Source organism: Pinus tabuliformis, chromosome 1_2, assembly GCF_031772625.1.
Source record: "Pinus tabuliformis cultivar Carrire ecotype Pingquan chromosome 1_2, CPIR1, whole genome shotgun sequence".
NCBI classification, from domain to species: domain Eukaryota; kingdom Viridiplantae; phylum Streptophyta; class Pinopsida; order Pinales; family Pinaceae; genus Pinus; species Pinus tabuliformis.
This window is the reverse complement of record NC_142298.1, coordinates 961,597,029-961,669,117: the sequence shown is the minus strand read 5'-3', so window position 1 is coordinate 961,669,117 and position 72,089 is coordinate 961,597,029. Positions and strand designations below refer to the sequence as shown.

At 38.8% G+C, this 72,089-nt stretch overlaps 3 pseudogenes; 1 reads left to right on the top strand and 2 right to left on the bottom strand.

The window, feature by feature from the left end:
- Positions 1–5,448, bottom strand: part of LOC149209177 (aminopeptidase P2-like) — an 18,088-nt pseudogene extending 12,640 nt beyond the window's left edge.
- A 14,614-nt stretch (positions 5,449–20,062) lies between these two features.
- LOC149209176 (ubiquitin-activating enzyme E1 2-like) lies at positions 20,063–52,976 on the top strand (annotated as a pseudogene).
- Positions 52,977–61,710: 8,734 nt separating this feature from the next.
- Positions 61,711–68,300, bottom strand: LOC149209175 (uncharacterized; annotated as a pseudogene).
- Between the last annotated feature and the right edge of the window lie 3,789 nt (positions 68,301–72,089).

Genomic DNA, 72,089 nt, shown 5'->3' with positions numbered 1-72,089 from the left:
CAGAAAGCTCGAAGTTCTGGCACTCTCTTTCCATTTTGTTGGCTCGTGAATTGCTTGTGATTATTTAGGTATTTTTTTGGGACGTTTACTGTAATAATATCATTGACCCACTTCTTATTGGAGCATGATGAGGGGAGTCTTAAGGTTTTTGGTTTTACTTTTTAATTTTTCCCTTAATAGGCCTAATTATTTTTATCTTTTAAGTGAAATATAATTAATACATATATTTGTCTTTTAGGTGAAATATAATTAGTACATATATTTTTCATTTTGGTTAAATATAATTTTATATTTTTTTTCTAGAAATTTGATAATATAATTTTGGGTGAGAATGTGATTTTTTGTTATTTAAAATGTGTTTTTAAATGCATAAATAGATCCACTTACCTTAATTATTTTTGAATATTTAAATTCTACAAATTACAAAACTTTAACCATTGTAAAAAATAAGACACTTGAGTCTATAACATTACCAAATTTTGTTAATCAAGAATTGCTATGAAACGTTGTGTACATCATTTATATTACTTAATAAAACATCCTTAATCCTTTTAACCTAAGAATGAGTACACCATCCCCACATTTTCATGGATTAATTCCATTAAAACAAATAGTCTTATCATATAATTTGTCAAACATCACTCTATTATTGCCATCAGCGTGTACAATAAGGTCCTTACACAAGGTTATCTACTTTTAAAGATTAGAGATTTCGACTTCAATGTGTCTTCGTCTTGCATCCACTCTAGGTTCATATTAGTCAAATCCACTAACAAAAGGAAATGAAAAGGAGGTGGAGATCACAACTTCAATAAGCGTATGGGTCGAACCCTATTCTCATATTACTCAATCCGATCTGATCTGGGTTCACATTGGTCAATCTTAGACTCATACTTCAATATGCCACCGGCTTTAACTGTGAGGTCGTATTAATCAATCCCACACTCAAAAGAAAGGGAAGGGAAAGAGAGTCTCATATTAGTCAATTCATACTTGACCAAAATCTCATATTAGTCAATCCCACACTTGAAAGGAAAAGGAAGGAGGTGAAGATTCCGGCTTCAATACGCTCCGCTCTCGCTCCTCTCTCGTTCCTCGCTCATTTTTCATATTAATCAACCCCACACTTTCCAAAGGGAAAGGAAGGAGGTGATCAACCTTACATTTAGAGGAAAGGGAAAGGAACACTTAGGGGAAAGGGGAAGGAGGGAGGTGGATGTGAGCTGTTTTTTTTTAAACAAGAAAGATTTAATGATTAATTAAGAGTTAAGGTGTTTTGTATTTTTGAGCTGTTTATTTTTTTGAGCCTAATCAATATAGGGTACAACATATTTCATTCTTTTAGGCCACTTATTTCGTGAACCTAATCAATATAAGCTACATGCTTCACTTTCTTGGGCCATCTACTTCTTGAACATGCTACAACATGCCTCCCAAATACTTGAACCTAAGTGCATAGAATGGCAAGCCACAATTCCAACCACTTAAACTAAAAAACATCGACACTATAAATTTATATTAGTCCATCTAGATTCTACATTCAAAGGAAATGGAAAGAAAGTCACAAAGGAAAGGAGAGGCTACAACATGCCTCCCAAACTCCCAAATACTTGAACCTAAATGCATAGAATGAAAAACCACAATTCCAACCACTTAAACTAAAAAACATCGACAACTATAAATTTATATTAGTCCATCTGATTCCACATTCAAATAACAAGGAAAGAGGGTCACAAATGGAAAAAAAAAAAAAGCTACAACATGCCCACAATTCCAACCACTTAAACTAAAAAACATCAACAAATATAAATTTATATTAGTCCATCTTGCATTCAAAAGGAAAAGGAAGGAGGTTCACAAAGGAAAGGAAAGGAGGTCGTATGCCTATTGGAGGAAGGGAAGGAGAAATAGCTTATTCCATTATTTTAATTTTTTTTATCGAGTTTACATTCTTGAAAGCTCAAGGCTATTTTTATTTCTTTGTTAGGGAAATGACAATTTTACATTGATATTTTACATTGATATTTTATTGAAAGCTTAACGCAGTTGAATCCCAAAAATGATATCTAAGATATAAATGAATTTAAAATAATTAATAATTTTAATATAAAATTAAATTAAAATAAAAAATAGAAAATATTTATACTTTTTCTTCTCACGATTTTTTTTGTTTAAACATAGCAGGTTGGAAGTTGGATCTCTTACCATTATGACAACAGGAGGATCATTCTTTTCTATGTAGAACAACTTGCAATGACGGTTCATTGGGAAGATTCTTCTATTAAAAAGAATGACATAACAATTTGTATGTTGCCGTACAATCAATGTGGAAAAAGTGTAAAGATTTGGTCAAATGATTATGCATTTTAAATATGATTTTGATTATATCTTTTATCAAAGTGTTTAGTGATTTATCATTTTTGTAAGGCATATAATTGAAGAGGCTGCTTGCAATTGCTCTTAGGAGGTCATTGTTTTATTGTTAATAATGTGAAAACATATCATTGTAAGATAAAATTTATTTTGTATATGGTTAGGTTGAAATTAAGGCAGCTGTTATTTGTCATATTAATAGGGTTAAGAATTACTTTAAATTTATTAAAATAATAATATAAATATATAAGTAAGTTTATATATATAATTTGTTTACTAAATTATGATTTTTGCAAAAGATTTTTATATTTGGTAAAGTAAAAAGTTTTTGGATAAGTTTGAAGATTGTTAAAACCAGTCTAGATCCATCTAACTCAAGATTTATCATGTGTCGAGAAGGATCAAATCTCTTGAGGTGCAAACCTTCTTTTTGGAGTGTAGAATTTGAGGAAAGGTTTGCACCTCGAGGGATTCGATCCCCCTATGCACATGATAGATCCGGTTTTAGATGGTTCTAGGCTGGTTCCAGCTGAAGGCAACAATGTCATACTTTTCGATTATCATTATTATGTATATGTTTGAGATAAACTTCATACTTTGAAATTTACATTATGTTTTTTTGGCCTGAAGTGACCATATAATTATGTTCTTTAGTTTAGTCTATCTTGCTTGCCTTGATCAATCTCCACTATTTTATTCTACTTCTTATTGTCACCCCTATTAGTTTTGCCATATTTTCATATCGATTATATGAAAAATGTAGTTGAATCGTAAACCATTCAATTCTTTAACTTGAGCTATTGTAGTAAACATTTTACATTTTCTTTCTTGCTCTCCAATATTAATAGGTTGAATTAATATAATAAAAAAATCAATGCACGTTGTCAATATTTTTTTTGTGCTTTTGGTTGGTGTCCAGGTATGAACAATTTATCCACCCCTTTTCCTACCTTAATGCATCAATCCGGGTGCGTATTCTTTTCAAGGCAACACGCAAGGTATATGCAGGGGCAAGGTTACAGTCTGTCCTCAACCAAGGGTTCGTGATTACGAATCAAAACATTGCTGAAACAGAAATAAAAAATCATCTACAGAACTAAAAAAGGTATTCACAGTTATCTAAGAAATCTGCAACAACAACAAGAAATAAACACATCGATAGACAATACACACAAACCAAAGAAACACACAACACCTGATCAAAAGAGCGGGCCCAGCTCTCTGATCAGGGCTGCGTTACTCACAACAAATGATAGATCAATAAAAAGGTTTGTATCTTATTAATCTGAATAATGCTGTTACAATACAATGCAGGGTCTGACTCACTCCTGATACAGGAATGACCCGTCTTTTATACAGTACAAAAGAGAATAACATCTCTCCCCAAAACTTGGAAACTATATGCCCAGAGATATACATCAGTTCCATCACAGCACTAGCGCCTAGAAAGCAAGAACAGGAATGGTCCAAAAACGGGTTGAGAACAACTGCAAATCAGTTATGTTGTTTCGTCGTGGTCGATCAGCTGCTGTGAATCGCGGAACTGTTGCAATATGCCGTGTGGTCAATACCTGCGCTCCATAATCTGTGGTCATCACATGTTTTAGTGGTTCGCATAGGTAAAAACCCCCATGACTCTACTTCATTAATTAAATATCCCAAGAGACGATAAAGGGGAATTACCTCATAGTTTTACACAATAATTATATGCGAATGAATACAAAAAGGGATGAAAAGAGGAGTGGAAATGTAAGGAAAAGATAGGCCAATTTGGTGCCCAACATCTCCCCCCAACTAGCCTTTTGCATGCCCTCGTGCAACTCGCCGTCTCCGCAGGTCTGAGTTGGATAGGCTATGTGCTTCCTGAAGCCGGGCGAGATCGTATTCCTCGGCCATTTCTGTTCCTGGGACCTTAAACCCCTATGAGAGGAGAACTTCGTTCCACCAATCATTTGGTACATTATAGGCTGGGGTGTAGTGTTATGCTAGCAACCATAGGATAGGGTACTAAAATCGAATTCCCATCCACCGAACCCCACATGTTTGGATGCATGCCACATATCTTGGCACCCTGCTGAGTGCTCGTGCAAAATTTGGTGCTCCAAATGGTTCTCTGTTCCGGATAGATGTGGGTGACATCATCCACCTTTTCTGACAACTATCCAGGGCCTCAGCTTGAAACATGACCAATTATTTAACACAGAGATCGATACACCACTTTTGTGTCCTCAACATTCGTTCCTCGTTTCCCATAATTTCAAAAAATGTAGAGTGCTTATTATACATAGTCACTAATCTCTCGGGTTCTCCTCTTACCATAAAAGGCTTCATGGCCTGATTTGACTCGAACGTGTCAGAAGCCTTCTGCCAGCTTATCTGATTAAAAGTGTAAGAGGTGAGGGCCCTTAAATGAATGTCCCCCACATATGGAACCAGATTAAATTCTCTCTCAACACGCAAGAGATACCCATGCATGTAAAGCTCGCACATCAAATGCTGAGTTGGCACATCATGGGCTCTCAATATCCGGAGGAACTGTACACCGTCCTCAATCTCGTGACTAATTTCTTTCTGGATGCTTTCCAAACAAAAGAAAAGAAAGCGCTCATGCAAAAATAAAGAGTAATTGGAAGTGAGAGGGCGACATGCCATCACTTCCTGTGCTAAATGGATCATCTGCTCTTTATCGACTACTCTTCTAGTTGCCTTTCCAGCCGCTCCACCTTGAGTTGCTACTTTTCACGCCTTAATCGCATTATATCAATGCGCTCCACATATTCAAAGATAGCCATGGATGCTCGTTCTTGGTCTTTCTTCTCTTCATTTTGATATCACGCTGCAGTGGATTTCCAGGTTTGTACCTCAGCCGACAAAGAAAACTCACGGCCTTCAAACAAATATTCTATTGGGTCTGTCTGAGTGGAAACAGAAGTTGTTTCCACTTCATCTACCTGCGTCCCCTGCTTCGGCCATCATGGTTTTGGGCCTCTTGGCCCGCCGCTTGTATTTCTTCACTTGTTTCTTCAACCGGTGCATCTGTTTTCTCAGCTTCTTAACCTCTGTTTTGAGCCGCATCGTTTCTTTAAACTGAAGCTGATATTTCTACTTCATAGGCAGCCTTCGTTGTTCACACAATTCCACCCATTCTTGTTTAACCACCACATCATCTGGTACTACAGTCGATTCGATAGGTGGTGATTTACTCGAGGGAGTATCCACGGGGTTACTCAACGGGGCTTCTTTGCTTGGTTTCTCTTCCTGGGGAGCAACCACTTCCTTACTGTTTCCTTCCTCGTCCTGTTGTGAAGCTATCTCGACAGGTGGCAGGCTCACTTGGTGGATGTCCATCAGTGGTTCAGCCAATCTTTCCCTTCCAGGTTCCCTCATTTCGAAAACATCTGCCTCTTCCTCTATTCTGGGTTCTTGAGAGAGGTCTCTATGGGGATCTGCGTCCAACAAGCCTGTGGTAGCTGGTCCCTTCTTCAACCCATCATACTTGAAAATTGGTGGAACGACCACATTCTCTTCTGTGTGTTGGGCGGACCGAGACACCCTTGCCCCTTTTGGAATGGAGAAGTAAGAGGAAAATTGAAATAATTTTCCTACCTGATCTATCTTGGCCCCAGTTGTGGTCTCGGGCTCTTTCCCTCTGTCTACAGCGTCTCTACTCTAGGTTAAAACCCCTGCCTGTGTAGTCCCTTGTTTTGAGGTTGACGTTGGTTCTTGTGGAACAACGTCAATCCCAACATTTAATTCCTCTGTGGTCTCCAGGGTCGGACAAGTTGATGGTGGTTCTTGTGGGACACCACCTTCCATGTCCAGTAGTTCTTGAACAGACGATGCTGGCATTGTTTCTTCCAGCACAGCATTGATACAGATGGATTCTTGCATAATCACATCAATTCCATCCATTATACCCATAGCCTCTTCTTCTATTGGCCCCATGGTTCTTTCAGCTTCGGGCCCCTCTCGTTCTGGTTCGTCTTCCTCCATTGGTTCTACGGTCGAGGGTGGTTCTTGTGGGACACCCCTGGCCACAATATTAACGAATTCCTCCACCTCAGCCTGATGTGGTCCCTCTTCGCTTATTATAGTGCTGCTAATTTGCTCCACTAGCTCCATGGTCGAGGCTAGTTCTTGAGGGACAACCTCGGTCGTGGTGCTAGTGGCCCTTTCTATATTGGCCCCTTGCTGTAGCACTTCTTCTTCCATTGGTTCCATGGTCGAGGCTGGTTCTTGTGGAGCAGCCTCGACTGTCCTCCCTGGTTCATGCTCCTGATTCTGTTCCAGCCCTTCAGGTTCCATCTCCATTTCCTCTGGTTCCTCTTGATCTATGTATTCATCCTCTGCTCTGGTTCCTTCCTCCATCACTTCCGGCTCTTCTTCTCTAGCAGCCGTTATTTCTTCCTTTGTAGAATCCCGGAATGTTTCCCACGGGATTTGAAATCGACCGATTGCATGCATGACTAACAGCCGAACCAGACCATGGTTGGTAATGACTGTTGCCACTTGTCGCGAACGCCGAGCAGAGTGTGCCATCAGCTGGAGACTTCTTAACAGGAAGAAAGACATATTCAATGAGAAGGCTTCCGCCTATGGGAACCGGAGGTGAGCCAATATTCTGAAATGGTATTTAAACATGGTGGTATACCTCCCCTCGCAGGTTATGTATCTCATTACAAAACCTGCTACCTCACCCCATGGGTGTGGTAATGAATTTCGGTCGTACCCCCGGCCTTTCTGAACAACATTTTCTCCAGCCTATAAGAATGCTTCAGGGAACTTTGGAAGGGCGGTTCTTTGTGAAAACCATTTTTTCCCCTGCTAGGGTAGCCCGCTGACCTCTGCAATGGTTTCTTCTATAACAGGGATTTCTATCCCCCAGACTCGAGAGCTCCCTTCCTCTAAATTGAGTGAAAATTCAATCGCAATTGCCTCGTTAAATCATTACAATCTGTCGAAATAGACGTTCCACCCTACATTTTTGAAAACCTGCCATACTTCTGGATTGTTTCTGACCATTTTTGTGCCCTCCGGCTCATGGCGCATAGCCAACCCACCCATTGCTGAAAGAATTGGATCAACACGATGGATACAGTCGGCTGGTAGGGGGAGAGTAACATCAACCCAATTGACGATGACAATATTGTTAGCATGGTGGCCGTGGGGTAAAAGAATGATAATGATGACTGGTACACCTCAAAAAACACAGCAAATAATGGCAGGGTGTGGCAGTACAGGTGAATGATTATGGTAATTGAATACAGCGTACTGGGGAAATGACCGGTAAAGTTCTTGGTGTACGATTTCAAATTCCAATGCGTAGGAATCATGATTACAAAATCACACAATTTTTGGTTTCCGTTCTCATTGGATTTGCTAATGATGTGATATGATTACGATTTTAGGTACGCCGTCATTTCTTTATGATGGGACCCCCCAACTTAAATTCAGCCGTCCGCGGCATGTACTAGTCTCTTCTTTGGAATATTTTAATTAAATTTGCAAGAGTCAATGAAGGCGTACCTAGCGACTTACCTCGCGCTGGAGTAATAGCAAATATAATCGGTGGAGTAACGACAATGGCGGAGTAACAGCGTCAACGGAATAACAGCACGGCGGAGTAACAACACAGCGGAGTAACAACAACTGCGGAGTAACAAGACCGATGGAGTAACAACAACGGCGGAGTAATAGCAATAGTGGAGTAACAACACCGATGGAGTAACAACAACCGTGGAGTAACAACACCGGTGGAGTAACAACAATAGTGGAGTACAACATCGACGGAGTAACAACAACAGTGGAGTAACGACACCAGCGGAGTAACAACAATAGTGGAGTAACAACAACGGCGGAGTAACAACAACAATGGAGTAACAACACCGGCAGAGTAACAACAACAAGGGAGTAACAACAACGACAGAGTAACAGAACCGGCGGAGTAACAACACCGATGGAGTAACAACAACAGTGGAGTAACAGCACCGGCGGAGTAACAACAACGACGGAGTAACAACACTGATGGAGTAACAACAACGATTGTTACTTGAAAAATTTCTTTGTTTCTCCTTGTCATAATTTAGTTCTTATTCCTACAAAAAGACAAACAAGTAAGTAGTAACAACATATATATATATATATATATATATCTATATATATATATATATATATATATATAGCAAAAGGCAGAGGGATCATTCTCTGCACCAACAACCATCAAACCAGATGTATCAGAAAGATGTTTTATGAAGGCATCTTTAGAAGTTGGACGGTGGTATAACTTCAGACAGTGTCCGTTCACTAGGAAGGAAGTACGATTTTCATCTACTGTAACCAATCTGACTATGCCATTGGTGAATACAGCGTCCACTTCATAGGGTCCCATCCAACGAGTGCGAAGCTTTCCTTTAAAATCTTTGAACCAGGAGTCATATAACAATGCCTAGTCCCCTGTATGAAACACCTTATTCTTGATAAATTTATCGTGCCATTTCGTTCTCTGTTGTTGGATAGTAGTAGTTCTTTGGACAACTACTGAACGAATCTCGTCTAACTCATTGAGTTGTTCCAGCCGGTGTTTTTGGGCCTCTGATAAGTTTAATCCCACTTCCAAAGCCGTCCTGAGCGTACTGATCTCGAATTCAACTGGAAACAAGGGGGATTTCCCGTAGACTAGCTCAAATGGTGAAAACCTGGTTGTATTTTGCCATGTCATCCTATATGCCCAAAGAGCTTATGGAAGTTTCTGTGACCAATCCCGGCAATGACTTGCTACCGTTTTTGTCAAGATATTTTCCAATACCTTGTTTGTTCTTTCTACCTATCCATTTGCTTGGGGATGGTAAGGAGTTGTCACTCTATGTTTGACCCCATATTTCTGCATAAGCCTCTCTATCATGTGGGATGTGAACTGTGCTCCTCCATCTGAAACAATTTCTCTCGGGGTACCATATCGGGCAAAAATCTCTTCAAAAAGAAAATCTGCCACCACCTGTTTTGTTGCTTTCACAACCACTCTGGCTTCCACCCACTTAGTCACATAATCAGTACAGACCAGGATGTGAACCTTCTGATGGGAAGGTGGGTTGATGGGTCCAACAAAATTGATGGCCCACTTCTCAAAAGGTTCAAGGACTATCTGGGGCTGTAATGGAATTTCATCCGATTTCCCAGGTTGTCCCACCCGTTGATAGTTGTCACATCTTCAGACATAATCTCTAGCATCACAAAAGATAGAAGGCCAGTAGTATCCCATTTGCAGCACCTTGTGGCCTGTTCTTTTATCTGCAAAATGTCCTCCACAAGGTCCACTATGGGTGGCCTTCAATATCTCATAGATATCATCCTCTGATACACAACGCCAAATCTGTTGATCAACCCCTGTATGAAAGAGGTATCCTGCCATCCATGAATATCGGGTACTATGATGAATAATTTTCCGTTGGTCCTTATATGACAAATGACGAGGTACCTTCCTTGTAGCAAGATAGTTAGCAATATCTGCATACCATGGAGTGTTAGCGAAAATTGCAAAAAGATATTCATTTGGAAAGCTATCTTCGATAGGTGTACCTTCGGCATTATTTTCTAATCTAGACAGAAAATCAACAACCACGTTGTCCTTCCCTGGTTTATCTACTATGGTAATATCAAATTCTTGAAGTAGCAAAAGCCATCTTGTAATACGACCAGGAGTAACGGGTTTATTCATCAGATACCTGATGGCTGCATGATTCGTGTGTACAAAGGTGGGGTAACCAGTGATATAGTGCCGGAACTTGTTGATGGCATAGATGACAACAAGGAATTCTTTTTTAGTCACTGTGTAGTTTAACTCAGCAGGGGCCAAGTTCTTGCTAACATAGTAAATTGCATATGGTACCTTATCCACTTGCTGCCCCAAAACTGCCCCAACTGCTGTCTGGGAAGCATCAGCATGAATATGGAATGGTAATGCCTAGTCTGGTCCTCTAAGGATCGGAGCACTATAGACTAGTTCCTTGATCTTCACAAAGGTTGCATCACAGTCATCTGTCCACACAAAGTCTGCATCTTTTGTCAGTAATTGAAAAAGTGGATGTGCTGTTTTAGCAAAATTTTCTTCAAAGCGCCTGTAAAAACCAACACAAACGATAAAGCCACGTACTTGAGTGGGTGTTCTGGGTATTGAAAAATGTTGTATTACCTTTATCTTGGCTGGGTCCATCCAGATTCCTGCAGCTGAAAGAAAGTGTCCTAGGACTATTCCTTCATTCATCATCATATGGCATTTTTCCGTACTTAAGGAGACATGCGCCTGCTTGCATATTTCAAGAAATTTTTCTAGCTTCCCCAATGCTTCTTCGAATGAATCTCCATATGCCGTGAAATTGTCCATATAAATTTCAACACTATCATCCATCAGATCAGAGAAAATCCCTAAAATTGCCCTCTAAAATGTTGCAGGTGCATTACAAAGACCAAATGGGAGGACTCTGTATGCGAATGTTCCCCAAGGGCATGTAAATGTGGTCTTATCCTGATCTTCAGGAGCTATCTGGATCTAGTTGTACCCACTAAATCCATCCAGGAAGGAGAAAAACTTCTTCCCTGCTAATGTATCCAAGACTTGGTCAATGAATGGTAACGGAAAATGGTCTTTCTGAGTTGCCTTATTTAATTCTTTGTAGTCCACGCATATTCTCCATTTATCATTTTTATTAAGGACCATTACCAATGGGGAAACCCATTGGCTGTCTGAAATGGGGTAGATAAATCCCACGTCTAGTAGCTTTTGGAGCTCTTCCTTAACAATGTTTTTCAGAGTAGGGTTCATTCTTCTCTGGGGTTGCCTCACAGGACAACAGTCCTCCTTAATGTATATGTGATGGGTGCACAGATTAGTAGGAATTCCCTTCATATCTGAGTAGTCCCAGGTGAAGGCTTCTTTGTGTTTCCGAAGAACATCCAGGAGTTGTTTTTTCTGGGAATCTGATAACTCTGGATTGATATTTAGGGCTTTTCCTGGTTCTATTTCCATGGAAACACTGTCATGGGGCATAGCTATAGGTAGCTCGTCGAATCCATCTGCTGTTCCAATACTTTCCTGAGTCTCACAGCTCAAGACGGACTCCAAGATTTGCTGATTCAAATCTGAAATAGAACAAGGATCACTGATAAAGGTAGTAATTGCGTCATCTTCTGTTTCGGCTTTCAATTGGAGGGCCTGCCCAATAGTGAGAACTAGTCTTAACTCCTCATTTTCTGATTCAGACTCTTTCTTGTATAAAGATTTCTTGTGGCCTGCTGATTTTGCTGATGGGTTAGGTTTTGTGGGAGGATATAACACTAGATTCTTAGTGTTTTGCCCATTTGAAATGATCATATGTCCAGGCTAACACACAATATAAGCAACTGTGGTTTCCAGCCAAGGTCTTCCCAGAATCAAGGGATGGCCTCCAGCTGGAGATTGCATTTGGAGTACTAGGAAGTCCACAGGGTAGTGCCATGAATCAACCGAAATTGTGATATCTTCTAACTTCCCTACTGGTTTCACTATAGATCGATCTGCCAGTTCTAACGTTGTAGGTGTGTGTTTCAAGTTATGAAATCCTAATGCATGCATAGTTTCAGTAGTGACGACATTTATGGCAACACCCAAATCTACCAGTACATTTGGAATTTCTACCCCATTAATTTGCACAGTCAAAATTGGGTTCTCGGGATCCCCATACTTTATAGGCATGGACCTTCCCATCATGAAATCTGATAGCTTCCCCATTATGTGAATGGTGAGCGGGTCTCTTGATTTCTTTTTAGGCTTCTTAGCACAATATTGTTGGGTAGCGGAGGTCTCGCGTAACGGTTTTGAGACAGAAAGCCTAGAAATTAGGAGTAAATTATTGTAAAAACTCCGAAGTATGCGGAGCGCGAAATGTAAAAGGTCGAGTCAAAGGGTTGTCTGCCCAAGAAATAATGTAAACTAATAGGGAGTAAGTTAGTCCATGGACAATAGTTAGGTATAAATAGAGCGCGAATCTATGAGGGGAAAGGCAATTCTTGGTGGAGGAGGATTTTGGAGATGGGATATGTAATGGGTGTCTGAGAAGGGCAGTTTAAACGCGTCTGTAAGGCTGAGTTGGGATTGGGTAGAGGATAGAGGCTACAACTGTGTGCGTAGAGGCCTGGAAGAGTCCGCAGCTGTGTGCGCGGACCCCTGCAGCTGAGTGTGTAGGGCAGATATGGATGTAAGGGTGATAAGTGGAAATAAAGATAAGTTCTTCTGAATTCTGTGTTAATTTTATCGCAACTCTATTCTGTTATGGTGAATGAAATTGTTTTGATCTGCGCATGTATGCTTATTGAATACTTGTGAATTAGGTTTAATCTTAATGCACGAACTGAATGATAGTAATAAATGTTTGCTTAAAGGCCCCTATAAGTAGATCTGAGTGATAATACTTAATCAAATAAATAAGATATGTAATCAGCACGGTAAAGGAAAGCTAAGGTTATCTGGATCTGCGCGGATCTAGCACAGCGCGAGGCTGCAGGACGGCGCGCGAACCTCTCGAACCACATCTAGACATCCCAAGGGTGTGGAAACCTGGTTCCAACACCCTCCCCTACTACCTCGGGTGAGACCTTAGTCCGTGCTTCGTGGGCTGTTGCTGAAAGGGCTGGTAGCTGCGGGATTTGCTTGGCTAAATAATTCTTTCGAACCTGGGTTAGGCCCATATAAGCCAACAAATGGTTCCGTTGCCGAGACTGGGATCTGCTTAAGGGGTGTCTGGTGTGGAACGCGAAAAGAAAACACATTGAAGGATCAGAAGGATCAGGGATGGTACTAGATCAAAGGTAGCTATGGCAGGCGCGATTCAGTTACCAGTATTCAAGGGAGTAGGAGGCAAAGACCTGGAGCAATTCTGGTTTGTGCTAACATTAGTATGGAACACACAGCAAATCGCGGATGATAATATCAGGAAAGCTACCTTAGTCAACGCACTGCAGGACCGAGCATTGGCATGGTACATGAAGTTTTCGAGTAGTAACCCAACAACGGGGGTAGAAAAAATCTAGACCAAACTAAAAAAGGAATTTAGCCGGTCGAAGTCAGGAAAATAGTCGGTTGTAGGGTTCAAAGAGATTGTAATGATGCCGGGTGAAACTCCGTGGGATCTGGATTAGAGGTTGAAAAGCGCTATCCACGAGGCCAACATGACACTGACAGATGAGCAGCACTGCGCTTGGTTCATCGCATCATTAATGCCATATCTGAAGTCAGCTTTGTTACAACAAAAGATCTCAACCCAAGCTGAAGCGCTGGAGGCAGCAATGCGTCTGCACAAAACCCCGATACTAGACCCAGGGTTGGGAGTTCAGCAAATTCAAGCACAGGTCCAAAACTTATGTTTGGAAATGTAGAAGTTAAAACAAGAACAAACACCGCGCTCAGAAGTCCAGGAGGAAGTATGGTGTGTAAGGTGTAAGAGCTAGGGACACAATAAAGATCACTGTCCGGTCTCGGTGAATTTTGTGGTAACAGGGGGACCAACACCATTGCGACCAGAGGCACAGGCAGGATCGAGCACAACCACCCCGCTCTGGTGTGCAATCTGTCAGGTGGGAGGAAAGCATAACACTGATAACTGTCATCTATTACCAAAATACAACCAGACCCCCAACAGCTCTTTTGCAACTTTTGTAGATCAGTGGGCCACAAAGAAAAGGATTGTTGTAGCTATCAAATGCTGATGGATCAGTCATCTGCCTATAGAATGCAGATGGAGGCACGAAGTCAGGATCCAGCTGCAGCGATTGCGCACGGTGGGTTCCAAGGGCATGGTCGAGGGCGGGGTGGAAAGGGACTAGGAAGGGGTTGCGGGAAGTTAATTTGTCACAACTATGGAAGACCAGGACATTACGCGTGAGATTGTACCAACCCAACCAGAATTTTGTGCAGCTATTGTGAGAAATTCGATCATGAGTTGCTAGATTGTCCTTCATTGATAGCACAAATTCGAGAAAAGAGGGCAACACAGCCAACAACGACCTAGAATGTGCAGATGATGAGGTCTGGACCCCGCGAGGAAGATCCCAAGGTCAACATGATGCTGAGGAGTGGCACAGCCACAGGAGCGGATGGAAAAAACCCAGGAGGTGATAAGGGGACATATCAGGAAGCTCGGGGAAGCTTTGCGGAGGTCTCTACCCCAGGTAAGAGGGATCAACCCGAAATAGACAAGGATCGCTCAATGATACCTACCTTTTTAGAGACATGTATAAAATTGCTTCGCGACAACAGGGCAGTTAAAGGCTTACAGGAGTTGATAAATAGGTGCACAGGGTGGAGTGAGCCTTGTGTCATTCGAAAGTTGGGAAGACATGCATCGCGGACCAGAAGGGAAATGCGGTTAACAGCACGGATTGACGATTATGAGATGGAGCAGGTCATTTTGGATCTAGGCTCAGATGCCAATGTATTGCTGAAACAGAGATGGGAGCCTATGGGTAAGCCTACACTACAATGGTCCCCTATCCAATTGCGGATGGCAAATCAATAGAAGGTGCTGCCCATGGGAAGGCTGCAAGGGGTGACGATAGACCTTGATGGTGCCAATACTCGCACAGATTTTGAAGTTATTGAGCTCATGGATGAAAATACGCCCTATCCTGCGCTGTTAGGAATAGATTGGGCCACCGACATGAACGGAGTTATTAATCTAAAGAAGAGGACAATGATATTTGAAACAAAGGCGCTCCGCGTCGTTATTCCGCTAGATCCAGCTGAAGGACCGCGCTACATCGAACCGGTGCACAACGATGACGACAAAGATTGTAGTTACAGAGTGACTGCCCAGGGACGAGGATGGGTGAAGACATTGGAGGATAGAAGAATATCACAAGGGGATGGAGAATCCTGCACTAATGATTCAGATGATTCAGATGAGCAGTGACGCAACTGGTTGAATGGAGTAGCCACGCTTCACTGCATAAAGGCCCAGGATCTTGAATTGCCAAACTTTGATGGGTTGACAATGGTGGATGAATTTCTGACCAAATTTGAAACCATAGTACTGAAGCACCAACGGTTTGACACGATGAAATGGGAACTGCGCGCGACGCCTGCGCGATGGTGGGGCACACATGAAGGAACGTTCGAAGATTGGTGCGCCTGCAGGTGTATGATGAAGATCAGATTTGTGAAGCTGGAAGTATGTATAATAGAGAAATACAATGGATGTGATGACCCGCGCATGCACCTTACCAGATGGACCAAAGCCTACGGAGAGGAACCTCAGCCAGAATGGGTGCACTTATTCTATCACACCTTGGATGTCATTCCTAGAAATTGGTATAATGAAGCAGAGCTCCAGCACGACACAAGCGAGTGGGATATCTTTCACAAAGGGTTCTTAGTGAGATTCCCCTTTGAAGATCAATGGATGGACCCTGTAGATGAAGTGCTCCAGCTGGTAAAGGCCTCCATTTTCAAGACGCCAATAGAACCAAAAGAACCTGCGCAGCCCGAATGGCCGCAATAGCTAAGCCAGGCCCTTGCATGCTATAATGTTGAGGTAGAAGATGATGAGGATGTTGTTGGGAAAAGTATCCATTCGGAATGCCCCTATCCCACTCTAAGGTGTGATAGTGCCTTAGCAACAAACAAGGAAAACTAATTGAGTATTTCTTCTTTATGAAATGTAAATGAGTAGAAAGGATGTAACTAACCTGTGTCTTCCGCTAGTTTGTTGATCCAATCACTCCTCTCTTCAGTGGCTCTCAGCTCCTTGCTCCTTTGCCGGCCCAGCTTCACCGAATTCCTGCAAGATCACAAGAGAGAGAAACTACACGAAGATATAGATATACATTCATTAAAGGCTCAAGATCAGATTAAGCTAAACATGTAAGCATAACAAAACATCATTGGTATACAGCATGTAGGAGAAACTCAAATAGTTTATTGATAGAATAAGAAAGTCCAAGAGGAGATACAACTAAGTGAGTTCCGATCCAGCATCTACCTCCCAGCAAAGGAATCCCTTCCTCTCCTCCAACAAAGCATAAATCACCCAATGTACTAATCTCAATCTCAAACCAACAGCAATTCTCTGCAAAGTACAAAATTCCAGCCTCCTGAACCTCTGGGTGAGAGATCCATATATAGATGTAAGCAAAGAGGATGAGTCAGCTTATGTTTTGACTTGTGGCTTCTCTGTGTCAGTTCTTGCTTCCACTTGGAGGTTGAGAGCCTCTTACTCATAACTAGTCGAATTCATTGAGGCAAGTGTCATTGGAGAAGATTCTGGAAGCTTCCAGGGTCTTTCCACCTCGTTGAATGAGTTTGCCATTTGTCATTTCCCGCTCAGCGCACCATGGTAGTGCTTTTAGGTGCGTTGCAACACACCCAGCTAGTGTACTGGGGTGCACTGCAACGCAGGTAGTTAGCAGAGCTTCTGAATTGATCCTGAATTGACTGTTTTTGAGTTGTTTTTGGTGGAGAACTTCTGGGAGAAGCTGTCATTGGTTGACCTTGTTCCTTTAGGGGTAGGAACAACTCTTTTAGGGACTTTGGATCCCTTGGATTATGGACATTTCATGCTCAATGCAGTAAGGCACAAAAATGTCTATAACAGAGGATGATCCGCGAAACGTCAATATTCCGAAATCAGAGGGAAACCACGAGGTGCGCGGACCCAAAATTGAAGATCCTGATATGATGGCACTGTTGAAAAAAAACAATTCAATATAGGGACCGAAGAAGAGCTGAAGTACGCAATGCTCGGGGACTATTGGGATGACGCTACAGTAGGAAAGGTCATCAAATTTCTCCACGAATATCGAGACTTGTTTCCAACAAAGATCTCGGAGCTAAAAGGGATCCTAGGGGAATTGGGAGTGATGAAGATAACATTGAATCCAGACGTGAAACGATTTAAGCAGCGGCCCTATCGATTGAACCCAAAATGTAAAGCAAAGGTCCGCGAAGAACTGGACAAGATGCTGGCAGCCGGGATCATTGAGCCCGTTGAGGAGTCCAATTGGGTCAGTCCAATGGTTGTGCAAGAAAAGAAACAGAAAGGTGAGATTCGGATCTGGGTGGATCTTAGGAAGCTCAATGATGCCTGCGTAAATGACCCCTTTCCAACACCGTTTACAGATGAGGTACTGGAAAATGTGGGCGAGAAGGAAGCCTACTCGTTCACGGATGGGTTCTCAGGATATCACCAGATCAAGATCGTGCAAGAAGATAGGAGTAAAATGACGTTTGCTACTGAATGGGGTTGCTTTCAGTACATGGTGATGCCCTTTGGTCTGAAGAACACGTCGGCGATATTTTCACGAATAGTGGTAGCAGCATTCAAAGAATTTATACACAAGTTTTTAGAGGTCTATCTGGACGACTAGACTGTGTTTGGACTAGTCAAGAAACATGTAGTGAGCTTACGGTTAATGCTGGATACTTGTCGTCGACACCAGATTGTGCTGAATCTCAAGAAGTGTACCTTCCTTGTCCTATTCAGGAACCTGCTGGGCCATGTGGTTTGTAAGCAAGGCTTGATGGTGGACCCGACAAAGATCGTTGTCATACTCAATCTACAAGTGCCACGGAGTGTCAAACAATTACGCACCACTCTGGGTCACACGGGCTACTATCGGAAGTTCATCAAAAGTTACGCCCAGATCACGGCTCCGATGGAACAATTGCTGAAGAAGGATGCTACTTATTGCTGGAATGAGGAATGCAACAAAAGCCTAGAGACACTTAAGGAGAAAATGGCTTCAGCCCCTATATTGGTCTTTCCGAAATGGGACGTCGAGTTTCATGTGCATGTTGATGCGTCATGTATCGCACTGGGGGCGGTACTTACTCAACCAGGAGTGGAGGGACTGGACCATCCGATTGCGTTCGCAAGTCACCGGTTGTCAAAAGCTAAAAATAATTACTCCACCACTGAGCATGAGGGATTAGCGATGGTATACGCGCTTCAAAAATTCTGCCATTATCTGCTGGGAGGTCACTTTAAGATGTATACTGATCACTTGGCGTTAAAATACCTAGTGAATAAGCCTGTGTTCGGGGGGAAAATTTGTCGCTGGCTACTGTTATTCCAGGAGTATGACTTTGAGGTTGTCGTTAAGCTAAGACGTCTAAATGCAGGCCTAGATCACCTGTCCCGAATTGAGACCGGCGAAGAACCTACAAATCTAGAAGACAGATTTCCAGATGCTCAGCTCTATGTGGTGCACGTAGCAGATGGTCATTTCGAAGATATAATCCACTTCTTAAAGACAGGGACCACGCCACAGGGATACTCCATTCAACAGAAGAAGGAATTGGTGATACGCGCTGCAGACTTCACCGTGATTGCAGGACACCTCTACAAAATGGGAAATGATGAGATCCTGCGTTGGTATGTCCCGGAGTTCGAGCGAGGATAGATCCTGGCCGAAGCCCATGGGTGGGTTGCTGGCGGACACTATGCAGGTTGCGCCACAACCCAGAAGATACTTCGCACAGGATTATGGTGGCCCACTCTACATCAGGATTCGAAAGCTCATTGTTGAGCCTGCAACATCTGTCAACGGACGGGGAAATCGCCACGGAGAGATGAAATTCCTCTCCAACCACAGATGACACTATAGCCCTTTGGGAAGTGGGCAATCGATTTCGTAGGAGCAAGGAAAAATGGGTGCGCGCTATATCATCACCGCAACAGATTATTTAACCCGATGGGCCGAGGCACAACCGGTTAAAGATTGCACGGCTGCAACAACTGCAAAGTTTTTGTTCGAGAATGTACTGACAAGGTTTGGCTATCCCAGAATCCTCATGAGCGATCAGGGAACGCATTTTCTAAATGAAACCATTAGCGCACTCATTGAGGAATTCCAAATATACCATCAACAGAGTATGCCATACCACTCGCAAGAAAATGAGACCGTGGAAGCATTCAACAATATCTTGGAGACTGCATTGACCAAGGTCTGTAATACACGATGAAATGACTAGGACTTGCGCATCCCTGTTGTGCTATGGGCATATCGAACCACGTGTAAGAAATTGACGGGCCAGACACCTCTTCGGCTAGTCTATGGCAAGGAGGTCGTCATGCCTATGGAATATATTGTACCTAGTCTGCGGATCGCGGCAATCACAGGTATGGCAGATCGCGGGGCTTTGGAGGAAAGGCTCGCGCAACTCGAAGAAATGGAGGAGGAACGATTTTTGGCTGGATTCCATCAGCAAGTGTAGAAACAGCGGGAAAAAGCATGGCATGATCGCCATATCAAGGTGTACACCTTCAAGGAGAATGATCTAGTATTGTTATACGACAGTAAATTCGAGAAGTTCCCTGGAAAACTCTAAATGCATTGGTTGGGACCCTACATCGTCAAAGAAGTTACCGATGGGGGCGCGGTTCAGCTGGCTAAACTTAATGGAGACCCCTTCCCGAGCCAAGTGAATGGCAGTCACCTGAAGCTCTACACGGGCAGGTTGGCCGCCTGACTAACCGTTCGAGGAACAGTCTCATCGCTCCAACCAATTGAAAGAGAGCATGGGACGGTAAAGCAGTCTGGAGGATGCGCGTACCAGGCTACGCGTCAAGCTAGATCAGTGATAAGTTCGGGGTTGCGTGACCAGAAGTGCGCCACTGCGTGGCTACGAAGAAAGGTGACCATATCTGTCACTGTTCATGACATGATGTCTGCATTATGGCAAAAGGGAGCGGGCGGCGGGAAATTAAGAACGGAAGTACGAGTCAGATATGGCATGAGCCGCCACAGATTTTACACGAAGACGCTAGAACAGGTGGGAATCAGTGAATTTGAAATTCGCATGACTTATAAATCACCGAGGGGCATCCACCAGGTGACATTCACTCCTGGAAAACATATACTGGGTATCGATATGGGGTTGTTCATTCTCTCTGCACAAGGAGTATGCCCGAGGGTGGTGATATGGCCGCTGAAGAAGCAGGACTCTCTAAGGCGCATGGTGGTGACAACTGCGGGCATCCCGCAGATGGCAGCATCAACGGTGGGGGATGTACCGGAAAGAGGGAGACATGAAGCAGAATTGGTCCGGATGTCGTCGCTCCGCTCGGGGGTTGGCCAACAAACTACACCAGAAAAGCGAAAGGATCGACAGACGAAGACCACGGGTAGATATGCAGATACTAAGTTGGCTCTGCTGTCTCTTCAAAATTGGGATCTTACGGACAACAACAAGGGTCTTGCAAAATTGCAACACAGGTTGTAGCAGACAGTGCTAAGAGAAGATACGAAGGTCAGAAGTGACTGCGGTGGTACCAAGGGGTCCCGTAGGTGGCTTCCCTACTCATGCTAAAATCCTATCAGGGCATGTTCTGTGTTAACTGAGCAGAGCAGAATGAGCATTATCGGTTGCAGGAAGTGGGAGAAACAGCGAAGCCGGAGCCGGACGAAGCATTGCAGGAGACAACAAAGGAGCAGCAGGACGACGAGCGTCACTCAAAGGGAGGCGAACCGCGAAGCCAAGGCAGAGCATCTCGCTGCGTCGGTGAGTGACTTGGGACGAGTCACGATGATTGTGTTAGGGGACTATTGGGTAGTGGAGGTCCCGTGTAACGGTTTTGAGACAGAAAGCCTAGAAATTAGGAGTAAATTATTGTGAAAAATCCGAAGTATGCGGAGCGCGAAATGTAAACGGTCGAGTCAAAGGGTTGTCCACCCAAGAAATAATGTAAACTAATAGGGAGTAAGTCGGTCCGCAGACCATAGTTAGGTATAAATAGAGCGCAACTCTATGAGGGGAAAGGGAGTTCTTGGTGGAGGAGGATTTTGGAGATGGGATATGTAATGGGTGTCTGAGAAGGGCGGTTTAAACACGTTTGTAAGTCCAAGTCAGGATTGGGTAGAGGATATAGGCTCTGCAGCTGTGTGCACAGAGGCCTGGAAGAGTCCGCAACTATGTGCGCGGACCCCTACAGCTGAGTGCGCAGGGCAGATCTGCATGTAAGGGTGATAAGTGGAAATAAAGATAAGTTCTTATAAATTCTGTGTTAATTCTATCGCAACTCTGTTCTGTTATGGTGAATGAAACTATTTTGATCTGCGCACGTATGCTTATTGAATACTTGTGAATTAGGTTTAATCTTAATGCGCGAACTGAATGATAGTAATAAATGTTTTCTTAAAGGCCTCTCTAAGTAGATCTGAGTGATAATACTTAATCAAATAAATAAGATCTGTAATCAGCACGGTAAAGGAAAGCTAAGGTTATCTGGATCTGCGCAGATCTAGCGCAGAGCGAGGCTGCAGGACGACGCGTGAACCTCTCGAACCACATCTAGACATCCCAAGGGTGCGGAAACCTGGTTCCAGCACCCTCCCCTACTACCTTGGGTGAGACCTCAGTTCGTGCTTCGCGGGCTGTTGCCGAAAGGGCCGGTAGCTACGGTATTTGCTTGGCTAAATAATTCTTTCGAACATGGGTCAGGCCCATATAAGCCAACAAATATTCCCTAAGAGTTTTCGCATATATAGGTATGTCCCTCATAGCTTGCAATAGGGGAATCTTGACAAATAAATTCTGTAACTTCCCCAACAGGTCAAACTCAGCTTGAGGGGTCCGTTTACTCACAGCCAACCTTTATGGATAGGGCAATTCAGCTTGGTGTTTTTGAGTAACTGGTGGTTGAGGAGGTGTATGATTTTTGTTAACTTGGTTTGGTTCATCTCCAACCATTTTTGGTTCCTTCACCTCACTGTCAATCTATTCAATGATAACTGGTGAGGGTTGAGCATCTACTGTCCACCTAGATCGTAAATGCATCTCATAGAATTCTGCGATAGAGATGTTGTATGAAGGTAGGTTGAGGGTGTCAACTTGCTGAGCCCCTTTATTGTTAGGATTCGAATTGGGTTGGATAGGGAGTTGGGGATGAACTGTAGAATTTTCTCTACAAATCAGCTAGCTCACTAATATCATGTAGAAATTTCACCTGCAGATCAAACTGATATATGCAATGTACTAAAGCATAATACTAGATCTACATCTACCATAAACTTTGTGGAAGCTAATCAACCATGAGAAACATCAAGCATGAACACATATAACTGATAAGAAGGAATCAATCACACATAACACATAAGATATCACTGGGGAAAGCACCAACATAAAACCCCAACACTGTATTATCAATCAAGTGGAGATCCTCAACACAATACAAAAAGAATCAGCTCAATAGCTATCTTGCTCTCTCTGTAATCAGAAGATGAAAATCATGGACTACCTAGGCCTCAATATATAGGTTGTAAATTGGCCTAATCATACCTGCTATCACCTCAAGTCCAACTACGTAGTCATAGAATAAAATAAATTCCTTCCTCATGCAAGGAATAATTACTAGAAATATCCTAGCATTTGATAGTACATTTTCCCTCATCTGATCTCAACTGGGTCTCTGTCTGAACTGACATGCATCAAATATTCATGAGAGAATACTCAGTTATCTGAAAATAATAGTTGTCACATGCATGCAAGCATCAACAAACTATATCTCATTAATTTAACAACTTGTTAAATTAATCTAACTGGACTTGACTAAGTTAAACTAAGTCAACTGATCCTCTCAATATAGAACTGAACCTTATCTCCTTTAATCAAGGGATAAATTCCTAAATCAAGAGAGAAAATAATTGCATGATCTCACAAAGACTTCAAGTTTAATTTTCCATAACTAATTAACTCATGGAGATTAATTAATTAATATTTTAAACTGCTAGTAAGACCAAATTCATTTTTACTTCTTATAGTTAGACCATGGATTGCTAAAAATAGGAAGGGACCCAGAAATGCTATTTTTAGAAGATTCTATTTTTAGCAGTTTCACCTCTCAACGAAGGTGGCCAAAATGCTCATTGGCCAAACTACTATTTTTAGACATGCTATTTTTAGCACCTTCTAAACTTAGCATTTCTTGTTGCAAATTTTTCAACACGAACAGGCTGATTACCAGGAGGCACATTAGAGGGCAACTGAAGTTGTTGTTGTGGCATTGACTGTGGAAACTGACCAGGAGGAGAAGGTCCCCGCCAGTTCGGAGCCCACGAGGAACTTGAACTAGCTTGAGGAGCCCACTGCGACCAAGGTGGAAACTGGTATTGGGGCAACATGGGCAGATAAGGCATGGTTTGGGGACCCATATTAAAATTGCTAAAATATTGAGATGGATTCGGAAACATACCTTGATTTCCCATTGATGGCCGAGGTTTCCATGGATTTTTAGGTCCCATAAAGTACAGCTGCTCCATCTCTTCACCTGTCCCTTGAAAAACTGCTTTTAGTCCTGGCAAGGATGGGCATGAACTTGTCACATGCTTCAGTTCACATATTGCACACTCCTCTACAGAGTTTAATGGACATTCCCTCTATGGGTGTTTCTTCCTGCATGTGGGGCAAAATACAACCATAGTTCTTTCCAATTCTAGCTGTTTCTATTTTACCTGCAGTGTGTCTATCTGTTCAGACAAGGTACTCAGGATATCAGTCCTCAGGCTATCCAACAGATTCCCAATTTCTGCTTTTGTAACACCTCCACCAGATACCTTTGTTGATCGAATCCCTTGTTTATTTCTTGCAACTCCTCTTGAGCACTGGATACACAACTCACAGATGGTATCAAAGTCCTCCTTTGATATATCTCCCTTTCCGACTATATTCAATAATTCCAAAGAGTCTTCACGGAAGGCTCGGAGAAGGATAATTTTCAAAATGTCCTTATCCAGGTTAGAGTGACCTGATCTCTGCAATGTGTATTTAAAGCGTTCCACATAGTCTTCCATATTTTCATCCTCTTTCTGTGTAAATTTAAAAGCTCTTCTTTAATATCCCGTGATTTATAGTAGTCCTGGTATTTCTCCAAGAAAACAGTTCTCATTGCCTCCCATGTGGTGATAGACCTTCCCCCAAGACCCATAAACCACCACAGGGTTGTCCCTTTTAGTGTAGCAGGGAAGATTTTCAATTTCTGAGCATCCGTTATGTAATCATACCCTCGACACACAATGTCAAATTCAAACAAAAACGTGTCAGGGTCTTCTGAAGTAAGCCCATGGAAACTGGGTAAAGCTGTTAAAGGAATGGGCTTTGTTGGTGCACCAGTCCCTAAATCCCCAATTGGGAAGTCAATAGTAGAGGTTGTAGGTGCCATGAATATCCTCCAATACTCACTAGGGATTTCAGCAGGCTCCGCAGGAAGGGCTTTTATCACAGGGGTTCAAGTTGCCTTAACAACGCTCCCTCTATCCTTTGGTGATAGAAATGTCTCTACAATCTCTTCCTCCCTGTCACAGTGGCTAGACCCTTTGGATCTCCTCTATGCAACTCCTTCTTCCCTACTGGGATGGACCGTTCCTTCGGACGCTTTACTTGCAACTTCTTCTTCTTCTGTTACAAGCAACAGGATCCCTTTAACAGGCGTACTGTTGCTTGTCTCTCCAGCTGCTGGAAGGGTCTGTTGTATTGAATTAGAAAGGGGTGATGTGAACAACATTGGTTGATCTACAGTTTGTCCCTCAGATTTTGAAGATGCCTCTAACTTAGCTTTTGCAATGATTCGCTGGATATAGGTGTTCCTTCCCAAATCCTGTCCTCCCTTCTTTAAGGCTCTCCCTTTGCCCCTTCTATTTGGGTCTCTATTCATACAAGTTGGTGTGACGATAGATGTTGCGATCAAACCACAATGCTCAAGGCCTAAAGTAGGGAATCAAAAGACCGTTCCCTCCCCAGGACAAGAGATCACGTTGAAAAGAGGGCAGTTAACGAAAAAAGAAAGAAAAGAAAAGAAAATAGGAACCTAGGGTTCAAGACTTGGAGCAGGGCGTCAAAGTACTCCTCCCTCCCGGGACAAGAACCCAATCAAGAAAATAACACACACACGAGAAAACCTAACACTTAAAGACCTAAAGTAGGGTGTCAAAGGACCCCTCCCTCCCCAGGGCACGATTAGGTTTCTCGAAATAGAAACAACAAAAATGCTAGGGAAATCTAAGCTCAAGGCCTAGAGCAGGGCGTCAAAGGACTCCTCCCTCCCCAGTGCAAGAGATCGGCCCTAATAAAACAAGAAAACAATAAAAGCGCGAAATAAACGAAATACCTATGCTCATGACCTGGAGTAGAGTGAGAAAGCTCGTTCTCTCCCCAAGATGAGAGATTGACCCTCTAGTTAATACAGATCATGTCTTGCACCTCGTTAGCCTCCCCGACAATGGCGCCAAAATGTTGGTGTCCAGGTATGAACAATTTATCCACCCCTTTTCCTACATTAATGTATCAATCCGGGTGCGTATTCTTTTCAAGGCAACACGCAAGGTATATGTAGGGGCAAGGTTACAGTCTGTCCTCAACCAAGGGTTTGTGATTACCAATCAAAACATTGCTGAAACAAAAATAAAAACTCAACTGCATAACTTAAAAAGGTATTCACAGTTATCTAAGAAATCCGCAACAGCAACAAGAAATAAACACAGCGATAGATAATACACACAAACCAAGGAAACACGCAACACTTGATCAGAATAACGGGCCCAGCTCTCTGATCAGGGTTGCGTTACTCACAGTGAATGATAGATCAGCAAAAAGGTTTGTATCTTATTAATCTGAATAATGTTGTTACAATACAATGCAGGGTCTGACTCACTCCTGATACAGGAATGACCCGTCTTTTATACAGTACAAAGGAGAATAACATCTCTCCCCAAAACCTGGAAACTATATGCCCAAAGATAAACATCAGTTCCATCACAGCACTAGCGCCGAGAGAGCAAGAACAAGAATGGTCCAAAAACGGGTTGAGAACAACTACAAATCAGTTATGTTGTTTCATCGTGGTTGATCAGTTGCTGTGAATCATGAAACTGCTGCGATATGCCGAGTGGTCAACACCTGCGCTCCATAAATCATCACATGTTTTAGTGGTTCGCATAGGTAAAAACCCACATGACTCTACTTCATTAATTAAATATCCCAAGAGACGATAAAGGGGAATTACCTCATAGTTTTACACAGTAATTATATGCAAATGAATAAAAAAAGGGATGAAAAGAGGAGTGGAAATGCAGGGAAAATATAGGCCAATTTGGTGCCCAACACTTACATTAAAACCAATCACACTATTAATCCAATCACTTTAAAATTAATGTATCATCATACATCCAATTACATAAAATCAGAAATCAACATTTACATGGAAATCAATGCATCTAGTGCAAGCAATAAAATATAATAAAAAATGAACTACATTGAAATCAATACATCTAGTGCAAGCAATCAAATATAATTAGAAATCAACATCTACACTGAAATCAATGCATCTAGTGCAAGCAATCAAATATAATTAGAAATCAACATCTACATTGAAATCAACCCATCTAGTGCAAGAAATCAAATAGAATTAGAAAACATCTACACTAAAATCATTGCATCTAGTGAAAGCAATCAAATAGGATTAGAAATCACATTTACATTGAAATCAATGCAGCTAGTGCAAGCAATCAAAAGCAATAAAAATCAACATCTACGTTGAAATCAATGCATCTAGTGCAAACAATCAAATAGGATTATAAATCACCATCTACAATGAAATCAATGCATCTAGTGCAAGCAACCAAATAGGATTATAAATAACAATCTACACCGAAATTAATTCATCTAGTGCAAGCAATCAAATAGAATTAAAAAAAATCTACAATGAAATCAAGGCATCTAGTGCAAGCAATCAAATATGATTAGAAATCAACATCTACACTGAAACCAATGCATCTAGTGCAAGAAATCATATATCATTAAAAATCACATCTACACTGAAATCAATGCATCTAGTGCAAGCAATCAAATAGTATTTGAAATCATCATGTATGTTAAAATCAATGCATCTAGTGTAAAAAATATTATTCCTTCTCTCCCCCCTCCATCCATATCTATATCTCCTTCCATCTCTCCTTCCTTTTATTTCTATCTCACTCCCAAACATAAACACACTCTCTACATCTCTCCCTTATCACTCCCCCTCTCTCTCTCTCCACTTCTCTCTCTCTGTGTCTTTCTTCTTCCCTCCCTCTCTCCCCTTCCAACTTCATCTCTTTATTTATCCCTCTCTCCTCCTTCCTCTCTATCCATTTCTCCCCCCCATCACTCTCTCTCCCCCTTTGCCCTCTAACCCTATCACTTTCTCCCTCCTTCTCTCCTTATCTCTCTCCTCCTCCCTCCCCCTCTATATTTCTCTCTCTCTCTATCTGTCTCTTTGCCCTCTAACCTTGCCACTTTCTCCCTCCCTCTCTCATTTTATCTCTCCTCCTCTCTCCCCCTCCATCTTAATGTCTCCCTCTCTCTCTTTTCATTCCTCCTCTCCCCTTTAATTTAGTTTATCTCCTTCAGTGCAAGCAATCAAATAGGATTAGAAATCACCATCTACACTGAAATAAATGCATCTAGTGCAAGAAATATTCTTCCCTCTCTCCCCCCTCCATCTCTCCTTATTTGTATCTCTATCTCACCCCCCCAAACACACATGCTCTCTCTCTCCATATTTATCCACCTCTCCCTCTCTCTCTTTATCTCTTCTTCCCTCTCTTCACATTCCATCTATATCTCTATCTCCCTCTGTCTCTCTTGTATTTCTATATCACCCCCAAAACATACACACTCTTTCTCCATATCTATCTATCTGTCCCTCCCTCTTCCTCTTCCTCTCTCTCTCTCTTCTCCTTCTCTCTCTCTCTCCCCCATTCTATCTCTCTTCCCTCCTTCTCTCATCTCTCCCTCTCTCTCCATCTCTGTTATCACTCCTCACTCTCTCCACCTTTCTCTCTATGTGTCTTTCTTCTTACCTTCCTCTCTCATTCTCTCTCACATCCTCGCTCTCTTCCTTCTTGTCTCTCCCTTTCTCTCCCACCTCCCTCTATCTCTCCCCCTCAACTCTCTCTCTCTCTCTTTTCCCTCCAACTTTTTCACTATCTCCCTCCCTCTCTCCTTCTCTCTCCTTCTCTCCCCCCTTTCTCTCCATCTTTCCTTTGTCTCTCTATCTTAAACCCAAGCATAAACATTCTCTCTCCATCTCTTCCTTGTCACAACCTCTCCCTCTCCACTTTTCTTTCTCTATATATTTCTACTTCCCTCCCTTTCTCTCCTTCCAACTCCATATCTCTATCCCTCATTCTCTTCTCCTTTCTCTCACTCCCTCTATCTCTCCACCTCTATCACTCTATGTCTTTGTTCTTCCCTCCTATATATATATTTAGAGTTAATATATCATTATAATATAAAAAATGTAATATTATATTAAATTTAATATTGTATGAATTAAAAGTTATTAAATTGAATAATATTAATATTATAATATATTAATATTAGATTAATAATAATATCAATATCAATATCAATATTCGAATTCAAGCTTCTGGGATCCATATCATAGTGTATAAAGACTTTTTCGGAAGAAATCACATTGAAGATTTTGGTCGACGTGTTTCAAACCAGCGAGTGTGGTTCATCTTCACGACATGATGAAGAAATAGATCTAGGAAGAAGGTTAGATAGGGAGAGAGGTCAACCTGACAGCTAGAAGATAACAACTATATTTGACCGGGGGGAGGGAAAAGAGAATGTCACATAATATTTATAATTTTTTTATTAATTTATTAATTGTTTAAAAATATATATAAATATATTTCTATTATTTCATCGATATAACCGATTATAATAAACAAATAACTAAACCTATTTTTATTGTATTATATTAAATTATAATATATTAATAAATTATATATATTTAAATATATAAATATTATATAGTAATTAATATTGAAATATATATAAATATCTATATTTATAGGGATATATGTAATATTTAATAATATGTTAATATGAAGAATCAAAATAAAATTTATTAATGTTTATTCTATATATATATATATATATATATATATATATATATATATATATATATATATATATATATATATATATATATGGTTATATTTATACACTATAATATCAATATTAATAGTTCAATATTAATATTAGATTTAATGATGTTTTGTACATGGTATGATAACAAAATTTATAATAAAACTACATCAAATGAATATTTTCGAATATAAAAAAATTGACATGGAAATATTTATGTGTATAGAGATTTTAATATACACATAGGATATGATTTTATTTTAAAGATTCATTTTGCAAATAATTAATTAAAAGAAATATTAAAATATTTTACAGCAAGATTTTGGATTCTTTGTGTTGAATTATTTGATTTACAAAATGGTAGTGGGAGTGAAGATGTTTAAAATTTTACCTAATTTTGAATTTTAATGTGGTAAAAAAAATTGTCTAAAGTAAATTTATGATCCATTAAAATTCAAGTATATGATAAAAGAACTATTAAATGCATGAGATAAGTGTGTTGTAATTTTTTTATCTAAAAGCATGAGATAATTGTGTTGTAGTTTTTTTTTAATCTATATGGTTAATTTTTTCTATTTTCATTATTATTATTTGTTGGAGAGACGAACATAAACATTATTTAGATTTTTAATTTTTAATTTTTATGTTGGCTGACATGAGCTAAAATTTAACTGAGCACGGACATACTTACACATCAGGGTCACATTGGGTTGTAGAATGCACTATGAGGCACAATAAATTATAAATTGGAAAGATGTTGAGTGTGAAGTAATGAAATATAATTTGATATAAATACACAATTATCTAAATATTTCAACATTGTTAAGTATGTATGTTACATGCACATCAAACATGTTATCTTTTTTTGGGTTTCTTTCCAAACTATCAATTATTATCTTCTCTCCAATTGAGAAAACGGAGAAAGCCTTAGGCCATAGGGGATATTCTAATATTAAGAAATTAATGGTATTAGAATATCCATAGATAGCATTAGTGAACAATTAGTCACAAAAGAGAGAACAATGAAAAAGTTGAATTCTTACTCTTACTAAGAAAATAAGACTTAAATAAATTATTTTTTATAAATATGAGATTTAATGTAATATAGTTAAAAAATGAACAATTAAAATATCTTTTACTCTTATGAGAAATCTCTTATTACACTTAAATAGAAAATAAAATATTTCAAGAATAAATTGTTACAATATTATAGTTTATTTATCAGTGCAAATCTATCTTAACTCCTCCCTAAGTGGATAGATGTCGAGTTAAGATATACTTGAGCATGGAAAGAATTGCACATCTCCTTAATTTTGAGCAACACACCAATAAAATATTTCAATACAATTCTTAATTTTTCATTGTTTATCTTTTTTGTTTTTGTTTTTTTTGTTAAGCTTGGCAGGACCATTCTGTTTTCTATTAAAAAATAAGCAAGTTTACGCCACACAGATTAATCAGGTGGCCTCAACTTGCCCCAGAGGGAAACTAAGTTTGTTGGCCATCGGTCCGCATTATAAGCCATCCAAAAACAATACTATATTAATCTTTCCAGCCAAGCTAGATATGTCTCTATTTCATGTCCATACACTACATAACTATATAAACTGACATTTGCAACATAGAAAGTAAAAGCTATCCACATAAGAAGAAATTATGCATGGGTAAGAGTCTAATCATTTTTTTCCTCTGAGGCGGATGCAACAGGTGTTGGATCCTTGGCAGATGCTCCTAGCATATCATTCAACTCCAGTATGCAAGGGATATGGCGGTCAATTCTGTCCAGCCTAATATCCTGTTTATGCAGCTGAAAGAGGATTTTCTCCAAATCCTTCTTATAGCTTGTCATTCCCTGTAGTGTCACTTCCATTCCCACAAAGATCTGCTCCATCGCCTTGCCTAATAAGCTCTTCATTAACCAGTACAAGTATAGAGTTTGCTTGAATTGTGCGATTCTTCCGCGGGTGTTACCCTGATTCGAGACTAAGGTCCTCCAATTATCCATTTCTTCCTCCGTCTCACTGCCTTGTTTTACCTCCTCTTCCCATTCTTCGAGCAATTTCCGGATTCCAGCACTCGTCCCCTCTTGGTAAGCCTTCGCTGCCTCAGTAATGAGATTTCTACTGATTTCCTGCCCTTGAGTGGTTCCGACATGCTTGGCCCCTTATCCTTCCTTGTTATTGAACCTCTCCTACCAATCCCATGACCTCTCACAGGACGAGCCATGACTTTCTTTCTAGAACACTGATGACATCCACAATAAGTTAGATTAAAACACAAAATTTCAATTATGCACCACCTCACCAATTCATTGTTTCTTGCACTAGGATACATCTTTCCCTCCTTCTCCCCTCTGCCCATTCTCACCATATTCATGATGGGGTAGACTGAAGCCCGCAACCCATAGTGGGGAGGGCCATGTCCCTTACTCCTTGATACACCCTTTTCCCCCTCCTCGTTACTAGCGTTTGTATACAGGTCAACAAACCCATGCCCAAGCCAAGTTCGCAAACCCCCCTTTCTTCTTACTATATGCCTGTTGTAGATCAGGTTCCTTTACCCCGCTGCCCAAGGGTTAGTGACTTTTCCTCTAAGTCCCCCCCAATTGGGTTTACACCCAGATTTTTTGGCCTTTCCATCACTCCAGTAGGGGTTCCAGGTAACCCAGCACTTGCTTTGCAAGTTGCGAGAATGGATGCGCCCCAAGCCTCCTACCAGCTGCTTCCCTCTACCCCTTTCTACTATCATCAGCCCCTCATGCATTTCCTTACCACAGTAAAGCTCCCACCAAACCTTGATTACAGAGCGTTGAGCTTCCCAACCCAACAACAAGCAATTTCCCCCCCAGCAATCATGGCTTTTACCCGCTTGGCAGAAGGTATGGACGCAAAACCAAGCAAAGGCAAGCAATTTCCTTCCCCACTGCCACCATCAGTTTTCTTTCCCCCAACCTCTCTTGCTAAATACCCTCCTTTCACCCTGGAAAAATGCCAAGCAAAACATAATTACAGTGTTGAAGCAGAGCTGAATTACATACCCAATGTCCACAGGCATTCGTCATCGGGCTTGGTTCTTCAAGTTTCGACGTCCTCCCACAGCATTGAAATGCCACCCTTCTCCACCAGATTTCTCTCTAACACTGCACGTTGAGTTACCTCACCTATCGTTATACCTTGCCTTACCTCCAGTCCCGCCACCTTGCCCGCCTCCCCAGCATGCATTCATTCCAAAGGTCACTGCACCCCCTACCTTGAGCATGTGGGGGACGACGGTATTAAGTGCCCAGGTACCATTCATGAATGCAACCAGGCTATCCCAATTGTCAGCCCACATCCCGAACGAGATAATTTTTCATTGTTTATCTTTTATTTTTGAGTGCATAAATGGATTTACAACTATAAAAATCCCTTTCGGTAGTGACATTATGGATAGTATATACTACATAGCTTAAACTTGCAAGTCCAACAAATTTTTATTGGATTTCTAACAAAATTAACCTAAAAATATACGTGGAAAATTGCCAAAACATATAATAGTTGTATACATGAAATCTTTTCAAAATATTTTTTTTTCAATTACTTTGTATAATTTTATATCATATATACATAAGTGACATTAAAATATTTTTGCACTGAGAGGCACATTCCATAGCCCAGTATGAGTGTAATTCCTTTGATGTTAACATTCAAAAACATTATAAAACTTCAATAATCCCACTCTTAGTGTCATCACTCAAGTTAATATGAAGGAAATGTAGTAAAAGTATTTTGTTTTAGCTCTTAACCATAAATAAAATATTTTGATGCTCATATGAAATAACATAATTTTATATCTATTTTAAAAATAGATTAAAAAAATATTTATTTTTTTCACTTTCGAATATAAGGAATATGTATAATTCTTATACTTCTAAAAATATTGCAACATAAGACTTAAATAAACTATTTGAATATTTATGATAACTAATTCATTTCAATATCAACTTTATATATGTATATATAGAAGAAAAAAAAACTGAGAATATATATATATATATCTATATATATATATATATATATATATATATATATTGATATGTATTTAAAAATATGTTAAGAAAAAAAAACATTTTAATGTAATAATGTGCTCCACAACAAAACTATGTATATATGTATGGTATACAAAGCAATTGAAAATCCATTTATACATTCAGAAATTTAATTATGTCGTAAGGTGTTCCCTTTAAGAAGAAATCCCTCCCATGCCACCTGTACTGTCATGCACCCTTGATTTTGGTGTTAGATGATTGAAATGGCCTCAACCATCGGATTCAAGACCGGTATTAGTTAGTTACAATTCAAAACGAAAGATCAAATCTAAAGCATAGAAATAATCGAATAAAAAAAACCACTGTAACAAACTGGAGCCCCTCCTTCACATTTATCCTGTGTTGTGAAAGTCCTCTATGACTCATGACATGTAGCACACCGTCTAATAAATGGGTGTAGCTAGGGAATTTAGTTGCAAATTACCTGCTCCGCTCCTTCCCTTCGTCACTGATCTCAATAGGTAGGTGCAACATAATTAGGTGCAGCGGGGTAAGGTTTCGTGGGGTGCATGGTGGGGTCTACTAGCAATAGGAGTACCCTTCAGAAGTATTCAGACCCAACATGAGCTTTAAAGCATCAAAATCGAGCTCAAATCCTCCAAACAAGTCTCTGAAAATCTCGTTGTTGAGCTCACTTAATTGATACGATTTCTACAAAACCCCAAAAGCAGCAATGGGGAAAATGCAAATGATTCGTGGCTTCAGTGGGGAGAACACAACCGAGTCTCCATGGTGAAGGAGTGACTTCATTGTCAGCAAAAAGCTACCACTTAGCCACAACCCCAGCTTCAGCTCTAACACCATCTAACCCCCCATCACACACTCTTGTGTTGTTTTCAAAGAAGATCTGAACAAATAAATGGATTACAAGCCCCACCAACACTTCCTAGAGGATGAAGTCTTGGCTCAAAGGCTCTTTATCAGAGGCTGCGAGCCTCTTCCTTGTAAGTGTTGTTATCATGCTGTTGAGCCTCAAAACTGCTCTTTCCCTAGCAACTCTTCTCATCCCTTTTTCTTTGTTTTTCCATGAAGAAATGCATTCCTATCATCAATGACCAGTATATATTGCCTTAAGGAGGACATTTAGTGATTTACATGTTATCCTTTTATGTTTTTCTATTTGAATAAATTTTTGTCTTTTAGCTACGGAACACAGCCTATTTTGCAGCTAATCGGCTATTCCGCAGCTACTTCCATGCTTTAACAGGTTCCAAGTGTCAGAAGGAGAAACTAACTACATGGGCAGCTTGGAAATCATCATGACATGGACTGTGTCCTATTCACCTAGCCCAGGTCGACAAGGAAGATGGTACAAGACTCTGGTCAATGGAGAAGTCAAACGTAGAGACCGAAGGCAACAAGACTATGTTTCGTGGATAATCAACAAGTTTCATAGTGATGGGAAGTGTTATTCGAAACAACTTCCTGAACCCACGGATTCCAACAGCCATCTGTGCAACCGAATCCAACAGCCATCATCTTGGATTTATGTCTCCAGTAGTCGAGGAAGAAAATTCTGTGTGCCTGTCTTCTACGTGTTTTTGGTTGTAGCTTATTTTTCTCCACAAACAGTTGCATAATTTTCTTATAAATACCTGTGTAAAGAACTCGGAAGGAGTTCAAATTTCCTCATGTATTAAGCTCAGACTTACTGTTCTGTAATTTTGAAAAACTCATTTCCTACTTTTAATATGAAGACCGCAAGTTTTATGGATATGTGAAAGAGTTGCTTGGAGATTGATTAAGCACACATAACTTGATCAGTTGCAGAGGGCCCCTGCACTGAATAAGGTTTTATTTCATTTTGTTTTGTATTTTTTAGCTAAACTGTAAATTCATCATTTCCTCTCACAGTGTTCATAATCATTTTCATACTAACCTTGTTTATAATGCAATCTTTATCATTTTCTTACTAATGCAGAATAACTTCTTTCAATGCAGAATAGCTTCTTTTTGTTTAAATTTCTTTCAAGTTTTTATCAGTAGTTAGAAGTTGAAATTCAGTAGTGTAATGTAGTTTGTTTCATTTACTGTTTCACTAGTCTTTAAGTTTTCAATTAGACTGATCAGTGCCATTACTGTTCTTGCCATTTTATTACTAGTTTATCAACTCATGGTGTTAATGAATGTTTCTAAAGAGCCCTTCTAGTTGATAACTCATCTTAAACTAAGTGGTTGAATACTTCATTCATGCAATGAGTCTTTTCTGCATTTTTGCATTTATCTTCTCTTAGAATAATGAAGTACAGAATTCCTCAAAATGTCATCACAAGGAGGTTTTTCTCCCAAAATTGAGAGGCAGAGTAACTAAGCACTTCATTTAGTTTTGTTTCCATAATAGATTAGACATTAGTTGCAATTTCATTTTTAGTTTTAGTACTTCATTTAGTTTTGTTTCCATAATAGATTAGACATTAGTTGCAATTTCACTTTCAGTTTTAGTACTTCATTTAGTTTTGTTTCCATAATAGATTAGACATTAGTTGCAATTTCACTTTCAGTTTTAGTATTTCATTTAGTTTTGTTTCTGTAATTGATTAGATAGTAGTTGCAATTTTACTTTTTAGTTTTTAGTTCATGATTTGGAAATAATGATAAGAGTAGAAATAGAAACTCTGTTTTCATTTCTTGAGTAAACTTTGCTTCCAAATCTTAATCTCTTTTAATTCTCATTTCTTTAGGTTCTTAGCAATCTTTACAGAAGTTAGATTTAAGATTTTTGTTAGTTATATTGTAAATCATTAGGGATTAAAGGACCAAAAACCCCCAAAACAACATAAAACACAAAAACAATGAAGTAAGAAGGGTCATCTAGCACAAACAGTGCACTACACTTCATCAATTTACGATACCCGGATTGATAATTTATGTAGAGCAATTTAGGACACTAAATTGACCAAACATTTTGGCGCCGTTTCCAGGGAATTGTAACTAGGTAGCCTTATCTCTTACATTAAAAAAAAAAAAAAAAAAAAAAAAAAAACAAAATAATGACATGCATAGAGAAAGAGACTCTAGGGGTAGATTTATAGCTAGGGGCAGAAGTTAAATTCCTACAACACCACCTAGTCCACCAAGAGTAAGAAAAGGCGCACCTCCATCCCAGACTCATACTCCCAGCCATAGGATTCCTGGAATTCTAAGGTCAGAAACCCAATCAGAAGAATCTCCTACTTCATCTACCAAGACATTCCTAGGAGAGAAAAATTTCGAATCTCCAACAGCAGGGATAGCCTTTTTCACCTCCACAGGAGAACCCATTATAGTTGAAGAATTAGGAATACCTAGTGAGGAAGAAGAAGTAGAACCTCTCTCCCATAGTCCATTAATAGAAGAACCAGAGGAGGAGGGAATAACCTTGCAGGTTGAACCCTATACTGACTCTGAAGAAACTATAATGGCAGAAGAAGAACAAGATGGAGAATTCTCACTATTTGGAGGAGGGGGTAGAGAGAGAGGCAGAGGAAATATTGGAGGAGGTAGAGGTAATAATGGAGGAGGCAGAGGAAATAGGGAAGTAGATAACTCTTTTGGATTCCCTATAGTGGATGAGGAAACACATGCCACAATGAAAAATATCTCACCATCTGTCCTCCCAAACTTCTATGGGTTGAGAAGTGAGGACCCTGAAACATTTTTTTTTGAGTTTGAAGTCTTGTGCAGAACTTATGACTATCTAGAAGACTCTCAAAAACTTAAATTGTTTCCTTCAACACTGAAAGGGGCTGCTTTGAAATGGTTCATGGGGTTAGTCACTCAATCCATTAGAACATGGAATGACATGAAAAAGACATTTTTGGATAGATACTTGGATTATTGTATGCCTACTAATCATAAAGATGAGGTGTTCAAAATGATGCAAAGAGAGGATGAAAACTTAAAAGATTTGATTGAGAGATTCAACTATAATTTGAAAAGAGCAAAGATGAACAATTTAGATGAAGAAACTTTGAAAGCTCTTTTGTTAAAAGCCATTAGAGATGAGTGGATAGATATCCTTAACATGATGGGGAAGGGAGATATCTCTCAACTTCCATTGAGTGATATAGGAGAACTGTGTGTTCATCTCTCAAGAGGGAAATCTAAAACAGGGAAAGGGCTGAGAGATCCTTCTCTTGTTAGAGCAAACAAATCTGCAACTGGATCTGTAAGTAGGGCAGAAATTGGTAATATGCTTGATGAGTTTAAAACTGATATTCTAGGGAGCCTTAGTGAGCAACTAGACACCCTTAAAATTCAAAACAAGTAGAAAACAGAGGCTGATGCTTTAGCCATTTTTTGTCCAAAATGCAGAAAGAAACATGCTCTAAGGGAATGCCCTTTAGATGCAAAAATTGTAGAAACTTGTATGATCTATTCGGAAAGCCATGAAACCAAGGGTTGTCCTTCAATCCCAGGTCTTAAGGTTGTCTTTCAAGAGGAAACAATCCCAAATTCTACAGAATCTCTTTTTTTTGTTACAAAAATACCTTGGTTGGGGCCACAAATCATGGATTTAACAATCAAATGTATCTTCAACCCCCACCAAACTGGAATTCTTGGCCTCAACCTCAACCTCAATCTCAGTATCAATCTCAACCGTGGGCACAAGGGATACAAAATCCTTATGGGAGATTTTCTCAATATTATCAATATCCTCCATCCTATCAGAATTATCCTCCCCCACATAATCAACAACAAAATCGATAGCCACAACTTCAAAATCATAACCCTTAACTTTCGTTGCCATTTCCACAACAACCCCCACAACAAAGTCAAAATCCTCAACTCTTGCTGCCATTTCAGCAGAAACCAAATCAACTACCTACCCAACCATTACCAAACCCCAACAATAAAAACCCTCAGAATGCTTACATGGTAGAAGGACAACAATTTCCAACTTACATGATTAGTCCTCTAGATCTTAATGATGTTCAACTAAGATCTGGTAGGATATTAGAAGAAAGACCTTTTGTAGTTATTCAAGAACAAGACACTTCTGAGAAGATTCTCTAAAAGTCAATAAAATTTTTGAGGAAACATCTCTCCAAAACCAAAACATCGAAAAAGGAAAACAAAAAGAACCAGTGAACACAACTCCTGTCATTGAGCAACCAACATCTACTTCTAAACCTCCTTTTCCTGAGAGACTACAAATTGATAGAGGGGTAGAAAAACAAATTTTGTTGCCCAATTATGATTTTCTAGATGAATTGAAGAACATCTGTATCAAAATTCCTTTGTTACAAGCCATTAGAGAAATTCCAATTCTAGCCAAGACAATAAAGGAGTTGAGCATCAAAAGACCAGGAAGAAAATCAAGAGAAACAAAAAGAATTCACCTAGTAGGAAAGATAGCAGACATAATGATGGGAAAAATTTCCATACAAAAATATGTGGATCCAGGAAGTCCAATTGTCAAGACACATATAAATGGAATTGAAATTCCAAATACATTGATTGACTTAGGGGTAGCAATAAACATCATGAGTAGACAAACTATGGAACAGCTTAAACTTCCTAATCTTCTTTACACACCTACCTTACTGCAACTTGCAGATAGATCAGTAATCAAACCAGATGGTGTGCTAGAAGATATTTCAGTATCCTTAGATTCTTGGGAATATCCTGTTGATTTCATGATCTTAACTCCCAAGAATAATCTAGGAGGACACCCACTCATATTAGGAAGACCTTGGCTGGCCACAGCTGATGCTTTTATTAGTTGTAGATCTGGTGACATGTATATTTCTGATGGTAATTCAACAAAGAAATTTACTCTGTATCCTCCAGCAAAAGAAATCACAAAAATAGATGACAAGGAATGGATTGATGATGAGGATGATATTCAGCCTCTCTTTACTATGTCAGAAATTAGTGAAGATAGTCAAATTTTGAATACATTGGAAAATTTTGAAACATCTTCAGAATATGATCATGCACAATTTCAAGAAAAATCTAATGTTGAATACTTGTCATCTAGGCAGATGTCTCTCTATTCTATGGAAGAGTTTGGTAGCTCTACAATTGAAATTTTTCCAGGTAGGACATTGAACATAAACAAAAACTTGGAGAAACTACAACAAGAAGAGCTAACCAAAACATTACAAAAACATTCTGTTGCATTTGCATGGGAATACACCGACATGAAAGGCATTGATCCTAAGAATTGTATCCATCATATCTATATTGAGGAAAAAAGTGGACCGATCAGACAACCTCAAAGAAGAATGAATCCAAATCTTAGGGAAATTGTAAAAGAAGAGCTCCAAAAATTACTAAATGTAAACTTCATTTACCCAATTTCAGATAGCCAATGGGTTTCTCCTTTGGTAATTGTGCATAAAAAGAATGGTAAATGGAGGGTGTGGATTGATTACCAAGAATTGAATAAAGCAACCCTTAAAGATCACTTTCCTTTTCCCTTTATAGATCAAGTGTTAGATACATTAGCAGGTAAGAATTATTTCTCATTCTTGGATGGTTTTAGTGGTTATAATCAAATTCAGGTAGCACCCGAGGATCAAGATAAAACCACATTTACTTGTCCATGGGGAACTTTTGCCTAGCGAGTACTTCCTTTTGGGTTGTGTAATGCTCCTGCAACATTCCAAAGAGCAGTACTAGGATTTTTTCTGATCTAATACATGATTGTGTAGAGGTATATATAGATGATTTTACAGTCTATGGAAACACATTTGAAGAAACTTTGGAAAATTTGGTAAAAGTTCTTAAAAGATGTAATGAAACAAAACTTTCACTAAGCCATGAAAAATGTTTTATGATGTTTACAGAAGGTATTATTTTAGGACATCACATTTCAGGAGATGGGATTAAAGTTGAAGTTATCTCTAAGTTATCAATTCCAAATTGCCAAAAGGATGTTAGAAATTTTCTAGGATTTACAGGATACTATAGAAGGTTTATAGAAAACTTCACTAAAATAGAATCTCCACTCTTCAAACTGCTTACAAAAAATTGTGAATTTATTTGGAATCTTGATTGCCAACTAGCATTTGAAACCTTGAAAGCAAAAATTTCTGAAGCACCTATTTTAAGAGGTCCAAATTGGAAACTTCCTTTCCATATTTCCACAGATGCTTCAGATACAACTCTGAGAGCTGTATTGGGACAAAAATATTTGATTCCTTATGCCATTTACTATGCAAGTAAGAATTTGACTCCCACTGAATTGAATTATGTTGTGACTAAAAAGGAATTTTTAGCTGTTGTTCATGCAATTAATAAGTTCATACACTATATAACAGGCTATGAAACCTTTGTTCATATAGATCACTCTGCAATTAGATATTTGATGAATAAACCTATTACTAATGGCAGAGTTACAAGATGGATTTTAATTTTGCAATAATTCAACATTACTGTGCTAGATAGACCTGGAAAACAAAACACGGTTGCTGATTTCTTGTCTAGGATTCAGAATATCAAATAAGACTCTCTTGATCCAGGTGGATATTGGTGGCCACCCGCTAATTCCACTTGGATCCCCTCTAGTGCTTCTTACAGTTTTTATCAGTTTCCTTAATTATAGCACAGTTTACTATTTTTAGCAGTTTTTCGGGTCCTAAACTTCCGGAGCCGTTTTGAGGCCCTAAACGACGTTTTTTGGGAAATCCACGGCCAGCGATTTTTCTGATAAAAATCATCTTTTCCGTCGTAGTCCTCGGAGAGATCTTTCCAACGGGCTATCATGCACGTCAAACGGAGATAGTATGACCAATTCGCGACCCCGGGAAGTTGATGTACCAACTTACCCAAAAACGGGGCCCACAATTTGGCGTTTCATCTTCTAGGCTTAGGTTTTGGAATGTGAAGGGTTTTCCATTGTTTCTCAACAATAAATAGGCCCTCGAGCCTCATTGTAACACAGTTCAAAACAGTTCAGAGGCATGTAGCCGACACATCTCTTCTCAGAGATAAGCTACCATCGCCCTAGCTGGGTTATTTCTATTTGTAAGCATATTTCAGTATTCTCCATTAATGAAATGAAGTATTATTTCCGCAGCATCTCTGTTTTTATGGTTATCGCATATTATTATTTCTGTTGCATCTCTGTTTTTATGGTTATCGCATCTCTGTATTTATGGTTATCTCTGTAATCCATTGCGTTCCTGCTTAAATCCGGATCATCTCTGGTTGAAGATAAGTTTCTTGATGAATATCTTTTTGCAGTAACTACTCAAACTCCTTGGTTTGCATATGTTGCTAATTACTTGGTTACATGGAAGTTACCTTCACATTTGTTTCCTAGAGAGAAAAGAAAGATTATTCAAGAAAGTGCAAGATATTCATGGATCACTAACGAATTGTATAAAATAGGGCCAGATCTTATGATCAGAAGGTGTGTCAGGGAAGATGAAATGCCTGATATTCTCAAAGCATGTCATGATGAGTCGTGTGGTGGACACTTTGCTGACAAGAGGACAACCTATAAAATCCTTTCTTTAGGATATTATTGGCCATCCATCTTCAAAGATGCTAAAGAATATGTCAGGAGGTGTGACAACTGCCAAAGGGTAGGGAAACCTGCTCCCTCAAATGAAATGCCATTACAAACTTAGGTACTTATTGAACCCTTTGAAAAGTGGGCTTTAGACTTTATTGGACCAATTAATCCTCCATCTAAGCAGAAAAAGTATATATTGGTATGCATTGATTATGTCACCAAATGGGTAGAAGCCAAAGCATTACCTTTTGCTAACGAAAAATCTGTAGTTAATTTTCTTTTTGAGGACATCTTCACTTGTTTTGGTGTTCCAAGAGAAATTGTGACAGATCAGGTATCTCAATTCACATCCAACATGATGGAAATGCTTGTGGAGGAGTACAAGATCAAGCATAGGAAATCTACTCCCTATCGTCCACAAGCAAATGGTCAAGTGGAGTCTACAAATAAAGTGATTGAAGGAATCCTCACCAAGACTGTGCATCTACATAGAAGAGATTGGGCAGAAAGGCTTCCTACAGCCTTAAGGGCCTATAGAACTACATGGAGAAACACAACGAGACATACATCCTATGAACTTGTTTATGGGAAACAAGTGTTGTTCCCTTTAGAGTTCCAAATCAGAACTTTCAAGATGGCAGTCCAGTTGGGGATGGAATTATTAGAGGCTCAAAAACATAGTCTGGAGCAATTAAATGAACTTGATGAAATTAGGGAAGAAGCAGTTCAAAGGACTAGTATAGTCCAACAATAGAGGGCTAAATGGCATGATAAATACATCAAGGAAAAGAGGTTTCAAGAAGGAGATTGGGCACTGTTATTTGATTCAAAGTTTAAAGATTTTCAAGGGAAATTTCAAACTCATTGGCTTGGGCCATATGAGATTGAAAAAGTCTTTAGTAATGGAGTAGCGAGGATCAAAAAAATAGATGAAATTCAAACTCCTCTTCTTGTGAATGGTCATATATTGAAAATATATCAAAAACCAACTTCAAAGGAGGAGTTCATCAAGATCTTCCAGAACAATTCTGAAATGAAGTTAGTGAAGAAGAATCCTTCTTCTCCACCAACTTAGTCTCTATTTTTCCTATCTAATGTATATATATATATGTGTGTGTGTGTGTGTGTGTGTGTGTGTGTATATAGATATAATAAAAAAATAAATTGTATAAGGTTGAAAACAAATCATTGATTGGCATGCTTATACAGAAAATACAGGGTGAAAATCAGAAGTTTCTGACACCCTATATTTTCCATTTCCTTTCTGTAAAAGGTGGTGACAAAAAGCCACAGTCACCCTGCATTCTGCAAAATTCATTATCTTATCTCACTTTACTCTGTTTTATTTTATAGTTTCACTTCTTTTCATTGACATATTTCACCAATAAATTTTCCCTTTCCCAGTATTTCTTTCATCTCCATTCTTCATTTATCATCTTGTCTTATTTTCACTTACACAACCATTTCCATTTCATTCATTCATAAGCCATATTTTACTCTCTGTTTCACGTTTTGCAGTTGTTTTCACGTTCTGCAGCTGATTCCGTTCCGCAGTTGATCCTGTTCTGCAGCTAATCTGATTCTGCAGCAACAATTTGTTTATCAGTCCAAGCACAAGTGTCCAGTTCATAATAAAATCATGTATGCAGGTAATTGAAGAAAAATCAACTTTGAAGACCAATCATGCCTAAAGTACCTGTGGATCAAACATCAAAATATTAGCAAGCGGAAGGTAAAGGTTCCAAAGGTAAATGCAAAAATTTATTTCAAAAAGCAGTTTGAAAACATAAGCTTGTATAACATGTATGATCACATGTCTCCTTAATTAACCATCATGTGATTTGACCGCCACGATGTCTCCGCCATATCTTCTGCCTTCAATGACAAACGGTCCAATGATTCCTTCATAACTGATCTCCGCTTCAAACTCCATAACTTGTACTTAACCGGTCCTCCACAACTACACCTGTTAACGGTCAGATTAACGACATGACCTACCTATCTACGACTCTCCAAAACCTGACTGTTTATTTATTACATGCCAACTCTTAAGTTTTTTTTTCTCATATTTACGCAGCCATTTTGTGTATACAGTCATTTTGTTTCCATATCCACAGTTGTTCTATTTCCATATACCCAGTCATCCTCTTTCCATATCCATAATCATTCTATTTCCATATAACCAGTCACTTCATTTCCATATACACAGTCATTCCATTTCTTAGACAGTGAGAGTAATTTTGAAGGGTAACCGAGAACAGAGGATATGGGGCTTATTGTTAGAACTGAGCCCGTAGGGGTAAAATACATGGAGGGGTATCCGCAGCTCAAGGGGATGTTACAGAAGGCCAGATGGTTGTGTTTTATTGAAAAATTTGACGGCTACCACAAGGAAATCACTAAATCCTTTGCAAGGTCATTTGATGGCACGGAAGTGGAAATAGGGGATATCAAATTTGCAGTCACAAAATCCTTCATAGAAGAAGCAACATAACTCCCAAGACTAGGAGAAAGATGGTTTAAAAACAAAGAGTTTCATGATGAATCTTGGAAGGTGATTCTTAAAAACCCAGGTATGGATGTTACAATATTTAGAAAAGGGATTCCAATTTCAACACTCAAAAACAAATGGAGTAGCATGTTGTTAATACTGCAAAAATTCATTACATGTGAAGGAAGGTTTGGGTCTATGTATGTTTATCATATACGTTTGTTAATGAATTTTCTAGAGAATGGAACCCTCAATCTTCCCTTTTTCCTTCTGAATAGTTTGAGAAGAATGGCAACAAATGTCCAAAAGAAAGTTGAATCAATAGAAACAACTTTATATCATCATGGATTAGTGAAGATTTTAGTTGAATTTCATTTGAGAAGTATAGGGGATACATGGGAAGACTTCTTGGTAAGGAATTTCTTCCAAGATGCTCCAGATTTATCTGAGGGAAGTCATGTTAAAAGAAGTAGAAGAAGAAATATCAGCATTAAAAGCTCCTCACAAAAAGATGATGCAGAAATGGCTCCTAAACCAGAGGTTAGGAAGAAAACTAAGCTGAAGAGAAAAATGAAAGAAAGGGTTGAAGAAATCAATAAGGACATCCCTGAACCTTCATCACCTCAAGAAGATGAACAACTGCTCTCTGAAAGACTAACCAAGATCAAGGAGCAAATCAAGAAAAATAAGGAGAAAGGAAAGAGGAAAAAGGACACAAAAGAAGAAACCATAAGCTTCCAAAACTTGAGGAGGAGCTCTAGACTCCGAGGTAAGGTGAAGAGGGTGAAATCAAAAGAGGCCCAGTTTATAAACTTAGAGGAAGAAACCCCAATTCAGTCCCCTGATAGTATTCCATCTGAACAAAGTCCACAGAACTCTCCTCCACAGAATTTTGAAGGCAGCCCAAGTAGAGCTTCTCCTGGCATAGATCCAATATAACAACAAATCTATGAATACATAGAGTCATTAGAGAAAAATAATACCTCGATAGATCCAAGAACTTCAGCTAATCTAGAGCAGCCTGTCACCCCACAAGAAACTCTAACTAGCTCTCTCAAACAAGAGATCTTTGAGCTAGAAATTCTGAATAGGCACATCCAAAAAGAAAATGAAACCTTGAGGGAACAGAATAAGCTGGATAGAGCTATTCATGACAACACAATGCTACACTTGGGATTATGGTACAAAAATAACAGGAAGTTGAAAAGGAAAAATAAGAAGCTGATCAGAGCACTTATTAACCTCAAATACATATTTCTTATGAGGAAGCCAAGGATGGCAGTGGATACAAAGAAAAACAAGAAGAGGAAGTTGGATGTGCTGGTAGAAGTGTAGAACAAATGCAATAGGAGGAAGAAGTTCACAATTTTGATTGCATGGGGACACACAATGGTTTTGCAGTGGGGGTATGTTGAGCCTCAAAACTTCTCTTTCCCTAGCAACTGTTCTCATCCCTTTTTCTTTGTTTTTCCATGAAGAAATGCATTCCTATCATCAATGACCAATATATATTGCCTTAAGGAGGACATTTAGTGATTTACATGTTATGATTTTATGTTTTGCTATTTGAATAAATTTTTGTCTTTTAGCTACGGAATGTAGCCTATTCTGCAGCTAATCAGCTGTTCTGCAACTACTTCCATGCTTTAACAGGTTCCAGGTGTCAGAAGGAGAAACTAACTACATGGGCAGCTTGGAAATCATCATGACATGGACCGTGTCCTATTCACCTAGCCCAGGTCGACAAGGAAGATGGTACAAGACTCCAGTCAATGGAGAAGTCAAACGTAGAGACCAAAGGCAACAAGACTTTATTTCGTGGATAATCAACACGTTTCACAGTGATGGGAAGCGTTATCCGAAACAACTTCCTAAACCCATGGACTCCAACAACCATCTGTGCAACCGAATCCAACAACCATCATCTTGGATTTATGTCTCCAGCAGCCGAGGAAGAAAATTCTGTGTGCCTGTCTTCTACGTGTTTTTGGCTGTAGCTTATTTTTCTCCACAAACAGTTGCATAATTTTCTTATAAATACCTATGTAAAGAACTCAGAAGGAGTTCGAATTTCCTCATGTATTAAGCTCAGACTTACTGTTCTGTAATTTTGAAAAACTCATTTCCTTCTTTTAATATGAAGACCGCAAGTTTTATGGATATGTGAAAGAGTTGCTTGGAGATTGATTAAGCACACATAACCTGATCAGTTGCAGAGGGCCCCTGCGCTGACTAAGGTTTTATTTCATTTTGTTTTGTCTTTTCTAGCTAAACTGTAAATTCATCATTTCCTCTCATAGTGTTCATAATCATTTTCATACTAACCTTGTTTATAATGAAATCTTTATCATTTTCTTACTAATGCAGAATAGCTTCTTTCAGTGCATAATAACTTCTTTTTGTTTAAATTTCTTTCAAGTTTTTATCAGTAGTTAGAAGTTGAAATTCAGTAGTGTAATGTAGTTTGTTTCATTTACTGTTTCACTAGTCTTTAAAGTTTCAATTAGACTGATTAGTTCCATTACTGTTCTTGCCATTTTATTACTAGTTTATCAACTCATGGTGTTAATGAATGTTTCTAAATAGCCCTTCTAGTTGATAGCTCATCTTAAAATAAGTGGTTGAATACTTCATTCATGAAATGAGTCTTTTCTGCATTTTCACATTTATCTTCTCTTAGAATAATGAAGTACAGAATTCCTCAAAATGTCATCACAAGGAGGTTTTTCTCCCAGAATTGAGAGGCAGAGTAACTAAGCACTTCATTTAGTTTTGTTTGCATAATAGATTAGACATTAGTTGCAATCATGGAAAATTTTAGGGGCTAATGTTCGCCCAGTGGGCTAATTTTCCATGATTTTTCCAAAAAACGATTCGCCAATTTCCAATTTTTATAAAAGATGATTCGCCCAAATTTTAGAATATAAAATTATTTTACCTTAAAAATCGCCAACGTTATATAAAGACTATATATAAAATCATTATAAATTTGAATAATTTTGCAAATATATCATTAAAAAATTTATAGTTTGCATATTAGGGATTAGTGAGATTCGCCAATGTTTTTAAACTTCAAAAAAAAATTCCATCCTTAAAATTTTCCTTGGTTGCAATTTCATTTTCAGTTTTAGTACTTCATTTAGTTTTGTTTCCATAATACATTAGAAATTAGTTGCAATTTCATTTTTAGTTTTAGTACTTCATTTAGTTTTGTTTCCATAATAGATTAGAGATTAGTTGCAACTTCACTTTCAGTTTTAGTATTTCATTTAGTTTTGTTTCTGTAATTGATTAGACAGTAGTTGCAATTTTACTTTTTAGTTTTAGTTCATGACTTGGAAATAATGATAAGAGCAGAAATATAAACTTTGTTTTCATTTCTTGAGTAAACTTTGCTTCCAAATATTACTTAAGCTCTTTTAATTCCCATTTCTTTAGGTTCTTACCAGTCTTTACAGAAGTTAGATTTAAGATTTTTGTTAGTTATATTGTAAATCATTAGGGATTAAAGGACCAAAAATCCCCAAAACAACATAAAAAAACAAAAACAATGAAGTAAGAAGGGTCATCTAGCACAAACAGTGCACTACACTTCATTAGTTTACGATACCCGGATTGATAATTTATGTAGAGCAATTTAGGATACTAAATTGACCAAACACCTGCAACACCTTCAAATTATTCAAAATTAATGCAAGCCTCTTGGAAACAAATTCAGAAAGGGATGAAATAAATTAGAAGCTTCTTCTCCACTACGCGTAGAGAAAGTGACGATCAATCTCATTTTGTTGATGTTATGTTGTCGTTGCAAGGAAAGGATAAGATTAAGGAGGAGGATATGTTCGTTTTTCTATGGGTCCTTATTTCCATTCTCTACTCACTGTATTTCACATATATTAGAATTCAACATTAAATCGGTTCTTATGTAATTGCTTGTATTTGGGGGAGGGACACTAACTAACTTCGGGGTTTTGTGTGCACAGGGGATGATTTTTCGTGGAATGGACATGATTTTTTGCTAACAAAGTGGACCATGGCAGAAATGGTGTTGAACTCTGAAGCTTAGAAGAAAGCATAGTTATATTTGGACGTCGTAGTGGAGCACAACCGAAGCATGAATGGTTCGTACATTCCAAAGGTGTCGTACCTCCAAGCAGTGGTGAAATAGGCACTATGAATGCATCCACCTGGACCACTACTATCATGGGCCTGTCTCTCCACTAAAGATATCAACATGGCTGATGGAATGTGTATTCCCATGGGCACGAATGCCATGGTGAATATGTGGTCGATTACTCATGACCCCATAATTTGGGAATTTCCACATGAGTTCTGTCCTTAGAGGTTCGTGGTGTCGGAGGGCAAGGAAGAGGTGGATATAAGGAGAAATAATCTGAGTCTTGTGCATTTTTGTGTCAGTCATCGAGTATGCCCTGGAAACGTACTTTGCCTTGCCATTGTTAATATTTAGGTCGTTAAGTTTCTCCATTGTTTTGAATGGCTTCCACACGCTGAACATCTCGTTGATTTTTTGTAGGTCCTTAAGTTGTCATGTGAAATGGATCAGCCTCTTCATTGTGTCCCATTCATCTTGGTGCCTTTTTCTAAATCTTCAGATTATCTAATGGTCATTATCATCAAAATCATCATGTCATGTTTTTGGTAGTATTAGCAGGAAATATGTAGTATAGTTCAATTTTTGTCTGCGGTTATGTATTTGAGTTTAGGAATGGTAGATTTTCAAACCTTTCCTTAAAAAGGGCTTATCGTCCTCACTTTGTTCTCATCCTCAAGGCACATTTTTGGTATTAATGGTATTGGAATGGAGTGTTCTTTAATTTTTGGGTTTTGATCCATTTTCTTAATTTGTGTGAACTAAATCATTTTAAGTATGAAAACAATGATGTTAAAACATCGAAATTTTGAAATTGCAACAATTTTACCAGCATTTGATTATTTCTTGAGATGTCCATATTTTCAACTTAACGGAAGTCATAATTCCATGATATGCTTATTTTTATGTTGTAACATAGAGACATGGTGCAGTGGTATAATGTTAATGTGCACATTTTTACTATAACATTTGTTTCCATACATTCAATCACTTCATATTTCCATAAAGATTTTGGAATAGCATGAGATCTATTGTAAATAATTTCATAATCGAGTCACAAATTTTGTTCATCGTAAGTTGTGGATCCTACCGTGCAACATGCACTCAATAATCGAAATCATAAATGAAAAAATCATACTAGATCTTTATAACGATTCAACTTATCGCCTCATTTATTTTGGATGTTTTTCCATCTTGTGTTGTGAAAAAATGTTTTGCAGATATTTGATAGTTTGCAGGGTTTTTGGTCCTTGAACACTTAAATCTAACTGATTTTGACTCATCTCAATATTTGAGAATAAACAAAAGAAACATAAATAGTGAGTAGTCTAGGGCTTGCATATCAATTGGGAAATGATTCTTTGTAGAGAAGGGCATGTTTGTAAAGAAGGGCATGTTCAGTATACCATTCAACTTCAAAGATGGAATTTTGAAGCACTAGTTTGTTTGTGGCCTTTTCACTTCCATGTAGTTTTTACATTTGGCATTAACATAGTCTAATATGTCTTTGGTTTTCAAAGTATGTCAGTTTTTTTAAAGCACTAGTTTGTTTGTGGCCTTTGCACTACCAAGTAGTTTTTACATTTGATTTTAACACAGTCTAATATGTCTTTGGTTTGCAAAGGATATTAGTTTTTATAAACATAGATTTACCAAATCTTATACTATTTATCCGGGAAATTAATACTCTGCATCATTTTAAAGTTTCTTCCTGCTATACACAAGACAACATTATAACTGGCCTAGAAGGTTAGACACTACACATGGCTTTCTTATGTCGGAAAAATGGGCCTTGAGAGGTGCATCACTGAACATAGCTCTTTGCAATTTAGTTTTAAAAATTAATACTTAGCATTTGTTTTGAAGTTTTTTCTTCAAAGTTAAAAATTGTGCTACCTTCAAAGTTAAGCATTATAAGTGGTTCAGAATGTCTGAGAGGTGATCCATTGAGCACAACTTTTATTCAATTATGCATGCTTGAAAATTATTACTTTCATAAGGTTTTTTGGAAGTGCTTTGTTAAACTCAAGACAAGAATTATAAGTGGCCTTGAGTGGGTAGGCACAAGAAGTAGGAAATGGCCTTTAAGAGGTGGACCACTTAACATAAACACTTCTATTTTTTGAAGTTGATATGACAATGGGCTACTGTTGGGTGTGTGTTATATTCTTTCCACGACTAGCCTTATGCGTTGTACGTTGTATCAGGGGAAGTCGGGCGAGTCACAGGGGGGCGAAAGCCCTCCCTGTCAAAGGTTTTGGAGGGGGGCGGTAGCCCCCTTGCACGGGGTCTGGGGCAGCGCCCTGGGAAACTTGTTTTTATGTGGACCCAAGCATGGAGGGTAGACCCAAAGATGGTGAGAGGACCTACCCATGGTACTGTGCATGGGTTTTTCACATGGTTTTGGGTATGATGGTTTTCTAACCATGGTATTTTTTAGATCCAATCAAGGGAACTATGGTTATGTTCTAATCCAGGGTTAATGGATTGGGTTTTATGAATGCTTCGACATGTTTATATATGTATTGTAACATTGAAAGGAACATGATGAAAAATCAATTTGGTAGTCCCAGTTTTGGGATCCAGGGGGAAATCTTTGTGTATATTTGTTTTTTGTTCTCACCATTGTTTATTTTTTTATTTGAATAATTTGTTTGCAGGTAATTTTTGTACAGGGTTAAAACCTACAACTACCTTATGTGAAGATCACCAATGACAATCCTTCTCTGGTGTCATTTGTGGATGATGAGGAGAGGATCCAATTCGAGGATGGGAATTTTGTTGTTTTCTCTGAAGTTAAAGGTATGAGTGAGCTCAATGATGGCAAGCCAAAAAAAGTGATGAATTTCAAACCATATTCTTTCCACTTGCAGGAAGACACCACCAATTTTGGACATTATGAGATGGGTGGCATAGTCACTCAGCTAAAGAAACAAAAGCTCCTAAAATCTATGCCACTGAAGGAAGAAATTGAAAATAATAGGGAGTTTCTTCTTCATTATTTTTCCAAGTTTCATCGCCTCTACTTTTACACTTGGCTTTTCGAGCTTTAGATAAATTTGTTCATCAATTTGGGTGCTTCCCCTATGCTACATCAGAGGAAGATGGGAGCAGATTCATTGATGTGGCAAGGGATTTAAATGACAGTGCCAACTGCCTGATTAAGTTGGATGTCAGTGCCATTGATGAAAATGTAAATGTATTCAAACATTTTGCAAGTGGTTCCCGTGTAGTGTTGAATACCATGGCAACTATGTTTGGTGGAATCCTTGGGAAGGAGGTTGTGAAAGCCCATTCTAGCAATTTTACGTCAATTTTGAAGGTTTTGTTTCTTTGGCACCCTACTTACCCTTTTTGTGTATTTCTCTTAAATATAAATGGAATTGTACCCTTTAGGTAGGGAAAGGTAGCAGAGAATTCAATTATTTATTGTATAATACACGTTTCTATATTCCTTCCTGTGTAGTTGTTCTATTTCGATTCATTTTAATCTCTTCCTATAGAACCCCTTGGGCCAAAGGATGTGAGGCCTTTGAATAGCTGTTACGATGCCCATATTTCTGTATTTAGAAAAGAGGTGCAGAAAAAGTTAAAAGATGCGAAATTATTTTTTGTGGGGGTTGGTGCTCGGGGATGTGAGCTTCTAAAGAACTTATCCCTCATGGGAGCCTCTTGTGGGAGCCAGGGAAAGTTGACTATAACATATGATAACATTATTGAGAAGATCAATCTTAGTAGAAAAATCCTCTTTAAAGATTGGAATATTGGGCAGGAAAAGTTAAGTCAATCAACCCACATTTGCAGGTTCAAGCAATGGAGAATCATATGAGCCCAAATACCAAAAGTGTATTTGGTGATTCCTTATAGAATGGTGAGTTTGATGTTTTAAATTCTCTGGATAATGTCAATGCCAGGTTGTATGTAGATTCAGGGTGTGTATACTTCTAGAAGCCATTGGTAGAGTCTAGAACACTGGGAAGCATCAACAACCACTACAATCAACCCACATTTGCAGTTCAAGCAAACGAGAATCATGTGATCCCAAATACTGAAAATATATTTTGTGATTCCTTATGGAATGGTGAGGTTGATGTTTTTTTAATTTATCTGGACAATTTCAATGCCATGTTGTTTGTAGATTCAACGTGTGTTTTCTTCCAGGAGCCATTACTAGAGTGTGGAACACTGGAAACCAAGTGCAACACCCAAATGCTTAACCCTCACTTGACTGAGAACTATGGAGCATCATGAGATCCCCATGAAAAGAAAGCACCTGTGTGAATACTTCATTAATTTCCACATAATATTTACCATTATCTCACATGGGCAAGGTCTGAATTTGAAGGTATCTCAGACAAAACTCCAGCTGAAGTAACTGTTTTTCTTTCAAAATCAAAAGAATACACAACAACAATCAAGTCTCCAGGGGATGCTCAAGCCCAACAACTTCTAAATTCTATTGTTGATGATTTGGTTTCACACAAATGTCTAACCTTTGAAGTTTGTGTCTATTGGGCTAGAATCGATTAAGTAAACAAATCCCCTTACTTTTTCCTTTCCCTTCCCTTTCTATGATTATATACCTTTCATTTATGTCTTGCATCCCATAAATTCTTAGCATAGTTTATAATTTTGTGGCCAACACGTGGATCCCATCATTTTTTCGTAGTTTGAGATAATTGATGTTGGGAGGAAAAGTAAGGAGCATGGAGATTATCACTCATACTCAAAGAAAGGAGGAGATAGAGAGTTCTCATGGAGAAGAATGGAGAGTTCACACAGTGAAAAGCAGATATAAAGCTAAGCTAAGAATATTCCTTGTCTATTGTATCCAAGCCAAGACTAAGATCGACTAACACCTTTGAATATATTTTAATGTTTTGAGAAGGTGATAATCTCATGTTTTGTAACTACTAGTAGCCCATGGAGGCATATATGTAATATTTTAAACCTTTAATTTAATAGAATAGTTAAATAATCTCTTACATTCTGTTAGTGTCAGTCTTTCCAGCCTTCCTCCAGTGATCAAATATGCTCTTACAAAGTGGTCTAGTGTCAAGGTCAAATTTTGTCATTTCAGTGAGTCTTCAAGCAAAATTTGGTCACTAGGCATTAGGTCTATGGTTTACTTTCACTCCTTATAAAGTTGTCCAAATGTCGGTCCATGTCATTATTCAGCTGAGTCTATCATCATTCATAGGGTTGTCACTATCATGTCAATGTCTAATGAGTTATTTGACACCTTGTTCATGCTTCGGTTGCGCCTAGGCAAGGTCATTTCCCTCTCCTAGGGTTTTGAAGGCAATTTCTCTTGGACGGTCAAATCATTGGCAAAACTTGTACCCAGATGTTCATACACCTTCCCCTATCCTTCATGTACCTTATTAAATGCTTCCCATCACTGAGATCCCCCAAATTGCTCATTTTTGCACAAACCCTAGTTTCTAGCTACAACCTGGCAATTTTCTAGGTTTGGCCTGTGTTTTTCCCTTTTTGACCCCTTCCCCTCGCTCAATCACTGAGATTCCACTTTCCCCTACTTCCTAACATCCCTCCCCACTCCCAAAAATTTCCCCAAGAATTTAGAAGCCCCCTATCCCCTTCATTTCGCTCCATTTCGACAAAATTCCTTGTTTCACACATCGGGACAAGTCGAACTCAAATGATGGTCTAGAGAAATAAAATATTAATTTTGGAAAACTGAGAGAGGGTTTTGTCCACAACATGCCAAAGAAGAAAAACCTCCTTCACTTTTTGCACAGGTGTCATGGTTTTAGAGAAATGTCAAAATTGCAATCGCCAGATCCAAGGAGGTTGGCCAAGGCACTAAAACGACGGAAAAGGCCTGATCCACTCCAAATTTTGGCCAAAGCCTTTTTTACTGAGCATGGTACTTTGTTGGAGTATCCCAGCCCAAATTTCAAGAAATTTGGAGAAAATTTTGTCAATTGTGAATATTTTGTGCCAAACACAGGTTTTCTCCACCAATGGGTCGCGTGCCGCGCGCGACCCTTTCGTTTGGCAACTCCATTTTGGAAAAAATCAGCATTTTTGGATTTTTCATGGAAAGTTACACTTGCTCAGCCATTACCAAGAAATTTCACCAAGTTTTGGGCCTCCAGAAAGTCAAAAAACAAGCAAAAAATGACTTTCTGCCACATTTTTGACACACAGGAAGCAGTCTTGGGAGATTGCAATTTTGGAGGGGCAAATGACAACCAAATTCAGAAATTATACTTGGGTTGGGAAGTATACATCCAGACCTTTCCAACAAGCCCACTTTTGCCTCATTTGGACACTTGGAAGTGCCTCAAAAGTGCCTCCAAAGGCGCGTGACACATTCAGGAATTGCGCGCGACCCATCAGGCAGTTTGCACAGGAATTCAACCTACAGCTCAGCAAAACGCAGTTTTGACTGGATTTGACTTTTTTGAGTTGATTTTCATCCTCCTTGTTGTAAATGATGTAATTTTATGATATTTTGACACTTATTTATCTCTTCTAGAAGATTCATTCATAAGATAGGCAAAAATTTAATGAATGAATTGGTTTCCTAGCTTATAGAGGCAAGTTGTTTTGATTGCCTAGTTTTCAGTGCTTAGTTTAGAATTGGTTGAAACAGCTCCTAGAAGGATGAGCTCGACCCCTAGAGGCAAGGAAAGGTGTTAGCTTGCCTATATTATGTATTTTCTTAGTCATTTTCAGGGGTTGGAGGGTTGGACTCTTGAGGGAGAAGCTCTTATATTATTACTCACTGTATCTCTGCAATTTTTGGCAAAGGAAGACCAGGGTTTTGCAGTCCTTTTTGGGATTCTTGTGGTCACATGTATTGATGGTGTGTTTCTCTTTGTACTTGTAAGTGTGTTATGTGAATCATTTCCTTACTTTTCCTTCTGCAAATTAGGCAAATGAAGTGTTAAAGTAGAATTCATGACTGTCATGCTCTGCTTTTAAGTTTGCTTAATATCAATGTTTTCAACTGTTTAAGGGGAATTCAAGGTTATTTCTTGCTCTCCTTAACTCCTCACCGGTCATTCTCATCCTTCCACCTCTATTAAAGGTATCAATACTGTCTCCTACCTTGCCCCAAAGAACCCCCTGCAAAAACTGTGTCCAATCCCCGCACCCAAAATTGCCTTTCCCCAATTTTCCACCAAAATCTTAAAACTTCCAATTCAAACCGTTTTTATCAGTTTACTAGCCTAAAATCAGTGTTTCCTTATTGGTTATCTCGCCCGTTGAATATCTTTACCGAGATAGACCGGAGAGAGCCCTCTCCTGTCCCGTAGGGCTAGCTACGAGGCTAAGTGGTTTGATGTTTCCTTGGAGTTTGCCTTTCTCAGCCTGAGGTGAAATTTCAAGCGCTAACACATTCTACATAAAACATGCATGTTTTTCTTGTCACACTAGGATTGCATTTTTGAACCATGATTCTATTGAAAATGCAGCAAGAAAATCTTAGTTTGACTTTGCCTTGGTCAAACTAGAGAAAATTCGAATTTCTATTTCAACAGAAATCTTGGAGGTAGTTAACTAAGGTGACATGGTACTTTTCACTCAGTTAACTCAATTAATTCAAGTTGGGGAAGCTTGAGTTTAGTTCAGTATGATTGATTGCTAATTTGTAGCAATATATTTCAGTTAAATTGAGTTATGCTTAGTTAAACTAGTTCTAATTGTTAGAAGAACTAGTGGAGTTCAAGTTGTGGAAGTAGAACTTCAACCACATTCAGTGATTGACCAGTTAACTGATCAATCAACCCAAAATAATTGTTGCATGTAGAGAATTCGAGTTACCTAGTTGAGATGGAGATTCCAAGGCAGTGTGCTATCAGTTGTAGACTATTCCAAGGTGGTGCATGCAGTCAGAGAAAGGACTTAGAGGAATTGCGCAATCCAATTGAGCAAATTTCCTAGATAATGGGGGCTAATTTACTCAAGGAAAAACACAAGGAAATAGGAGCTTGGAGGGCTTGAAAATTGGCTAATTTTTTGCCAGATTTAGTCAGCCAGGTAGAGGGATAGACTATACACTTGCAAGGTGTGCTCAGGCTTGAGAAAGCATATGTATTTCATCTCTATTCTCTGATTAATGCAATACAGATAGGAAGGGGTTTTGATCAGTTGCTTTCCCCTAGATAAATCTTTATGCATGTGTGATGTTTCCTTTTTCATGTCTATGATTTGTGTTCTAGATTGTGAATTAACTTCCGCATATATGTAAAGTAGCTTCAAGTCTTTTGATTTGGTAAATTTCATGAGTAGTTTCGAATCTATACATTAATTTCTATAGTAGAGAAGAAATTTAGAAGTTTTTATTATAGGAGGATCGGATTTGTACGATGAATTCTTCAGAGCTAGAAGGATGCTTTTCTATGGACTAAGACTCAAGTATTCCCTTAAGGGAAGATTGAACTATGTCGCTTGGAAGGACCGCATGGAGGTAGTGCTGGAAGATAATGGATTGAAGGAATTCATTGATAATGATATCTCGAAACCAACAGCAGTTGATGCTCAAGATCTAGTAGAATGGAAGAAGTGTGTAGTCAAGGTGAGGAGAATCATATTGGAGGGAGTACAAGACAATATTGTCTCAAATATCCATGAGAAAGAGATTCCATATGTAATGTAGCAAGCACTAGAATATTTGTTCCAGAAATAGTAGTGACCATAGGAAGCTCACGTTTAAGGATAAACTTTAAAATATCAAGATGCAAAAGAATGCGACTATTCCTCAGTACCTAAGCAGGTTCACACAACATCGTGGTGAACTTGGTCAATTTGGTGTTACTGTAGCAGAAGATTATTTGGTAAGCTTATCCCTTCTAGGCCTTCACAAGAGTTGGAACAACTACCAAAATTTAGTGAAAGGGAGGGAGAAACTACCAAAATGGGAAAGCCTATGGTCTAATTTTTTACATGAGGAAATAAGGAAGAATACCAGAGATGGGACTTCATGTAAGGGTGAGGATGAAGAAAAGTATGCCTTGGATGGAAAGGAAAAGAAGGGAAAAGGAATAAATCCCAATCCAAAGCAGAATCTAATCAAGGGGGAAAGAAGAAAGATGTGTCCAGAATCAAGTGCTTTCATTGTCATGAATCTGGGCACTATGCAACGAGGTGTCCACACAGAAGACAAGAAAGAAGACCTTAGCAGGAGAAGTAGGTGGAGCTTTGGCTTCACAGTTAGAGATTTACTTTTCTCTTATTGCATGCATATCCAACACAATGATGGAGAGTATGTGGTACTTGGACACAAGTGTGTCGTTCCACATGATGGGCAATAAAGACTTTTTCAGTGATTTGGAGAAAGATCTCCAGATGCACATCGAGATGGGAGATTATGGGAGGTACAACATGACCGAGATTGGTACAATAAGCTTTTAGAGGGATTCAGGTTCCCCTATCAGACTCAAGGATGTTATGTTTGTTCCAGGTCTAAAGAAAAATCTTGACTTTGTTGCAGTTTTGGAAGACCGTGGTTATGATGTGATATTCAACAAAGGAAAAGAATTCCTAAGACACATAGCCACAGGACAGGTGAAGTAGATCAGGTTTCATGTGAAGAACATATAGAATCTATATGTGGAGGATTGTGTTGCATTGAGCACAGAGGCAAAGAAGGTGCAGAGTTGCGATGTCTGTGAACTTTGGCATAGAAGACTTGGCCATTTTCATCATGGTGCTTTGAATATCATGCAGTAGATAAACACAAGCCTCCCCAAAGGATCACTAGAGTAGCAATATACATGTAAAGGGTGTACCTTGGGTAAGTACACAAAAGCCACTTTGCATGATCGAGATAGTAGAGTACATGCAGTCCTTGAAAGTACCCACTTTTGATGTTGGTGTACCTTTCTCGATAGCCTCCATTGCCAGGAAGAAATATTTTGTCATTTTTATTGATGAATTCTCACAAAATTGTTGGATCTTCTTCATGTGGAAGAAGGATGAGACTTTCTCCAAGTTCATAGAATTCAAAACACTGGTTGACAAAAAAATGGGCAATAAGGTGAAGTCTCTTAAGAGTGATAATGGAGGTGAGTACATGTCGAAGGAAGGTATTTGACAAGGAAGGTATTTGAAAAGAGTTGACAACGTCCCACAACCCACAACAGAATGGGGTAGCTAAGAGGAAGAACCATAGCATAGTGGGAGAAACAAGGGTGATGTTTCATGACCAAAACCTACCTCTGCACTTATGGGTTGAAGCATGCAACACAATAGTCTATTTGCATAACAAGATTCCTCATCGAATTCTTGGCATGATTACATGAGAGGAGGATTTCCCAGGGAGAAAGTAGGATGTGTCACACTTCAAGGTTTTTGGAGCCTCTGTTTACTGCCATGTATCTAAAGAATCAAGGAGGAAGCTAGAGTCGACAATAGAATTGGGGGTATTTGTGGGTTATACAGAAACTCCCCAAAACTATCGTGTGTACTTTCCATTTCACAGAGTGAAATTTGTGAGAAGGGATGTAAAATTTGATGAAGACAAAGCCATGTTATTCTCTCTTGAAAGGGAGATTCAGATCCCATCAGAAGAGAATATTTTAGCTCCAAAGGAGGAACCTTGAGAAGTTGTGGAGAAACCACAATTTGAGGAGAAGAGAGTGGAGACAGCCACTCAAGCAGAACAATCCAAAGAAGGTAGGAAAAGGAATAGGTAATTTGTAAGACTTATGCAGGATGTGAGAGAGAATGTGGGTGCTCCTTCAAATTAGCACAGGCAGAGAAGGACACTAGATCAGTACAATGGATACATGGCTCTAATGACTGAACTTATAGAGACTGAGCCATCCTCTTTCGAGGAAGCAGTAGATAAACTTATAAGGATTGACACAATTATGAAGGAGTATGAATCCATTTTAAACATCATTGTTTGGGAAGTGGTCTCAAGACCAGCAGACAAATCAGTCGTGGGCTCGAGATGGATCTATAAGTTGAAGCATGCAGCAGATGGAAACATATAAAACAAGGTCAGATTTGTGGCCAAGGGGCACTCTTAGGTTGAGGGGATTGACTATGAGGACACATTTTCTCTTGTAGTAAGGTACTTATCCATCAGATCAATCCTTTCTCTGTTTGCATATATGGGGTGGAAGATCCACCAGATGGATGTGAAAACAACATTCCTCAATGTAGTTATTGAGGAGGAGGTTTATATCAAGAAACTAAAAGGCTTTGAGGCTTTTGATTGAGAGTTTCACGTATGTAGACTCAAGCAGGTGTTGAAGAGTCTCAAGCAAGCACTCCGCGCTTGGTGTACCAGGATTGATAGGTATCTCATCAGTTTGGGCTTCACCAAAATTGAAGCGGATGCAAACCTCTATCATATTTTGGTAGAAGGTAAATTGTTTATTATTGTTTTATATGTTTATGACTTGCTTTTGGTTTCTCATGAGTAGTTGATTAGATCTTTCAAAGAGGACCTTGCAAGAGAGTTTCATATGAATGACATGGGACTCATGCACTACTTCCTCGAATTGGAAGTATGGCAAGGTGATGGGGAACTTTTTGTCTCTCAGGGAAAGTATGCCAACAAGATACTTCAGAGGTTCAACATGCAAAAATGAAAACCTATGGAGACTCCTCTAGCGACCAACTGGAGGAAAGAGGATGCCACTTAAAGTGAGTTAGTGGATTCTACTGTTCACCGGAAAATGTTGGGTTCACTCATGTATCTTGAGAACACAATATCAGATATGTTCTATTCAGTCAACTAGTTGAACCAAGCTATGGTTAGGGAAACCAAGTTATTTTGGAGGGAAACTAAGCATTTTCTATGATACCTCAAAGGCACTATTCTATTTGGAATGTGCTACAAACAGACAAAGGAAGTGAAGTTGTGTGGCTTCACTGATGTAGATTGGGTGGGAAGTTCACCAAACCGAAAGAGTACATCAGGTGGAATTTTCATTGTTGGGTCCGCAACGATTTCTTGGTACAACGGGAAGAAAATATATGTGGCATTCAGCTTGGTAGAAGTAGAATACATGGATGCAAGTCAAGCAACATGTGGGGCGATCTAGATGAGAAAGATACTTGTTGGATTGTTTGGTTATATTATGGATCCAACTGTAATATACTGTGATAATCATAGTTGCCTCAAACTCTCTGAAAATCATATGATATATGATATCACCATTTACGAGATTGTATGCAAAGGTGGATTATGTTGTTACAATACATTGCGAAAGAGGAACGAGATGTTGATATTTTAACGAAGTCCTTGTCAAGAGGGAAGTTTGAGTTCCACAGGTACAGGATAGCGGTGGTTGATAATCCCTTTCTTGCTGAGAGGGAGTGTTTAAAATGCAGCAAGAAAATATCAATTTGACTTTGCCTTGGTCAAACAAGAGAAAATTTGAATTTCTATTTCAGGAGAAATCATGGAGGTAGTTAACTGAGGTGACATGGCACTTGTCACTTAGTTAATTCTATTTGGGGAAGCTTGATTTCAGTTCAATATGATTGATTGCTAATTTGTAGCAATCTATTTCAGTTAAATTGAGTTATGGTCATTTAAAGTAGTTCTAACTGTTAGAAGAACTAGCGGAGGTCAAGTTGTGGAAGTGGAACTTCAACCACACTCAGTGATCAACTAGTTAACCAATCAATCAACCCAAAACATTTGTTTCATGTTGAGAATTTGAGTTACCCAGTTGAGATGGAGATTCCAAGGTAGTGTACTATCAGTTGTAGACTATTCCAATGTGTATAGGTGGTGCATGCAGTCAGAGGAATGACCTAGAGGAATCACGCAATCCAAGTGAGGGAATTTCCTAGATAAAAGGGGCTAATTTCCTCCAGGAACAACACAAGGAAATAGGAGCTTGGAGGCCTTGAAAGAGTTGGCCGGATTCAGTCAGTCAAGTAGAGGGATAGACTATACACTTGTAGGGTGTGCTCAATATTGAGCAAGAATATGTATTTCATTTCTATTCTCTAATTAATGCAATACATATAGGAAGGGGTTTTGAGCGGTTGATTTCCATTAGATAAATCTATATGCATGTGTGATGTTTCCTTCTGCATGTCTATTATTTGTGTTCTAGATTGTGAATTAACTTCCACAGATCAATAGAGTAGCTTCGATTCTTGTGATTTAGTAAATTTCATGATAAGTTTCAAATCTATACATTAATTTCTACATATTCACTTAGCAAATATGCAAGTTATTGCATTGGAAAAAGTTTGTTGGACACTCCTATAGAAATGGAGGTTATTTGGGTTGCTATGAACCCAAGTATTTGATTTATATTTATTGTCTGGCATATTGAATTTGCAAAGAGAAATACGTTTTGTAAAGAGACTTAACACTGAAGTGTGCCCCATCTATTTTCATATGTGGGTTGTCAAACCATGATGGCATTGTTTGACGCAATACTAGATTAGACAAATTGGCACAAATGCTAGAAAAGAATGTGGGCACCCACAATCTGAAAGAATGGTTTCTATGATGGTGAACTCTGACAAATCTTCCTCTTGAATCAATATCACTAGTGAAAAATTCATTCAGTGCCCATGATGGATGAATATCAGCCTACTCCCTACTGATAGAGGGTATTTGGTCTGCAAGGGAAGGGGGGCGGGGGGGCAATTTGACCATGTAAAAAGAGAGGATTGGAATCAAAGTGTTGAAAATGTAGCAAACAAATATAGTTTTGTCTTTGCCTTGGTCAAACTAGATTAAAATTTGAATTTTTATTTCAGGAGAATACTTGGAGGTAGTTAACTGAGGTGACATGGCTCTTATCACTCAGTTAACTCAATTAATTCATGTTGGAGACACTTGAGTTCAGTTCTGCATGACTAAATTCTAATTTGTAGCTATCTATTTCAGTTAATTTGAGTTATTGTCAGTTTAACTAGTTCTAACTGTCAAAAGAACTAGTGGAGTTCAAGTTGTGGATGTGGAACTTCAACCACACCCAGTGATCACTCAGCCCAAAATAATTGTTGCATGTAGAGAATTCTAGTTACCCAATTGAGATGGATATTCCAAGACAATGTACTATCAGTTGTAGCATATTCCCATGTCTACAGGTGGTGCATGCAGTCAGAGATTGACCTAAGTCTATTGCGCAATTCCTTGGTGTGAAATTCCTAAAAAATAGGGGAAATTTCCCAAGGGAACCACTGGCTTGAAACTAGCTAAGTGTTGGGCCAAGTTCAGTCAGTCAGGCAGAGGGATAGACTATACACTTGCAGTGTATGCTCAGGCTTGAGCAGGCATTGTATTTATTCTCTATTCTATGATTATGCAATACATAAAGTAAGGGACTTTGAGCAATTGCTTTCCCATAGATAAATCTTTGTGCATGTGTTATGTTCCCTTTTTCATGTCTATGATCCCTGTTATAAATGGTGAATTAAATTATGTATATCAATAGAGTAGCTTCAAGTCTTTTGATTTAGTAAATTTCATGAGCAGTTTTGAATCAACACATTAAATTCTACATGGTATGAGAGTTGGAACCACTGTAGAGAAGAGATTTCGAAGTTGTCATTGCAGGAGATTCAAATTTGAAGATCAGTGTTGCAGGTTTTCTTCAGGACTGAGGAGATGGATTTCAATGGACTCAGGTTCAAGTATGCCTTGGAAGGCACCTCCAACTTTGTTGCATGGAAGGACCACATGGAGGCAATATTGGATGATAATGCATTGCTAGAATATATCAAGACATATGTAGAAAAAACCCAAGCATCGAATGCCAAAAATCTTGCTCAGTGGAATAAGGATGTGGCCAAACCAAGGAGAATCATATTGGAGGGAGTTCAGATCATATTCTCTCAAATATCCATGGAAAAGAGACTTTTTTCATGATGTGGAAAGCACTAACATAATTTTTCTGGAACAATAGTGACCACAGGATGTTCACACTCAAGGACAAGCTTTGAAGTATCAAGATGCAAAAGAACGTCACAATTCCACAGTACCTGAGTAGGTTTACATAGTGTCATGATGAACTTGGCGGGGTCAGTTTTAATCTCCCTAAGGAATACTTGGTAGCTATAGCCCTTTTGGGCCTTCCCAAGAGCTGGCATAGCTATCAAGATTCGGTAAAATTGTAGAGAGAAACTACCGATTTGGGAGCGGTTATGGTCTGATCTAGTGCAGGAAGAAATTAGGCAGAACACCAGAGACGGGACCTCATCCAAGAGCAACGATGAGGAAAATTGTGCCTTGGATGGAAAGGAAAATAAATGGAAAGGTAATAAATCCCAATCCAAAGTTCTTTGAGTTAAGGGGATAAGAAGAAAGACTTGTCCAGAATAAAGTGCTTTCACTGTCATGAATTTGGGCACTATGCAACGAAGTTTCCACACAAGAAGGAAAATACGAAGACTGTGGGAGGAGCAGCGAGTGAAGTCTTGGCTTCACAGTTTGAACTTGGTTTTACCCTCATTGCATGCGTGGAAAGAATAGTGATGGGTAGTGTGTGGTATCTAGATAGCGATGCTTCATTCCACATGACGAGGAACAAAGAATTTTTCAGTGACTTGCAGGAGAAGGATCTTTAGATGCACATTGAGATGGGAGATGATGGAAGGTATAACATGACCATTATTGGTACAATTACTTTTTAGAGGCATTTTAGCTCCCCTCTTAGACTCAATGATTTGATGTTTGTACCGGGTCTGAAGAAGAATCTAGTTTTCGTAGTTGTGTTGGAAGACCGTGGCTACGATGTGATATTCAACAAAGGGAATGATTTCTAGAGACACATTACCATGGGAAAAGTGAAGAATATCAGGGTTTGAGTGAAGAAACTCTACAAATTATATTTGGAAGACTGTGCATCATTGAGCACAAAAGAAGAGAAGGTGCAGAGCCGAGATTTCAGTGAATTATGACATAGAAGACTTGGCCATTTGCATCATGGTGCTTTGAAGATCATGCAACATATTTCTACAGGCCTCCCCAAAGGAGCACTAGAGAAACAAGATACATGTAAAGGGTGTACATTAGGGAAGTACACAAAATACACCTTCAATGATTGGTACAGTAGGGTGCATGTGGTCCTTGAAAGGGTCCACTCTAATGTTTGTGGACCTTCTCGACAAACTCCACTTCCAAGAATAGGTATTATGTTATATTTGTAGATGATTTCTCACAGAAGTGTTGGATCTACTTCATGCAGAAAAAATACTAGACATTCTCCAAATTTGTTGAATTCAAAGCACTTGTTGAGAAAGAAACTAGCAAGAACGAGAAGGCTCTTAGGAGCGATAACAGAGGTGAGTATGTGTCAAATGAGTTTAAAAATTTATGTGCAAAGGAAGGCATTCGATAGGAGTTGACAACACCCCATAACCCACAACAGAATGGGGTGGCTAAGGGGAAGAATATAAGCATTATGGGGGAAGCAAGGGAAATGTTTCATGATCAAGGCCTACCACTATGCTTGTGGTTTGAAGCATGCAACACAGTCATTTATTTGTAGAATAGGAGTCCTCACATTATTCTTTGCATGAATACAATAGAGGAAGATTTTTCAAGGAAGAAACTAGATCTATAACACTTCAAGATCTTTGGATAATCAGTCTACAGTCATGTTTCCAAGGAAAAAAGGAAAATCTAGAGCCAACAGTAGATTTGGGCATATTTGTGGGTTACACAGACACACCTCACAACTATCATGTGTACTTTCAATCTCTCAGAATGACAGCGGTTAAAAGGAATGTGAAATTTGATGAGGAGAAGGCAATGAGGTGTTCCCTTAAGAGGGAGCTTTAATTGCAGCTCGATCATAATATTTTGGCTCTAAAGGAAGAACCTCAGGAAGTTGTGGTGTAGCCAAAAGCAAAGGAGAAAAGAGTGGAGACACCCACCCAAGAAGAGACATCCAGAGAAGGAAGGAAGCGAACCAGGGAAGCTGACATATAATTGCAAGTTGCTATAGAGAATGTGGGAGCACCCACATCACAGCGTAGGAAGAGGAGGTCACTAGATTGGTACAATAGCTACATGGATTTGATGAGTGAGCTTGTAGAGACTGAGCCATACTCATGGGTTGATGCTATGGTAGAGGAATATAATTCCATTGTTATAAAAAGTGTTTGGGAAGTGGTCCTAAGACCATAAGAAAAATCAGTGGTTGGTTAGACATAGCTTTACAAGGTAAAGCATGCAACAAACGGAAGCATAGAGAAACATAAGGCCAAATTTGTGGCCAAGGGGTTCTCTCACATTGATGGAATTTACTATGAGGAGACCTTTGCTCCAGTAGCAAGGTACTTGTCCATCAGGTCAATTCTAGCACTATCGGTGCAGATGGGCGGAATATCCACCAGATGGATGTGAAGACAACATTCCTCAATGGACTTATTGAGGAGGAGGTGTATATTGAGCATCCAGAGGGGTTTGAGACCTTTGAAAAAGAGTCGCATGTGTGCAGACTCAAGCGAGCATTGTATGGACTCAAGCAAGCACCTTGTGCTTGGTACACTAGGATCAATACCTATCTCACTAGTTTGGGATTCACCAAAAGTGAAGCAGATGAAAACCTTTATCACATTGTGGTAGAACTTGTAAATTATTTATTATTGTGTTATATGTTGATGACTTGATCTTTACTGGTGATAAGAAGTTGATTAGATCTTGGAAGGATGACTTTGCAAGAGAGTTCGAGATGAAGGACATGAGCCTCATGCACTAGTTACTTAGATTGGAACTATGGAAAGGTGACGGGGAAATGTTTGTCTCTAGAGGAAAGTATGCCAAAGAGATACTTCATAGGTTCTGCATGGATAGGTGCAAACCCATGGAGACTCCTCTACCAGGAAATTGTAGGAAAGAGGATGCTACCATTTACATGAATCTTGTGGGTTCACTTATGTATTGGGTGAACACATGACCAAACATGTGTTATGCAATGAACCAGCTTAGTTAAGCAACGGTTAAGCTAAGAAAACTGTATCGGAAGGAAGAAAAGCATGTGTTGAGATACATCAAAGGCACTACTCAGTTTGTTCTTTAGTATAGATAAACAGAGGGAGTGAAGTTGCAAGGCTTCACATACGCATGTTGGGCAGGGAGTCTATCAAATAGGAAGAGAAAATTAGGAGGAATTTTCAGTGTTGGGTCAGCAACAGTTTCTTGGTACAATAGGAAGCGAAGATCTGTGGTACTCAGCTTAGGAAAAGTAGAGTACATGGTTGCAAGTCAAGCAAGAAGTGAGGCTATCTGGATGAGACAAATTATTGTTGGGTTATTTGGTTAGAAGATGGATCCCATTATGATTTATTGTGATAATCATAGTTGTATCAAACTCTCTGAGAATCTTGTATTTCATGAGCAATCCAAGCCTATCGACATTTGGTATCACCATCTACTAGATTATGTGCAGAGGCAGATTATGTTGTTGCAGTACATTGCGATATAGAAACACAATGCATATATTTTGATAATATATTTTTCAAGAGGAAAATTCGAGTTCCATATAAGAGGGATTGGAGTATCTGATAATCCATTTCTTTCTGAGAGGGGGTGTTGAAAATGCAACAAGAAAATATAGTTTTGACTTTGCCTTGGTCAAACTAGATTAAAATTTGAATTTCTATTTCAGCATAATACTTGGAAGTAGTTAACTGAGGTGACATGGTTGTTGTCACTCAGTTAACTCAGTAAATTTGAGTTAAAGACACTTTATTTCAGTTCTACATGATTGATTTCTAATTTGTAGCAATATGTTTCAGTTAATTTGAGTTATTGTTAGTTTAACTAGTTCTAATTGTCAGAAGAACTAGTGGAGGTCAAGTTGTGGAAGTGGAACTTCAACCACACTTAGTGATCAACCAGTTAACTGATCAATCAACCCAAAATAATTGTTGCATGTAGAGAATTCAAGTTACCCAGTTGAGATGGAGATTCCAAGGCAATGTACTATCAGTTGTAGCATATTCCCATGTGTACAGGTGGTGCATGCAGTTAGAGATTGACCTAAGGCTATTGTGCAATTCCTTGGTGTGAAATTCCTAAAAAATAGGGGCAATTTCCCAAGGGAACAATGCAAGGAAATAGGATATTGGGAAGGCTTGAAATTGGCTAAGTGTTGGGCCAGGTTTAGTCAGTCAGGCAGAGGGATAGACTATACACTTGCAGGGTGTGCTCAGGCTTGAGCAAGCATTATATTTCTTCTCTATTCTCTTATTAATGCAATATAAATAGTAAGGGGTTTTGAGCAGTTGCTTTCCCCTAGATAAATATGTGTTCATGTGTGATGTTTCCTTTCACTTGTCTATGATTCTTTTTTTATATGGTGAATTAACTTCCGCAAATTAGTAGAGTAGCTTCAAGTCTTGTGATTTAGTAAATTTCATGAGCAATTTTGAACCTACACATTAATTTCTACACAAAGGTTGTATTTCTTATAGAAAATTCACCATACATCATATTGAGGTACATTTTCTCTCATCTGTTTGAAGTATCTACCCTCCTCTCAACTTCAAGGAATAACCCAAATGAAGGAGACATTTTTTTTTTATCACACCCATCATAGCTTCCACACAAACCACACTATGTCTTGGACCTCGAATTGAGTTTATGTCTTCTGGGTGTCTCCGAGGATGGATTTTCTTGACCATAAATCTAGTAGAAACCACCAAATCAGACTGATGTCCAATTTTGTTTTCAGTGTCTATACTCGTCATAGAAGAAAGACCTAGCTGACTGCCATTCATCAGCAAACTAATGGATTGTTAATAATTTTCGGGAGAAATATTTAAACCTTAAACATCCAAATATAAAAGATTATATATGTGCGTGTGTATTAGGGAAATGTGGGATTTTACCTCGGTGTCTAAATCTAATGAAGAATCTGAAGAAATAGTTGGAGAAATAGTTATCAAAACACACGCAAGGTTGAGGTTTGTACCACATAACACATATTACCTTTTCATTAGGTGCCAGGTATAAGGGGTAAATGTTCCACCAAAATCACCCCATGGATTTGCACCAACTTCATCCCTTTTTCTGTCAAGTTGTTTGGTTGGGTTAGGAAAAAAATGGAGTGTAACCGTGGTGGATAGTTTAATCCACTAGATATCTTACTAGTGAACCAAATCCCATGCATTTTATAGCAATGCTATTTTGGTGGGTTAAACCAGAAAGGGAATGGAACTCTTTTGGATAGCTCAATCCTATATCTCACGTACTAGACAACGAAAGCTCCTCCACTCGCATGAATATGTACTTTTAAATTAATAGCTAAAAAATGTGAAACTTATATTGTTTAAGCTCTTGGATTGTAGAGGATATCACATAATATTATTGATGTCCAAGAAGTGACCATATTAAGTAGGTCAATGAGACTAAAAATTGGATTCAGGTACATTTATTGATGTTGGTTGTGAAGATGAAGATGGATATGACATTACTGTACTCACAATATCCATATATTTTTCCTAAGTCCTCAACTAACCCATAATATTGTAGGATTCTTTGTTCTTTATTTTTGCATGAGTGATATTGCTATTGTTTTAAATTACAACTGACCATTTTAAATTAGTGATATCTTGGTTGTGTAATAGATTTTGGTTTCTTGTCATTCCTGTCAAAAGACAAAGGATTATAGCATTGGATTCGCCATTGACTATGTATCATAAGAAATTGATTTATCATTACCTTTGATTATAAATATTTATTTATTTGCTAATGTAAAATATTAGGCATATGATTTATTATTATTTTTATTATTATAATATTGGTGAAAAGAATATAGGTCTTATTGTAGAATTGATTTGAAAATAGAAAAATCAAAATTAAAAGTCAATAACCTTATTGTGCACTCAACTGCATATATTTTAGTGACTATGACATTATGCATTCTCTACTTATGGATTTCTCTTTTAAAATGGGTATTTTAAATTGGCAATTGATCATTTATTTAATTTAATTGAATTTTGTTTTGTTAAAAGAATAACTTAATAAATTTGTTTTTTTATATTATGATTCCTTTTTATTTTAGACATAAAATTTGAGTTAAAATTAATGAGAAGAAACATAGTTTCATTTATTATAATAAAATGTTTCCTTTCTTTTTTCATGCTGATTTGAAAGGATATATTAATAAAATTTTCACAATAAAAGGTTGGTTATTTTCAACTAAATTACAACTCTTTGAAACAAGTATAGAGTTAGAATCACATGAGCCAGTTTTTGTCCTTGAAAATAAGCACGATCACAAATATAAGGAACCAATTGAGAGCACCCAAATGCTCCATATTAGATTAGAATTTATCTAGTCTACTAACTATAGTTGGAAGATAGATATGAATTCCCTAATATAAAGTAAGTTTATTGAAATTCGAACTCTGAAAAAATATAGATAAGAATTTATCTAATTAAGTGCAGTTGGCGGGTATATACTAAAGACATTCTGAAGAAGCACACATTCTCAGTGAACATACTTTTTAAAAAATAGATATTGATGAGATTCCTCAAACTACCTGTTGAAAATAGCAACAAGAAATGATAAAAATAGAATCCAGAAATTCCAATTTTAATTTGTCCTTGAAATAAATTTGTGAATTAAAATTCGAATTTAGTCTCACCAGTTGCTTGGAAATAATTAATTAATTCATTATGGACTAATTAGTTGGAGAAAATCAAGTTAGAAGTCTTTCTGAAGTCATGCAAGAGTTATCCCTTAAATTAAGGAGATTATCCCTTAATTAAGGAGATAAGATTGAGTTATATTTGAGTTGTAATTAGTTAGCTCAGTTTACTGAGTTATGTCCAATTAAATTAGTTCCAAATTGTTTGAGGAACTAATTGTGAGTTATCAGTTAGTTGATGCATGCATGCACTCAACTAGTGTACTCTAAATAACTGAAGTTTCTCTCATCAGAAACTCATGCATATCTATTCTGAGAAAGACCCAGTTGAGATTAAAGACAAGGACAATGTACTATCAGTTGCATGTGTTTTCCTATAAAGGAAACTCATGCATGCAGTCAAGGCAAGGTTCCTTGAGGATTGCGCAGTTCATACAGGGTGTAAGATCAGTGTGAGAGATCAATTTTCCACTTTGTTGGAGAAGATCATCACAGAGGAACAACACAAGGAAATATGAGCTTGGAGGGCAGAGGAGAAGGCTTGTGAGAAGACAGGTTTGCCTATGAGCATCCAGGAGGATTGTATTGAGAGCTGGCTAGCTGTGAGAGCTAAGGCTTTGTATAATTATGATGTATTTCCACCTTGTATGATAATATAGATAGTGGGGTTTTTAGCTGAGGCTTTCCCCAAATTATTTTCATGTGTATTGTGCATTGGTTCCTCTTCTTCTGGTTATATGTTTTCAGCTCGATCTTTCTCAATCTTTAAGCTTCCGCAAAGAAAATTGATAGTAGAAGTAGATTATAGTATTTTGCTTTGGTATATTGCATTATCGGGTTAATCTACAGTCAGATTTTCTACATGGTCTTAGAGTGAGATTTGTAGAGAATTTGGAGAATTTCTACATGGTATCAGAGCTAGCTGATCTATAGAGAAATTTCTACATGGTATCGCAGCCAAGTTTATCAGAGCTGTGAATAGTATACGAAGAAGAGAATTCGAAGTTTGAAGTTCAAGGTTGCAGGTGCAAATTGAATTCAAATCATACTTCAATGGAGACAGGACATTATGCGACAAATTGTCCATCGAAGAAGTCCAAGAAGGGATCCTCGGAAGGATCAGATGGTGAGGTATTAGCCTCTCAGATCGAAATGGATTTTACTCTCATCACATGCATGGTGTCATCGATGATGGGTTATGTTTGGTATCTTGACAGTGGAGCCTCATTCCACATGACCGGTGATAAAAGTTTATTCAGTACCTTGGAGGAGAAAGACCTCAAGATGCGCATAGATGGGTGACGATGAAAGGTATAGTGTTTCAGGAGTGGGCACGGTTGCTTTTCAGAGGGAGCATGGAGCTCCTATCACCTTGACAGATGTGAAGCATGTGCCTGGATGGAGGAAGAACTTGGTATCGGTCGTGATGTTGGAGGACGAAGGCTACGATGTTGTCTTTAGTAAAGGAAAGGTGTTCCTTAGACACATCAACAAGAGACAGGTGAAACAGATCAGTTCACGAGTCAAGAACCTATATGCTCTTGAGGTTCAAGATGCATGCAAAGCCTTGAGGAGAAAGGAAAATGTTAGAGACTTGGTGGTTGAGAGGGAAAGTAACTTACCTCTCAACATGCAGTCCCAGAAGAAGTCTCAGACAATTGTGGAGGAGCCATAATTGTAGAAGTGGGCAGAGGGATCACATGCAGCCATACCTCTTGGTGTGAGGTGGGGCGATGTGAAGTGATAGTCCCAAGAAGGTCGAAATTGTGCAGGGTCCATCGAGAGGTTTTATCTCATGGATCGTACCTTGCTAAGGGAGCACAAAGTACATAGTAGCGGGAGGAATTAGTGGGATTGATGTAGTCAGAGATCAAAGTGACAGAGGCTAGAGCAGTCAGATACTGAAGAGTGCATAGAGGGATTGACAATAGTGCAGAAAGGTAGAGTTAGCAGAAGCACAAAGCTTTCAGTTGACAGAGGTAATAGCAGTCAGAGAATTTGATGACAGATGCATCATACTGATTCAGGTTGGATGTTTTTTTGTTTCTGAAGTTGTTGGAGCAACAACACTAGAGAGAA